General features: G+C 48.4%; 2 protein-coding genes across 4 annotated transcripts; both read right to left on the bottom strand.

Annotated features, from left to right (window-relative positions):
• Positions 1-2,211: 2,211 nt before the first annotated feature.
• LOC128844351 (immunoglobulin superfamily containing leucine-rich repeat protein 2-like) lies at positions 2,212-7,297 on the bottom strand. Of its 2 annotated transcripts, none has more exons than XM_054042024.1 (2): positions 6,729-7,297; positions 2,212-5,499 (listed from the first exon to the last, which is right to left on the bottom strand). In XM_054042024.1, the coding sequence occupies exon 2, from the start codon at positions 5,490-5,492 to the stop codon at positions 3,456-3,458; it is 2,037 nt and encodes a 678-aa protein (XP_053897999.1). In that variant the 5' UTR covers positions 5,493-5,499; positions 6,729-7,297; the 3' UTR covers positions 2,212-3,455. The 2 variants fall into 2 exon arrangements, with proteins under 2 accessions (XP_053897999.1, XP_053898000.1); XM_054042025.1 differs by lacking the exon at positions 6,729-7,297 and adding an exon at positions 6,256-6,683.
• A 25,743-nt stretch (positions 7,298-33,040) lies between these two features.
• On the bottom strand, positions 33,041-68,385 carry PML (PML nuclear body scaffold). 2 transcript variants are annotated; one of them, XM_054042020.1, is made up of 10 exons: positions 68,323-68,385; positions 67,338-67,430; positions 65,035-65,519; positions 59,253-59,836; positions 58,012-58,073; positions 51,972-52,058; positions 50,488-50,743; positions 47,129-47,181; positions 34,824-34,971; positions 33,041-33,965 (listed from the first exon to the last, which is right to left on the bottom strand). In XM_054042020.1, the coding sequence occupies exons 2-10, from the start codon at positions 67,341-67,343 to the stop codon at positions 33,391-33,393; spliced, it is 2,256 nt and encodes a 751-aa protein (XP_053897995.1). In that variant the 5' UTR covers positions 67,344-67,430; positions 68,323-68,385; the 3' UTR covers positions 33,041-33,390. The 2 variants fall into 2 exon arrangements, with proteins under 2 accessions (XP_053897995.1, XP_053897998.1); XM_054042023.1 differs by lacking the exon at positions 68,323-68,385 and having other exon boundaries at positions 59,253-59,833; positions 67,338-67,456.
• Positions 68,386-70,977: the final 2,592 nt, after the last annotated feature.

The raw sequence follows: 70,977 nt of genomic DNA, 5'->3' as shown, positions 1-70,977 counted from the left end.
ACAATCTTTGATATATATACCTATGTGCAAAAGCATACACTGGCTAGCTCTAGATGATAAAGGCAATTAACCCCCCCACTGATCTTGGTGTAATTGTTGGATAAAACCATTCGGGTGGGGAAGGTGATTGCAATCACCTCGGTGGGGATGTTAGGCGTTGCTAGCTCTGAAATCGCATCGTTTTACATGGAAACTAGTTGCTGCCCTTCGTTCTTACTGGTTGTGCGGCTTTCCTACGCGCCTGCTGGTGCAATCGACATGGGCAGAGGGCTCCTTTTGATCGCCCCTGGGGTCAGTAGCGCTTCTAAATGGTGGGATTCCGGGATGTCCAACAGAACCAAGGGATTAGTGATTCGTGGCTTGGGACAGAGCCTGGCGTTCAGGAATACACCCTGCGGGGGGCACGCACTGGGAGGGTGTGTCTGCCTCAGCGGAAACACCAGGGGAAAGCTCCAGTCCTCTCCCAGGAAGGGCGGGGAGGGTCTAGCTCTGTGTGGGGGCGCGGGTGGCTGTTTTAGGAGTCAGGGAGTAAGCCCGCTACTTCCTGAAGATCAGCGAGCCAGGGGCACAGGAAGCTGAAATCTTTACATCGGTGCTCAAATAAAACAGATGGACCAACTCTCCCCATCCCCACCCCCACCCCCACCCCCACCCCACCCCACCCCACACACATGATTGCACTGTTCCTTGAGCTTATATAGAATCTTACATACAGAGGTTGTACATGTGTATATAGACACAACCACTATATGCATGTCTGCAAAGTATGTTACAGCGGACCTATGCGTCTATATACTATATATTGCTAATGTGCGTGTCTAAAGAATCATAGCTGCACTCAAAGTATGTACGTTGGCCTACATACACAAAATGTGGGTACACATAATGTGGGTGTGTAGGTCTACAAACCCATGCAAATATAAACATTTATCTTTATTTACAAAGTAATTGTGTGCATATCTGCGCACGCCTACCCAGAGTACATACTTTTATTTACATACGCAAAATGTGTGTATAAATAATCTCTGTGTGTTCACGCACACAAAGTACATTTACCTTTATTCACTGTGTGTGTGTGTGTCTATATCTGCACACACAGAGTACATACATGTATCTACACGAACAAAACACGAATATAAATAATCTGTGTACATATCCACACACAACGTATACACATTTACTTTTATTCACAAAGCTGATGTGTAAGGGTGTTAGATAAATGTGTGTCTATATCTGCACACACACGGAGTATATATATTATCTACACGAGCAAAACACATATATAAATAATCTGCCTGTGTATATATCCACACGGCGAAAGTACGGGCATTCACCTTATTTCATAAAGTAGATGCATGGTTATAAATAATTGGGGTGTATACCACACCGTATACACATATGCCTACATAAACAACGTGTATGTGTGTATTTGCACACACATCTTCAGACACACACGAAGCATGTACCTCTAGACACGCAGTACATAGAATGTTCATACGGATAGTTTGGGGGCTGTACATCATCAGTAAAGGGGCCATAGTTAAATATTACCCTGGCCTGTGTGCTGGAGTCAGCCAGTCTCTCTCCTCCCGCAGGCACCTACCTTATTTGAACATACGCGAAGCTGGTGGTGGCCAATCTAGTTTTATTCTTGCTCCATCCATGTGACAACTTTCTCAATGCTTTCCCTGCATCGTAGACGAATTTATTGTTGGGATCGGGGTTAGGGTTATTTCCTTCCCAGTTTTTTGTGTCTCGGGTTTTTTTTTTTAAATTACTTCGTGAAATAAAGCAAAATATGTTATTGGCGATCAAATCAACTCTTCAAATGTCCCTGTGCTTGTAAAGGTAAACACAGCCAAAAGGTACCTATGAAACAAAGCAGGCTGTCGCTTTGTAATTCAGAAACCTGAGTAACTAATTCAAGAATCCCCTGAAACTGCCACCTATAACGACGACCCCAAATTCTTTAACGAGAAAGAAAATGGTACAAAAACAAACAAAACCACGAGGGAAAAAAATCCCTCCGGAGAAATTAGAATGATCACAACCACAATTTTAAAAATAACTGCATCTGAAAAATAAAATTCCAGTTTAAGACAAAGCAGAATAGGGGAAATAATTATACTACAGCTTTTTAATTTAAGCTGAAATATGGATTTGATTTTCCATTAATTTACCCATATCCCCCCATAAATAATGGGCAAAGAGTCCATTTTAAATCTGGTTTATTGACTCTGCACATACAGAAGCGCTTAGAAAAGGTTATGGTTCCGTTTCTTTTTAAGGTTGCTTTTGAAAGTATTTAACAATCAATTAACAAACAATCTTTCTCCGCCTTGGGGACAGTTGTGCTGATTTCATTTTGATTTTTGGTGCTTTTTTAATACAGAGTCAAAAATAAAAAACTCACAGATGCACCTGCTCCCTGCTCAGGGGACAGTGCGCTGCATATACATTTCAGATTTTTCTCAATTCCACGACAAAAGTTACCTATCATTTCCCGTTCCCCTTTAAACATCACAGACTCACATCAAGGGTACATACATTTCTCTATAAGCACGCTACTCTACTCAATAAACATCTAGGAAATCTCGATGAGTCACATGCCTCCCAGAAGGTCTGGGGAAAAGGGACAACAAAGATCAGAGGTGGTGTTATTTCCACACTCCCTTCCCTACCTCTAAAGAAATGAGAAGCACCCACAAGTTAAGAGAGGACCAAGTCACACACACATCTCAAATTCTACAGCACGGCTCCATTAATACTGTGTAGGTACAGATGACCCGCTAGATCACCTTGTGTATTTTTGATCGGATGGTCAGGACCGGTGTGGGTTTCAGTTACCCACTCACCCATCCTCCCCATACACGGATTTATGCATCCCAGCGTGGGAAGGGCACAGCTGTTTGCATTGACGTGGGACGGGGATGGGAGCTGTCCAGCACAGAAACTTGCTGAAATTGACAACACTCACGCTTGAAATTGACAACTGGCCTTGATGAAATTAACTCAGGATATTTTCGGATTTTCTTATGTGAAGGAGGGGGAAATAGTTAATCCATTGTATTTTAATTGTAACAAACCAACATAGTTTTTAAAAAAGACCACAGCCTCCGTTTAGGATTATTATGTTGGGAGCAGATGGTTTTGTTTTGTTTTAAAGCTTTGTATTTCAAATAGTGTGTTAAAAACTTTTTTTAAAGGCCAATTCATTCCACCTATTTTGTTTAAAAAATCGACCCCACCCTGAAGTACTTAGTGAGACCAGAAAAACGGGTTGGGATCTTAATTCTGTTGGGTTTCCCCCACGCTGGGCTGTTGGCAGAAGTGTCTTTGGAAGGATGTAGCTGATCAGCCAGTGAATGGCTCAGATCCCACCTCGAGTTTGTATCTTACTGTATTATATGATATACAGGTTGGGGCGGTGGCTGGGGGGGTGGCCAGGGGTCGGATCAGCGAGCTGGCTGCCTGTAGTTCCCATTGATCTCTTGGGAGATGTTCACAGCCTCGGCCCCCAGGGGCAGCCTGTCGCTGTATTCGGACCCCACCTCAAACTCCTCCGGGTTGGCTTTGGATTGGGACTCAGCGATGGACTCGGCCACCAGGCTCTCGTCTCGCTCCAGCTCCCTCTCCTCCTCCGCCTCCCGCTCCTCCTCACCATCCCCCGCCTCACTTGGGTTGTAGTTCTTTTCCGACTCTAGGTAAGAGGCCCGCGGGTCGAAGTCGGCCGTTATGTGCTTCTCCATCTGGTCCGGGTTCTGTGCCTTCATGATGAGTTTGTAGGTTTTGCCCTGATACTTGGCGAGCAGATGGCAGCAGGTGGCCCCCAGCAGGGGGACGGTGGCCAGGGCCAGCAGGAAGATGCTGACCACCACGATGATGATGAGGGAGGGGATCTCCTTCTTGGTGGTGAAGACCACTTGTACCTGGCAGTCCTCCCCCAGGTAGGTCAGGCAGACCGAGTAGTTGGTGCCGGGGGTCAAGCCCTGGAACCAGTAGGAGTTCACTCCTTCCTCGATCCTGGACCACTGCACCATGGAGTGGCCCTGGCCGCTCTCCGCGCACAGGTAGAGCGCCCGCAGGTGGGCTTTTTCCGGCTGGCCGTAGAAGGGGGTGAGCTGCACCTTGGCCTCCTTCTCCGACACGTCCAGCGCGATGACGCCCAGGTCGAAGGTGTGCTGCTTCAGCTGGCCGCTCTGGTTGAAGGCATGGTTGGAGACGTACTGGGTGTCCGCGCTGGAACCGCAATTCTTCTCGAAGAGGGGTCGCTTGGCGGGGACCTGCTCCAGGCCCGGCGAGTGGGAGCTGTGCCGGGTGGGGCTGAGGGGTTTGGGCCTCTCCTCGGGGCTGAGGACGCTGTTCTTGGAGCCCTTAGGGCTCGGCTTCCTCTCGCCCGGCTGCGCTTTACCGGCCAGGGGATCCTCCATGGGGCGGGCGGGGTATTTCTGGGCCCCGGCCACAGCCACGTTGACCGAGGTCTGGTTGCTGCCCAGCTCGTTGGTGCCCAGACAGGTGTAGGTCCCTTCCTCGCGCTTGCTCAGGTGGGGGATGACCAGGGTGCCGTTCCCATAGACCAGGAAGCGTTCTGTGCCCTGCTTGGAGCTGCCAGCGGGTAGCTCGTTCCCAATCCTCTCCACGCCGGGCCCCTTTATCTCCAGGTCTTGGCTGGCGGTCTGCACCTTCCAGCTGATCTCCGGCTGGGGGCTGCCCCTGACGCTGCAGTGCAGCAGGAGCGTGAAGCCGTCATAGAGCTCGGTGTTGTCCAGGTTGGGGTGGTAGGTCAGCTGCACAGAGGGAGGCTCGCACTGCAGGTCTGGGATCCTCCCCAGGGGGACGCCTCGGAGGCTGTCCGGGGCTGCACAGCTGATGGAGTCCCTCTCCGGGATGGAGATCAGGGTGTTCTCAGCCCAGCTCTTCAGCCACAGAAGCCTGCAGGTGCAGTTGAAGGGATTGTTGTAGATCTGCAGGTGAGACAGGGAAGTCAGAGAATCGAAAGTGCCCTCGGCGATGGTGGTGAACTTGTTGTTGTTGATGCGCAGGGACCTCAGGTCTTTCAGGGTGTGGAAGGCCTCACAGGGCAGCTTCACCATGTGGTTGTTGTTCATCTTGAGTAGCTGCAGGGCGCTGAGGTTGTACAGATCCCCCCAGGGGAAGTCTATGATCTGGTTGTAGCTGATGTCCAGGTTCTTCAGCTGCACCAGGATGGCGAAGGTGCCCTGCTCGATGGCGCTGATCTCGTTGTGCGCCAGCCACAGCGAGGTGACCTGGGTGACCTCCATGAAAGAGCTCTTCTGCAGGGAGGTGATCTTGTTGGCGGACAGGCTGAGGGTGGTCACGTTGGAGGGCAGCCCCACGGGGACCGCCTGCAGATCTTTGTAAGCGCAGTCTGCGAACTGATGGGCGTATTTGTCCACACAGGAGCAGGGCTCCGGGCAGCCCTGGCTCACCCCCAGGAAAGCTGCGATCCACAGCCAGAGCAACGGGTCCATCTTCCTCCTGCAGCCAGAGACAGAGACAGGCACGATTACCCCACCCGCTCCTAGCCTCGGAGACACCGCTGCGCTCTCTGGCTTGGGAGCAGCCTGGTCCCTCCGCTTTCCCCTTAGCCCAGGTAGAACAGGAAGCAGCGCTCTGCTCCCGACGGAAAACCCAAGGTAGCAAGAACTCCCCGCTCAGGGGACAGTGCGCTGCACACGCGGACCCCCGGACATGTGTGATGCGCAAAATAACATCAGCCTAAGTAGTAACACACCCAAACCAGAGCTAAGAGCCAACAAATCATTGTTTCAATTCGTTTTCTTTCTGCCTGTCTATTTCTCTGTCTGTCTGCCTTTCTTTCATAGAATCGCATGCCGTTTGGAAGTTGCAAGGACTCTATATAATACATCTTCGAACCACGTTTCCGGCACACCCGAAACTCAGACAGCACCGTGCAGTTTTTAAATTGCGTTAAAATATACACGGTCTAACCTTTCCTTTTAAAAGCCCGGCACCCCTTCTTAGACTTTCCTGTTGAATTGGTCCTGAAGCTGCGTGGCACTGAACACCATGAGAAAGCTCTCAGGAGAAGAAATACATTCTCCAAAAAGCGCTGTCTTAGACTGATAACAACAATTGATAAAGCAATAATTATAAACTTTGACAATAAAAAGCATGCAGCTAGATCTGTCGTTTGCTGCCCACAAAGACATGAATAAGGAAAGATCCTTATCTATAAATGTGTAAAACCACGCTCAGATTTACCCTAATTACCTGTAGTTTCCCTGGTATTAATTTGAAGACAAACCGTGCCATTTGGGAGAGGCTGCGGATCAGAAAGCTAGGGAAACATTAGCATTTCTGCCATGTACCCCTGCTGCTTCCCTGCTTCAGATGCGAAGACAAACACCCCAGAGAGAAACAGATCTAACATTTGGGGCTAAACCCGGGCCCTACTGGAACCAATGGCACAACTCCCATTGATTGCAAGGGAACAAGGATCCTATCTACCATAGCATCAGAAGAGATCATTTTCTTTTTCCGCCAGCACAAGCTGTTTGTACCTGCGGTCCCTTCTTTGAAATACACGCTTCTAGTCCATCCTGCCCTGCCTTTACAACCATGCCACGCGTGGCACACAAAAGCTACCACAATCTGCATAACTGCAGGCAGCTCCCAAAGCCAAAAAGGAAAGGGATCTCCTCCAGCTAACGTCCTACGCGCAGGTGAAGTTTGCCCAGCCTTACCTGCTCAGCTTGGGATCTAGAGTGCAGATCTATGGGGGCAGCTTCCAGGAAAGCACCCAGCTGCAGAAGCCAGACTGAACTCCAGGCATTTAGTTGGGAAGTACAGGGAGCCCCAGAGATGGGTGGGCAGCTGTGGATCTGTTGCTTCTGGTGGTGGCTGGCTTTAATTTTGCAATCGCAGAGGCAACACACATTTTTGGAGCTTTGAGCTGCCCAGGCTGCGAGTCCCACTATCCTGATGACTGATCCCCCTTTGGCCCCCTCCCTTTTTTAAATTGCTGCTGGGTTGGAGAGTCAGTGCGCGCTCCCGATGCGCCAGGGAGCGCGCCTAGCCTCTCCCACCTTCTGCATATTCTGAGTGTGTTAAAGCTGCAGGGACTCCCACCAAACCCAATGCAATATTTATCATGTCAATATGTTTCCCCGTCCATGTGCCATCTTTCAACTCTCCGCCCTCTCCCCCACATTCCATGTTTAGTGAATCTATTTGTTGTGCACTAATTGAATGCAAATAGCTTCTAAGCACTTCTGTGTGGGGAGAAACAAAGGAGGGGGCTGGACTAGATTATCTGGGACGAGTTTGCTGTTTTGAATGGCTTAAACTCTTTTAAAAGAAAAATAAACATGCAGATGATTTGTTGCAGCCTCAGTGAGAACCGATCGTGATCAACCTCACCTCCACGCATGTGTTTGCATAAAGTCTTTTAGCTCCATCTCTCTCGACCTGCTTCTGCTAGTCCTTTCCGCCCAGAGCTCGTTAGGTTTTGAACTATATTAAACAAAATAAATAATTGATTTTATTTGCAGAATTGATCCCGCTCCTCCAAGTAATTCTGGAGGCATCTGCAGCATCTGAAAGCAAGAAGGAAATGATGCTACCGCTGCTGAGCATGTTTTTTTTTTAATTCAATGAGGCAAGAGGGGAAACATTAAAACTATTGTTAAGTTTTAACCATTCAACATGTACGCAAATGGATGTTTGAAAAATTAACCCAAAAATCAGTTAAAATGAGTTGAATCGCCATTGTATATATGTAATCAGAGAGTTATAAACTCTCAGATCTATTGTGTTAAGAGAGAAATGATCTGATGAAGGAAAACCCACATGCAGGAAGAAATATACATTCTGGTGTACAGTACGTCCATATAATGTTACTATATAGTAATAGGTGTAGATTCCTTTCACGTGTGGGTATATATTCTTAACTAGATGTGTGTACAAATACATCCATCCATCAAACATGGATGTGCACACGTAAACCCACTATAATATTTTATACATTCACTTATGAACATATACAGGTACATTCATTACGTTTGTACATCTATATACATAAACATTACACACACACACACACACACACACACATACTGCTACATTTTGCACATACACACACACACACTTACTCACGTGCAGGGAATATACACACATTGTATACAGAATATGTGCGACGTGTGTCTACATATTCAACCCCACACACGTTTGGGTGTGGCGGGACCCTCTGTGAATGAATAAGGGTTTATCCAGTTTTGCCGGGTGTCTCTAATAAAACCAATACCCTCTGTCATGCTCATACATATTTTAATGGCCAGCATTTAAATGAATGCCAAAAAAGCGGGGGGGGGAGGGGGAGAAAGGGGATCTGAAAAGAACCTCTGAAAAGGGTCCTCTGCTTTGGAAGAAGCTTTTACAATTAAATACGAACACCCAGAGAGCACAGTGCTTTGTTAAACAAACAGCGTCCCCTGAAATTGTTCTAAAACTCATCTTTCTTTCTTTGACTCATCTACACAGACATTTGCACTATTTTAGTTAAGCGGATTTACTTACACCAGTTTAATTCATCTGGCACAAATGCCTGTGTAGACTCTCTTAAATTGGTTATCTTGGTTTAGTTTAAATCTCTTTCTAATTGCAGTAAACTAAACCGAAAGGAGCCTAGTTTAAACTGAAATAAGACCCACCATTCCACTTGGTCTTTTGCACTGGTTTAATAAAATCGATTAAAATCAGACCTTTTTTAGGTAAACTGGTGTCACCCTGTGTAGGCAAATCCAAATTTGCCTACCTGCTCTGATCCCACTCGGAGGGTCTGCTGTGCTCAAATGCTCAGCACAGTGTCCCAACTCCTCAGGTTTATTTGCATGCAGCTCCTGGAGAAACAAATCAGCCTGTACAAAGGTGAACGGTATCTGGCGTGATCATGCAAATTGAACCGTATAAAGCCACTGCCGGGGACATCTGTCATTGGCTGGAGTTTGGGGAGAGCAGAGCAGAGAGAGCTGCAGTGGCCAGGGTGGCACTGGTGTCAGCTCGGCAACAGTAAAATCATTTTTGGCAACATAAAGCAAGAATTAGTGCTAGCGCACTGCTCCCTTTCCGTGCCGATCTCAAAAGTCTGGTGAATCAAAATCCGTTATTGTCTCCTGAGCAAGCCTGTAACTTTTGGAAAGAAGGTGAGCTCTTGCCCTGAGGGTTGTGCATGATCCTGTAGTTAAGTGAAGGTGCTGCATTAAGACTCAGAAGAGCTGGGCTCAATTCTTGGCTCTGCCACTGATTCCCTGTGTGACCTTGGGCAAATCATTTAATTTATGTCGGCCTCAGTTTTCTCATCTGTACAATGAAGGTAATAATTCTGTCTTGCCTATTTAGACTATTTAGTCCACTCTGGAGGACTTTAGGGCGAGATGGAGATGATGGATTCAGCAGTTTGCCCTGCCTATAATCGAATCTGCCTTTTGGGATCTCATCTAGGGTGAGGCGGTAGAGAAGATGGAATAGACTGGAAAAGCAGGTGAAGAAAGTTACTTTGCAGCTAAAAGACGAGTCTAATTATTTAATTTCCTCTGGGCTCCAAAGTCCCATCCTCCCCTAATAACTCAGGGAAATCTACACCTGCTTATGATGGAGTCTAGAGCTAACGTGGCTCCAGCCCGGACACTGCTTCCTTAACAGTGCAGTACTTTCTTGTAGGAGAACTACAGGTCGATTGGGATTAGAAAGGCAAAACTAGAGCTGATTTGCGGCTAGTTAGACAAGGATTGTTTTCAATTCCTCTGGTGCTGAGGACATCACTTTTTCTTTAACACTAAACAGCGAAATGCCTCCGTCTCTCAGCTGTTCCGCGGTGCCAGACAGACAGTTCCTAGCCCCCCGAGCTCTGTCAGCATTAAGGGATCTGCTATTTATTTTTGAAAACAGCTTAATAAAGGAAGCTCTCCGGGCTGTGTTACAAGCTTTTACAAACTGTCTCTCCTATTGCTGCTGTTTAAAGCAGACTGCACCGAAGGAACCAGCAGACAGCTCCCGCCCGCCACAACACAAGCAATTGAGGGGTGAACTCAGGGCTTCTTTCTCACCCTGACGGGCTGGTGGTTGAGCTGTCTCTCCGAGAGAGACTCCCCATTATCCCCAGCAGTTTGAAGACCTGATTGCCTTTGTTTTGTCTTAGACTGGTACCCAAGTGGGACGGAGGGGAGGAGATTCCGCGTTACGATGACTGGTTCTCTGCGATCACAGCCTTGTAACTGTTGTTACTCATAACGGAGGCTGGGGACGGTTTTCGGCTAACGAAGAAGTAGTGCACCCATCAATGGTTTGTGCCCAGTCGGCAGGTCCCCATTTCACACGGAGAAGCAGTGGCGTTCATTATGCTAGAGACAGGACATTAAGGAAGCATAACCCATGGCTCTAACCCATTCCGGCAATTCCACAAGTGTCTGCAGTAAAACACCGCTGCACCTCCTGGAACAGACATGGCCCTGTCCTTCCAACTGCTGGTCTCGGGGCCGGAAGGGGCAAAGGGCCGGATCAAAAGCCCACTGGTAGGTTTTTCACTCAGGTCAGAAGCTTGGACTCAGTCCACCGTAGGTTGGGGGAGGAGGACAAAAGGCGGTGGGGAGGAAGAACGGCCTAGCAGATAAGACTCTGTCCTGTCACTGAGGAGACCTAGCTTCCATTTCCTGGCCCCCTCTCTCCTTCTTGTATCTCCCCCCAGATGTCCCCTACCTGTCATGGTCTTATCTATTTTGACTTCAAGCTCTTTGGGGGCAGGGAACATCTATTACTGGGTGTTTGTACAGCACCAAGCACAATGGGTTCCCACTCTTGGCTGGCCCTTAGGTACCACCAGAATACCCATATTATATACAAATAGGTACCTAGATGGATGAGGCGTGGGGGGAGGTGGGATAGAAGATGACCAACACATGGATGTGTGGGTCAGTAGGACAGTTGGGATTTAATACAGCCCCACTGTTAGACCCTCAATAGAGGCCTCCCTATGGGATGGGGAGTAAGCAGATACCAGACAGTGTTGGTATATAATACTCTAAATTATCTTTATTGATTACAAAACAAACCTTACTCACGCCACATTCACACCCCAAACATACTATACTAGAGCCCAAAGTCTTCTCTGCTAGAGAAGGAGATTATTGCATTTGGAACATGCCCTTGGATGGAAGGTGCGAGGGAACTGGATGTAACACTTGATACCTTAGAAAACATGTTTGAGAAATATGTACAGCTGTACAAGCCTAAGGCCAGTAAAAAGCAAATGGCAGTAGTATGGCTGTTGTGGCAAGCTGTAAAAAAGGAAATTGCATGTAAGGGGGAAGTCTGTGCAGAATTAAGTCTGTGCAGAGTTACAAACATTACAAGATAATTTGAAAACTTGCCAGGAAAATTTGTAAAGGGAATTGAGGCAGGCACAGATAATGCAAACTCAGAACAAATGGGGAAACAAAATAGGGAATTGGAAAAAGAATGATGGATTGGGAAAAGATTAAAGCAAACAAAGATAAATTAGACCATCAAGTGATAGGAATGAAACAGTTATTTGGAGATTTGAATAAGGAAGAGGATATCACAAGTGTTTCTCACAGCTGGTGCCAGAAAACTATAGCAGCATTGAAAAAGCAAGTGAAAATACAGTATCTGCAAGTTGCGGCTGAGTGTCAAAAAGAGAGAGATTTGGATTTGGATTCTGATGATATTTGGTATGGAGAGGACCTGTGAGGGAGTCAAGAGAAAGGGGTAGAAATACGTTGTTGGGTTTTATGTTTTTTGAATATTTGGAGAATATATTTTTGTGGATATGGTTGGGTTTTTATTGTTTATTAATCAGATACCAGTAAACAAGATTGCACAAAGAATCATGGCAGACGAGCCCCCCTATAGGAGGGAAGAAGTAATCGAAGCCCCAACTATTGTGGATCTAACAATTTGGTTGGAAGGAGTGCAAGTAAACATAAGTGCGCAACAACCAGAGTGTATGCCATATGCTTTGCCTCTATTACAAGCGTGGCAACAACAATGGGGAGACAGGACTATACAACAGAGAGGTATAGGTGAATATATTGTAGGTAGCATTGGAGCTGGAGTTTTAAACTCATTTGATATTGAGACCTTACAAGGGAAAATATCAGCTTTGGGTAAGATTTTGAGGGCTATACAGACATGTGACACAAAATTTTGGTGCATTATCAGAACAAGGAATAAGTAGTATGGAACTCCAGTTGAAACAAGCCCAAGCCTTGAAAACGTCTCTAAATGTAAATCTGTCTGGTATGTCTGAAATTGACAATAAAACTTGATTAGCAATACGATGTGTACAGATACAAACCTATGGGATACAATACATACAGCGAATGGTTAATCTGTTACGTAATGGACAATGGCCTTTTTAATGGTTCAAAGATCCTCATATATGGAATCAATGAATTACAAGATTGGGATCAAGCCACTCTGAGGGCAGAATGGAAAGGCAGAATGCTGTTGTACAACACAGGGAAGCAAAGAAAAGCAGCAATGGCCTGGGTGTTGCCAAAAATTATGAATGGAGAGTTATGGCAAATAGAAATAAGTGAGACACACTTGATTCAAGAAGAAGGGGATTATAAATTAGTAGAATTAACAAAACATTGTGAATAGGGGGGAAGAAACAAATAGGTGTGCCTACAACTAACTTGGTCCCTAGAGGGATGTCATTTGAACCATTCAAGCGGACAATGTACCAGGTAATATTTAGCATCTAATGGCACAAGAGTCTTTGATTTAGGCAATGGGTGTATTTGTGTGGTAACCACTGAAAAACATGTATTTTGGGGAAGTATGACAGAAAAAGGCCCAACTGAGTCATGGAAATGAAATGTAACAGAGGTAATTATTAATGGAATTATTTATCGAGGTCCTCTATTTTTAAAAAAGGAAATTGTTTGGGAACCAAAAGATGTGGACTGGTCCTTTGATTTGGGGATACATTGGGAAAAATGGGAAAAACTGATTGATGAAAGTGAAAAAATCAGACAATATGCAAAAGATGTATATAAGTCTGCTCAGCTGGGGAAAATAAACATTTTGATCCACAATGGTCAAATATTAAAATTGGGGAAAGAAGAAGAATTGGTAATTTCTCATTGGTATGATGTTTTAAAGGATGGTTTCCCAGTGTCACAGCTCTTCTAAATTTAATGCTACATCCTATTGTGATATTTGCATTAATGATTTTGTTAACCTTTATTATGCTATATTTATACTGCTGAATAAGAAAGCGACAAGAAGTTTTGGAGCAAGTGATATATAAAATTGAATTGACTGCAAAATTATAAACTGATACAATAATTAATGGCATAATCATGTATCAAGAGGGGGTAATGTTGGAATATATATATATATATATATATCCCAACACGACCCCATAGCACACAAATGAAGAGCTGAATTCCACTCTGATTATCGATGCCTTCTCCTTTTGTGGCCCAAGCCCGCAGTCCTTGCTCAGGCAAACCCCAGCCTAGGAGTCCAAGGCAGTTTTGTTTGTGCAAGAGTTGCCCAGGCATATGAGGTTATCAGATCCCCTCTATGGAACTCCTGACTAAGACCCCACCTGTATTGCTTTGGGATGAAATTCACCCCTGTGTGGAAAGCCAGCACTAGACCCAGGCATCTATTGCTAGCAGTATATATATTACTATGTGTATCTTTTTATCAAGTACATTGGGCCGGGACTTGGAAAAGTGACACCATGCCCTGCTGATTGGATCCTCAGCAATTTTGCATGGGTCTTTCTAGAGGATGAGCTCTGACCCAGATGAAAGTTACAGTAATTCATTGACCCCTTTTCTACCTCCTACTAAGACTTCTTAGTCCATCTTGTGACGGGAGACAATGTGCTGAAATACTGCATCAGTGTTTTTCAAGACATGTTCCGGTGACTGTGTGCATGGGGAGTGGTATCCTGATGCTAGAAACAGGTCATGGAAAAGACCTCTTGGACTATCCAAGTGCAGATATCAGGGTGATTTTTCCTGTTTCTCTAACCCTGATACTCTTTATTTCTTTACTTCAGTTCTATACTGACCTATGGCAAAAGCTCCTCCTGGTGGATGGACTGTGCAATTGCTTCCATATTTTCCTAGCTACATCTTCAGCTGAGTCTGGTATTATATGGGAGGGGAAAGAAAATCCTTGATGCAATGAAACTATAAGTATGAAAATGTGTTTGTACAAGCTGTCAACCCATACAGAAGGTCAAAGGGTGAATGTTTGCTGGCGGTACGGTGTGGTGAACAGAACATTAGCCTGGGAGTCAGGAGACCTAGCTGCTATTCATGATTCTGCCATGGGCTCACCTTGGGAATCCACATTGCTACCCTGTGCCTCAGTTTCCCCATTTGTAAAATGAGGATCATGAGGCCCTGCTTTGGGCCATTTTATGAGCTCCTGGGATGGAAAGCTCTGGAAAGGTGCCACATGTGATAATTAAAGAGGCTGCTGGAAACATGCCCTGCTTCTGGTAGTCACCTGCTGCCCCATCTTGGGGAGTACCCTAGAGTTCTCATCACGTGAAAGCTTTAGAAATGCAGTTAGACCAGTGGTTCTCAACGTGGGGCCCGCGGGCTGCTTGTGGCCCAACCAGCACACAGCTGCAGCCCATGTGACATCCTGAGGGCTATATAGGTAGTACATATATTGTGTGGATGTGGCCCACAATGGTAAATAGGTTGAGAAACACTGATTCTGATGCAAACCAAGGGGAAGATGGACTGTGGGCCAGATATCCAGCTGGTGTGAATGGTGCAGCTCTAATGAAATAAGCAGGCTAGATCCCCAGCTGGTGTAAATCACTGTGTCCCTGCTAGAGTCAATGAGCCAGAGCTGTAGTGGGTATAAATCAGCATAACTGTGAGGAGTGGCAGGATTACAACCTGGGTCTGCTGAGTCTCCAGCTGGGGCCTTTAGGAGTAGAAACACTTGACAGAGCATGAGCCACAGGCTGTGCCACCCACTTGGAGGAGAGGAAGGTGATCAGGAACAGTCAACATGGATTCACCAAGGGCAAGTCATGCCTGACCAACCTGACTTCCTTCTATGATGAGATAACTGACTGTGGGTATGGGGAAAGCGGTGGACATGACATACCTTGACTTTAGCAAAGCTTTTGATATGGTCTCCCACAGTACTCTTGCCAGCAAGTTAAAGAAATATGGATTGTATGAACGGATTATAAGGTGGATAGAAAGCTGGCTAGATCATTGGGTTCAATGGGTAGTGATCAACGGCTTGATGTCTAGTTGGCAGCCAGTATCAAGTGGAGTGCCCCAGGGGTCGGTTCTGGGGCCGGTTTTGTTCAACATCTTCATTCATGATCTGGATGATGGGATGGATTGCACCCTCAGCAAGTTTGTGGATGACACTAAGCTGGGGGGAGAGGTAGATAGGGTCCAGAGTGACCTAGACAAATTGGAGGATTGGGCCAAAATAAATCTGGTGAGGTTCAACAAGGGTAAGTTCAGAGTCCTCCACTTAGGATGGAAGAATCCTATGCACTGCTACAGGCTGAGGACCGACTGGCTAAGCGGCAGTTCTGCAGAAAAGGACCTGGGGATTACAGTGGATGAGAAGCTAGATATGAGTCAACACTGTGCCCTTGTTGCCAAGAAGGCTAACAGCATATTGGGCTGCATTAGTAGAAGCGTTGCCAGCAGATTGAGGGAAGTGATTATTTCCCTCTATTCTGCACTGGTGAGGCCACATCTGGAGTATTGCATTCAGTTTTGGGCCCCCTACTACAGAAAGGATGTGGACAAATTGGAGAGAGTCCAGCAGAGGGCAACGAAAATGATTAGGGGGCTGGAACACATGACTTATGAGAAGAGGCTGAGGGAACTGGGCTTATTTAGTCTGCAGAAGAGAAGAGTGAGGGGGGATTTGATAGCAACCTTCAACTACCTAAAGGGGGGTTCCAAAGAGGATGGAGCTAGGTTGTTCTCAGTGGTGGTAGATGACAGAACAAGGAGCAATGGTCTCAAGTTGCAGTGGGGGAGATCTAGGTTGGATATTAGGAAACACTATTTCACTAGAAGGATGGTGAAGCACTGGGTTACCTAGGGAGGTGGTGGAATCTCCATCCTTAGAGGTTTTTAAGGCCCGGCTTGACAAAGCTCTGGCTGGGATTAGTTGGGGTTGGTCCTGCTTTGAGCAGGGGGTTGGACTAGATGACGTCCTAAGGTCTCTTCCAACCCTAATCTTCTATGATTCTATGAAGTTGGAAACACCCACAACTAGCCTTTCAGGTACAACAATGAAGAAGCTAGATAGTGCTAATGGCCCATCAACAAAGACAATGGACCACGGAAGAGCTTATGGATGCTTCAGTCAGCCTATGGCTGCCATGACTCATTGAGAGAATGCAAGGGCTTGTGACCAGATCACATGACACTGAACTCCATTTTGGTACCTGTACTTTTCCACAAACTGGAATGGGAACAAAGGGGTTCCTACCTTATAGAAAAACTATATAAGGGGGGAGTGACATCATGACTAGGACTCACTCCCCTCCAAGACAACACCTGGAAACATTGGAGGAACAAAGACTGAATTGGGAAAGAGGGTCCCAGGTGGGTTTGATCACTAACAAGTGGATCAGGAGTTTAGTGTTCCAAGGGGAATTCCAGTCAACAGCATTGCAGAGATTCCAGTCGTGCTACTTACAGACAAGAGCAAATCACTAACCACACCAGAGTTAGCATGTGAAGAAGTCACTGTCTTGTGGCCTTAGTATCAAGGAGATCACAACCTGGCCAACTTGCTCATTGCACAAGTCTTGCTGGAGTCCAGCCCTGCCCCCTTCCCCTCCCTAATGCCAATGGGGGCAGCCTATCCCGGATGGAGCTATGGGGCCCAACCCTGCCCCTACTGATGCCAATGAGCCCAGTTCTACTCCAGAACCAGCAGAATCTTTGCTATTCATTAATAGTCACTGAAGTCTGGACAAAAACATTTCAGATCATGGATCGTTCACCGTTTCATGTTGACTGATCACTGTTGATCATTCCTGCTGTATGATTTGTCACCTAAGCCACATGCTCTCATTTGCACTCCCTGAGTAAATAACTGAAACTAGTAAAATACCAAGTAAGGAACTGCCTTCTTTCCAGCACTGTTTTTCAAACAACAATTCATTAGAGTGGAAGTTCAGGGCCATCACAACCATTTTCACAGACACCCAGCTGTTTTTCACATGCTCACAGTCAGCGAACCCAGCTTGGCTGTCAGGAGGGAAGGGGGAGCAGGAGTAGAGTGAGTTCCCTGGAGGGGAGGCAATGGGAACCTGCTGGGGAACGGGAGCCTCTGGGGTGAGAACACTGGGAGGTGGTGCTCACCTAAGAGCGGACAGAAGAATCCTGCAGCAGGCCCTGAAGCAGGAAGGACTGAACGGGGCTGGGAGCTGGAGGCCAGGCTGGGCTGAGGAATTGTTTTGGTGTTTTGCCTACATATGGAAAAGAAAGCTGGGCCTGGAAAGAGACTCTGGGTGGTGCAACTGCACAGAAAACAGATCAGGTTGTGAACATTACCTCAGCATCTGGTTCGTGTGGGTTGGATTGGCACAGGACAAGTTACTGAGCTTCCTGGAACCACCAAGAAACTCCCTGGCAGATCCCACCTTGAGATCCCTCACCACCTTGGTCGCATGGCTCTCTCGCTTTAGATACCTCTGGTGGATCTCAAACCTCTTGATGCAAAGGCACTCCTCGCTGCCCCTTGCCCACAATTGTCACAGACCAGGTCATTGCCTTTGACGATCTTCTGGTAGGTGCTCAGCTTGTCCTGCAGCTGGGCGAAGAGCAGGTTGTGCTGGTCTGGGATCCCGCTGGCTTGTGGGATGGGAGTGCGGCAGATGGGGCACTGGACAATGACTTGTTCACTTCTAGACAGTTGACGCACAAGGTGTGAAGGCCGGACAGGAGCTTGGGATTTCTGGGTTCTTTCTGGCATCCCGGGCAGAGCAGGAAATGGAATTATTCCTCCATCACCTTTGGGAAGGAGGGAGAGAGAGCATGGAACTCCCCCCGACATGCATTTTCCAGCCAACTCTACTAATGAGTTCAGCTCTATGTGTAGGGTCGGTGACGCCTGGGAGGGGCAAGAAGGCTCACATGCCCCTCCCCAGATGCCGGAGGGGGAGGGGAACATTCAGCAGGGAACAGCAGCGGCGAAAGGAGCAGAACATGGGGCTGCCAGCAGTTCCTCCGGCATGGCTGCACCGTCCCAGCCCTGCCCCCAGCCTTTCCACGCAGCTACGTTTCCTAGCTGGGGTCTGTACAGCCCTACTGGAGGACAGGGCTGGGGGTGGGGCTGTGGGCGGTACTGGTATAGCTGCACCAGAGGAGCTGCTGGTGTGGGGAGCCAGGCAGCTGCTCCGGCGTGGCTGTACCAGTACAGCCCCCAGCCCCATCCTCCGGCAGGGTGTACAGACCCCAGCCAGGTGACACAAATCGGTATCCTGAAATCACTATGCGGTACAACGGGAGAACAGACCCCTCGCTCCCAGGTAACATGGGATGGGGAGGACATGGGGAAAGTGCGGGGGCCCTGGGCAGGGGGCAGGGTGGAGTCACGAGGGACGGTCATGTGGGGAGGTCACGTGCCCCCCCTTTAGCTGGTGCCCCCCTTTTAGTCCCTCCCATGAGTCGTCTATCCCACCAAAGTGCCCCCCCAAAACAGGGAGAATAAATGGCAGTGACTTGCAGTGAGATCTATGAAGTAGGTGCTCCGGGCACCACTCAGAAGTATGATGTTGAACTGGTAGGAAAGTCCGTCTTGGCTGACCAAGGACTCAGACAGGAACAGCTCCACAGCTGACAGTAGCTTCTCAGGGCTAGGTTTCCTCCTGCTGCTGCTACTGGTGGTGGTGATGGTAGGAGCTGGTGGTTCTGCCTCATTCACTGTCACCACGCTCTCTGCTGGGGACAAAGGTGTAAAGATGGGTTCGGGGGCACCAGGCTGATTGGGATGAAGTTAGCTGTCAGCTCAGGAGTGGCAGGGATCCACAAGCCACTGTCCAGTAAAGCTCTGATGAGCGGTCAGAAAGGAGTCCCCTAGTCCTTCCTGTCCATTCATCCTCTATCGGCCACATGTATAGCATGCGAACCCCCATCGTATCGGGGTATTATATTAACCTGCTACAACATAAAAACAGAGAAGAGTGGTATTGTGAGTCCTGTTCTAAGATTTAGGATGATCCTGTGGTTAGGGTACTAGTCTGGGACTTAGGAGACCCAGCTTCAGTCCCCTGCTCTGCCACAAGTTTCCTGTCTGAGCTTGGGCAAGTCTCTTAACATGTCTGTGCCTCTGTATACTGGGGATAATAGCACTGCCCAACCTCTGATGGGGGCTGTGCAGCTAAATACAATAGATTGTGAGGTGCCCATATACTATGGCAAGGGTTTGAGAAGTACTGAAATAGACAGTCTTCATTTAATCTCTTCTTCCTGTCCGGTTGACCATGGAAGAGACCTTTGGCAACACTCACTGCACAGCAGCATCAGAGATACCAGTTAAATCCCTCTCTCACAATGGGAGGTGTCCGCGCACCTCAGCGGCTGCTCTAAGTTCACTGCTGGCAACAGACAGGCTGCTGCTGGGAAAGGGTAGTCACTCCCTAGGAAGAGGGAGGAGTGTTTGGAGGCTGCAGAGATGCGCAGACTGCAGTCACTCCCAGGGAGGAGGGCTTGGAGCTGGTACACCTAGGGCAAGGAGGGGAACCAGGGTGGTAGGTAGCAGTACAAGGAAAGAGCAGTGAGGGCTGGGAGACGACAGCCCAAAACTGCTGAGTGTAGAGTCTCTGCACTGTAACCCAGAGCAGAGGGCGGGCTGGGTACCCCTACCTGCTACTGAGGGAGTGGCCCCTGTAGCAGTGAATGGGAAGACTGCCTGGGGCTGCTGAAGGACAGACTTTGATATACCCCAGAAGTGGGGAACGCTGAGTGACACGGCTGGAGGGCTGACTCACGAGGAGGACGCTGTACTTCCTGGGATGGAAAGGAGCTACAGACTGAGAGAGAGATGGTGTGATGGCATGCGCCCACAGGAAGGGACGTTGGTCTCGAGCACTAATCCCCAGAGTGGCCAGGAAGAGGCACCAGACAAGCAGAGAATGGTGCGCCCCGTGACACCCTCCCATGGCATGGGGCCAGGGATCCAGCATGGGGATGGAGCTATGGGGCCCCATGTGGGGTTTGCCTTAGTACGGGCAGTGCCCAGCACATGGGGTGGAGGTTCCAGTGATTGAGAGCAGCAGGACACTGGGCAAATGCAGACTCCTGGCATCCCCAGGGCGGATGGAGGGATTGTCTCAGCTGCAGCATGAGCTCTCCTTGTGGAGGCGAGGCCACTGGGCCTGGTGCCCTGGGGCAGGTCTCCCTGTGGGGGCTGCCAACCATCTCATGTGATGCCCCTGCCACGCCTGCTCTCAGCCATGTCTCGCTGCCAGTTGAGCTGCAGGGATCGCCCCACCGTGTCTCTTGCCCACGGTAAGTCGTTAGGGCAGCACTGGGGCAGAGGGGCCCGTGACTTCCACTCCTGCTGCTCCCCATGCTGGATTGGCCCAATGGGGAACAGTCATGGGGAGGGGGGCAGCAGCTGTAGCCAGCTGCTTTAATGCCCCCTTATGCTGGTTTTTCAGGGAGAGGGCCTGGGGTGCAGGGGAAGAGGGGAGTGCAGAGACTGAGGTGGGACAGAATGGGGGTCAGGGGTTGGAATGGACAGGGACAGGAGGGGGAGCATAATGGGAAGCAGGGGCTGCTCCAGGATTTCCTCCCCTCTGCCCCCCAGCTGATTTCTCCTCCCCTCCCCCCAGCAAGCCTCCCACCCCCTTGGACTACCCCACGCTCTTCCCAGCCTCATCCTCGCCCCCTGCAGTTGCTCCAGTTTCTCAATCCCTGCCCCATGCTTCCCCTACTTGGGACAGGGGGAGTAGACCCTATAGGGCACAGTGATCCGTTCTCATTGCCATACATGGGGCTGCCTGGCAAGGTGTGGAGAGGATAGGTAGGGGGCATGTTGGTCTTGCAGACCTCACTGCACCCAGTGGCTGGTACAATCCTGGCTCCATTAGGGACGAGCCTGCTGCACATTGAACGTGTTGGCATCCCAGGCACCAGCCTGGCCTCCTACATGCTGCAGGCTGAGACAGGCAGCCTGCAAATGGGAAACTCGGCCTGTTGAGGCCCTGCAGCCAGCTGCTCCCTTCCCTCAACCCTGACTCAGCCTTCCTTGGCAGCAGTGGAAACTTCCAGCAGCTCTTCCTCCCTGCAGGTCAGACAGAAAAAAATGAAAGAAGCTTTGGCGCTTCTGCTTCTCCTTACTCTCTATTGGCCACAGCAGTAACTAAACAAGGTGGTCTCACAACACATTTTTGGTGGCCTCAGAGTGCATCCACCAACTCATGATGGTGGCTGCTCTGACAATCTTTCTAAGCTCAAGCCCAGCTGGCCTGGGAACGTGGGTTGGGAACTCACCAGTGGCCTGCAGAATGCCAGGTTCCTCCAGCTCTGCACACACCGGCCCCATGTGTCTCCAAAGGTGCTGCCCAGAGGCTGCGCAGTGCAGGATGCCAATCCCTGCTGGCAGTGTCAGCAAACACCAGGTGCTGCTTCGTCATCCCCCCCCCCCACACACACACCATCTCTGCCCAGGACGCTATAATGGCCACAAAAAAATCTGCTGGTGGCTGCATGCGGCCATGATGGCCACATTTGAGAAACGCTGAGCTAGACCGTCTTCAGAGTTGTGGCAGGAGCTGGCTGTGCATCCGCACTCAACACAGGTATTTTATCTTTCGCTCGTCTTTGGGTGTTATCATGCCGTTTTGTTTCCCAGGAAGCCAACCTGCCAGCTACACAGAAGGGGTGGGGGGATTTCTTCATGAGACAACTCCACCTCCCCCCTTTTTGGAGAGCATTTCTGGGGGAGACCTGCTTTGGGGACCACACACTGCTCCAGACAGGATAGCACAACAGCCATCAGCATCGTGGCGCAGCCTCTGCACGTCACTGCACCAATTTTTCCCCGTGGGTGCTCCAACCCAGGAGCAGGCACCTATGGGTGTGTATGACGCTCTGTACCTTTGGGGAACACCCAGCACGCCCATGTTTATCCTTGTAAAATGATTATGTAGTATCTAATGCAAAGTTTGTCATGTTGGGTGTCTTCGGAAGGCTCATGATGCACTGAGCATTGTTGTTATAGTACTGTTATAGTAATTATTGTTACAGTAATGTTATAGTAATGTTATAGGTTATAATTTCATGTATATAGTTATGAGGCTGAAAATGTGTCTTCATGGCTTAAAATAAGCCCAGGCAAAAACTCTCCAAGAGCAGAGAGGCAGTTCACACCTCATCAGGGCATGTATGGGACAAATCAAGCCCAGCCTCACAGGAACAAAGGACGCTGGCTTAGGCAGCAACAAAAGGATCTGTTGGACTCTCCAGTGAGTTATCCCCCTTCCTTTGGTCAGTTTGGGACTGCGATGAGGTAATGCTCACCTGACTCTGAAGGGGGGAGGCAAAGCCAAGAGGAAAGAAAGAACATGATCCTATTGGGATCCAGGAAGTGGGCAGGTGAGGGTGAGGATCCACTGGGCCTGAAAACCAAATGATTCTGGCGGACAACTAATGAAATAACAGGAACAGGAGTGCGGGCAAAGAATCAAATGGAGGGAACCTGACTGGGACACCGAGCAGAGAACCCCAGACAGCACCCACTGCTCCCTGAAGGCATCAAGGGAGCCAATGGATGCCGCCCAGAGGAACTCTGCCCGGATGTGTGAATGGACGGAGGATCGGAAATAGGCCTCACAGTCACATCAGCCAACCTCCTCTCCCTGGTTTTATAGATGGCCATTTTAGCCAGGGCAAGGAGGAGGTTGACTAGGAGGTCCCGTGACTTTGTGGGGCCACGGATAGGGAGTGCATAAATAAGAAGGTGAGGGGAAAAGTGCAACCAAAAACGTAACAAAATATTTGTGAGGAGCCAGAATAGGGGCTGCAACCTGGCGCACTCCAGGTAAATGTGCACCAACGTCTCCCTCACCCCACAGAAGGGGCAGGTGTCCGGGATGGGGTAAACCACGCCAAGTACACGCCCGTGCTCATGGCCCCATGAAGGAGCCGCCAACTGATATCCCCGGGGGGCCTCGGGACCAGGGTAGAGTATAGGCTGGCTCACTGGGGCTTCTCACCCTCTAGAGGTGGCAAGAGGTCCTGCCACTTTGTGTCGGGGCGGGACGCGAGGGTGAGGAAGTGAAGGGTGTGGAGCATGAGCATGTATAGATGTTTCCTTGGTGCGATCTGGAAACGAACTGGCTGCAAGTCATGCAGCCGGCTCATGGTGAAGGGGCGGGGGGCATGACCGTGTCCTGTTATAATAGTGAGCTAAGTGCAAGTGAACTAGGCTGAAACAAATGTATCCTGCAGTGTTACCCATGTGGGTCTGTTACAGGCAGCTGTCCTGTAAGGGGCGTCAGGCTCAGCCTTGCCTATGACTCACTGGCCATTCCCCAGCTGAGCTTAGACTGGACTCATTTGCTGTTAGTGACCCCAGCTGCTACAGGGAGAACTCCAGAGTGCAGAGCTCAGTCGGGGAGGAGACCTGGGACAGAGGAGCTGGGGAGCACTGCTCTCTGTGAAGGCCCGGGGCAGGCAGGCAGGCTGAAGAGGGCCATAGGGCTGGAGTTAGTCCCCCTGGTGTCCAGGAAAAGGGGCAGGCCGGAGAGGCATCCTGTGGGCTGGTGTTGCAGGGAAGGAAGGAGCTGGGAGGGACTGGACTCAGAAGCAAGGCTGTGTCCCCCACTGGCTGCTGGGAACCAGCACAAGAGGCTAAGAAGTCGGAAGCGGCTCAGGGAAGCAGCAGCAGTGTATCTGAAGGAGCAGGCTTAGTTGCTGAGCATTGGATCCCTGGGCCGAACCCCAGAGCAGAGGGTGTGTCTGGGTTTCCTTCCCAGTCCAGAGGCAGGGACGTAAAAGCCCCAGCACAAGGACTCTTGAGCCCAGGGTGAGGCTGAGAACTGGGCCCGCAGGGCGGGTTGAGGAGCAGCCCCAGATGGGTGGCAGGACCTCTTGGGATGTTTGGACATTTAATTGTACTTTGTTACCCCAGAAGGGGCCTGGACTAGAAGTCGCTGAGCCAGAGGGATGGGTTGTGCACAGGATCAAGCCCTCGCAGGTCCAATGAGGAGACCAACAGGGGGTGCTAGAGGTAAAGGCCCTGGGAGGCACACGGTGGTGAGTGGTACTGCTGACAGTATCTAAGATTGGAGTTGAGAAGGAGGATGGCCTTATAGTTAGGGCAGTAGCCTGGAACTTGAGTCTGAGGTTCAATACCTCATTCCCTTGCAGACTTGCAGTGTGACCTTGGGCAAGTCACATAGCCTCTCTGTGCCTCAGTTCCCTTCCTGCCCAATGGGGATGACAGCCCTGCCCCACAGGGGTGTGCAATAATAAATACAGTAAAGGTTGCGAGTTGCTCAGATACTGTAGCTAGGGTACTTCTAAGAGCCCCATTACTAGATACAGTCAAAGTGTTATACTAGCTGAGAAATTAACATGTGATCATGTTATTAAGTCTGGTAATGCACCAGGGGGCATTTGCATGTTTGCTTTTTACTTTGAATGATATTTGCCAGAGTTCCCATAGCTTTTGCATGGGATGTATCTGTTGCACGGGACAGACTGGTGCAACAGGTTGGGTTAACGGGCACTTGCTTGGGCAGACTTGCCTTGCGCATGTTCAAGTCGACCAAACCTTTTACCTTAAAGCAAGACTCAGAATGCTTCAGGCTTCCTGCGTCCCTCTGATTTCTAACAGCAACACTGATTCCTCAGACCGGGGCCCAAATCCTGCTTGTCTTCCTCATGGGCATAGTGCCATCATCTCCAGTGGCCTCACAGAGGGGTAATGGGCCAAACAATATCAGGTGCAGCAGGCTGGAGCTTAGTAATGTTAGGGGGGCAGTGCTATAAGAGTAGCCCCATTGGGGGACAGGGACCCAGTTGGCATCATCGGGGAAGGGTTGGGTCCCGTAGCTCCATCTGGGGTAGGCTGTCCCTGTTGGCATTTGGGAGGGGAAGGGGACAGGGCTGGACTCCAGCAAGACTTATGCAATGAGCCATTTGGCCAGGTTGTGATCTCCTTGATACTAAGGCCACAGGACAGTGACTTCTTCTTCACATGCTAATTCTGTTCTTAAAAAAAGTAAATTTTATTAAAAGAAAAAGAAAGAAAATACATCTGGAACTTAGGCATTTGCTAGATTTTCAAAGAGCAATTCCAAAAATTAAGTACCCAAACTAGCTTTCTTGGGAGTTCATTTTAAAGGTTACAAGCAAACAAAAGCATCAGGGGTTAGCACAGAGGAGATCCACAACCCAAAATAAGAAATAAACCTGATAGCTTCTAACTAAACATTCCCTATCCAAATTATTCCTTCTAGGTATGGAAAATACTTTTTCATACCTGGTTCAAACCTTACACAGCATTTCTGCTTATAGCATTGCTGCTCCGTCCTGCAGCCCAGAGAACAACCGACAAAGGGAAAGTTTCTTTCCCCATTTTAAAAAGTTCTAGCCTTCCCATTGGCTCTTTTGGTCAGGTGCCCACTTTTTTTTCTTTACCTGGGGGCCTTTTTAACCCTTTATAAGTAAATTAAGTAAAGAACAGCTACCAAGAGGGATTTTACAGCTAACTGGCTGGCTGAGTATCCATCAAAGGGAGCTATGCCCCCTTTATTTATCACAGACAGCCATGAACGCAGGGGTATTTATTTGTCTCTTGCAGTGACATGGTTCTGGATGATTCCTTCCTGCAAGTCAACGACCTTGACATTAACTTGTCGGGGTTATTAAATGGCTATGATATGTGGTGTTAACTCTGTCTTTGTCTGTGCTGAGATTTCAACACCTACAAAAGATGAGGGTAATAGAAGAGTGAAATTGATAGGGGGAGAAATAATTAATCTCCTACCGGCCTATCTGCGCCTCTTGACAGCTTTGATTTTGGTTTGATACTCATTTTAATCAGCCCCAGGAAGGCTGGGCTGGGCCTGTTAATGATTTATCTTGGGCTTTAATGCACTGCAAATGCGGCCTGCCATCTTCCCCTTCCATGCCTTTTCCCATCAGTGCTGATCTGAAGGCCCACCTGCTATCCCAGTCCTGGACTCCACCCTGCCCCCAGCTTGGCCAGTGCACCTCATTCTGGAACTGGGTGGGAAATTGTTCTCTCCCACCCTGTGAGCTCTTTGAGATTTAAAAAACAAATGTTCCCATCCCAAATTGGGATAAAGGCTGAAACCTCAGATTTTTCCATGACCTGATATTCTGGCAATGGTTTCTGGGCAGGTCAATCAAAACATTTCATTTTGACCATTTTTTGAAATGTTTTGGTTTGATTTCAATCTTTTACATTTTGAACCTTTTAAAAGAACATCAGAATGGCCATACTAGGTCAACCCAAAGGTCCATCTAGCCCAGTATCCTGTCTTCTGACGGTGGTCAAGAACAGGTGCTTCAGAGGGAATGAACAGAACCAGTAATGATCAAGTGATCCAACCCCTGTCACCCATTCCCAGTGTTACATTGCACTCCATATGCTTTATGGAAATATGCTTATGAATATGACATAACTGGAATATGCTTTACACTAAATACCCCTTGTATGGTATCATTAGAAAGCTTGTAATCTGAGTGTGTCATCCTATTTGTTTGCATTATTTCTATGTCTGGCGTTAGGAGAATAAGATATAAACTTGTATTACTGATGTAAACATGTTAAGTGGAAGCCATTAAGGGTGCTTCAGAATCAATGAACCGTAAATGGCTCTGTTTACTTGCAAACCTTACTGTGTAAGTGTGGGCCAGCCCAGGAAGAATGGAGGCTGGGGTCTCACAGGACATGTGACTGTCACATGATACTGAAATCCATCTTAAATCTGGTACTTTTCCATTTAGAAAGAGGGATGGGGTCCCAGAGAGATAAAAGATTCCCATCTTGTGCCAAAGCTATAAAGGGGGGTGGTGGGAACAGGACAAAGGGGGCTGCCAATCATGAGAAAGCCCCTGCTTACCACCTGAGATGTCTGCTGGAACTAACAAGGACTGTACCAGGGGAAAGGATTGGACCTAAACTAGGAAGGAGTCTAGCCTAAGAAAGAAGCTTATTGGAATATCTCCAAGGTTGAAATATTACCTGTAATCAGCTGCTTAATGTATTAGGCTTAGATTTGCATGTTTTTGCTTTATTTTGCTTGGTTACTTACTTTGTTCTGTCCATTATTATGTGAAACCACTTAAATCCTACTTTTTATACTTAAACAAAAGTGATTTATTATTAATGAACCCAGAGTAAGTGATTAATACCTGGGGAAGCTAACAGCTGTGCATATCTCTCTATCAGTGTTATAGAGGGTAGACAATTTATAAGTTTACCCTTGTGACACAATGGTCAATATAGTATGGTGGGTCCTGTACTTTTCTTGGGGGGGGAGGGGGGCACTAAAATATCACCTCTTACCCCTGCTCTTGGGGCACCAAGGGCCCCACTGGTGGCCCAAGAAGGTGGTAAAGGAGATAAGCAGGGGAGGGGTTTGGGTTTGCTCCTCACTCTGAGTCCCAGCCCCTCTCAACCCCTGCAGGTTCTTACCCTCTTCCCCCTTGGGTAGGATACCTTTAGTCCTTAAACACTGGGGGACAGAATATCCCTCCCTTACTCCAGTTTTCTGTTCCTCCAAGTCTCACAGCACACCTCCAAGCTCTAATCCTCTCTCCTTCCCCCTTAACTGCCTGAAGCAGGGGGGTTTTATTAGGTTTCTAACAGGGCCTTAATTGATTACAGGTGCTCCAATTAACCCATAGCAACCCTCCCTAGTCTACAGGGAACCACGCCTTAATTAACCTAGCGTTTCTATACTTCCCTTCTACCACTTCCCACTGCTCTTTCTGTATCACACCCTGTATAAGCTTTGTATAGAGTAAAATGGATTTATTTGGGGTTTGGATCCCATTGGGAACTGGGTGTCTGAGTGCTGGAGAGGTAACCTGCTGAGCTGTTTTTGGTTAAAGTCTGCAGCTTTGGGGGTGTGGCTCAGACCCTGAGTCTGTGTTGCAGTAGGCTGGTGTGTTTGGCTCAACAAGAAAAGGTTCTGGAAGCCCCAAGCTGGCAGGGAAAATGGGCTCAGAGGTAATTTCAGCACATCAGGTGAGAGTTCCAAGGGGGTCTCTGTGACCGAACCCATCACACCCAGCTTTGGGCAACAATGACCTTCATGTTAACTCATTGGGGTTATCTGTGCCTCTCAACAACTTTAATTTTGGTTCAATATTCATTTTAATCAGCCCCAGGAAGGCTAGGCTGGACCTGCTAATGATTTATCTTGGGCGTTAATCCATTGCAAATGAGGCTTGCCATCTTCTCCCTATCATGACTCTTCCCATCCCTGATCTCAGGCCTAATCCTTGAACTCCTGAGAACCTTCAACTGCTACTGATTCCAGCATGGCATGAGGGCTGCTGGATGCACTTAGGACATCCCAGCTGTGAGCTGTGTTCTGTATTCCAGTTGGGGGTACTTCTCTGAAATATCCATGATGGTTCAGATGGGGCTACCCCATCTCCTTCTCTGTTCCCCAGCCGCTGGCTCTCTCATGACCTCTGTTGCAGCCAACAACCAAGTGTGCCTGTCTCTGTGCAATGGAAGGAAGTGTGGCAGGGTCATTGGCTGTGGTTTGAAGCCAGGAAGGACATCTCACTGCAGCTGGGTAGTGGCTTTCTTGGTTTGCTTTAGTGTTTTATTTCTCTACATGACTCAGTTTTCAGTTCTTGTTAATACTCCTATTTCCCCCCCAGTGCTGATGTACTGCACCCTTCCCTCTTACTACCGCCCCTGCTCTGCTTGTACATGCCAGTTCTAACCTTCAACACTGCTATTCTAGCCCACTCCACCCTCCCCACACACAGCTCTACTGCTGCCCCTCAATCTTGACCCGCATCTCCCTGCCATTCCAGCCCCAGGTGCTCTCGCTGCTGTGCCATTCCCCCTCAGTGCTGACCTGAAGGCCTGCCTGTTCTCCCAGTCCTGGACTCCACCCTGCCCCTAGCTTGGCCAGTGCATCTCATTCTAGAGCTGGGTGGGAAATTGCTCTCTTTGAGATTTTAAAAAACAAATGTTCCCATCCCAAATTGGGATAAAAGCTGAAATCTCACATTTTTCCATGACCCGCTATTCTGACAACAGCTTCAGGGCAGGTCAATCAAAACATTTCATTTTAACCATTTTTTGAAATGTTTTGGTTTGATTTCAATCTTTTACATTTTAGACCTTTTAAAAGAACATCAGAACAGCCATACTGGGTCAGACCAATGGTCCATCTAGCCCAATATCCTGTCTTCCAACCGTGGCCAATTGCCTGCGTGCCCCAGAGGGAATGAACAGAACAGGTAATGATCAAGTGAGCAATCCCCTGAAGCTATGCAGCTTCTGGCAAATAAGAGGCTAGGGACACCATCCCTGCCCATCCTGGCTAATAGCCATTGATGGACCTATCCTTTTAGTGTAAATCAATTAACATTTGGAAAAATCGTTTCAGACTGAAGCTACACTTTTTATTCTGAAACTTTTGTTGAAACCATCCCTTTTCCTGCCCACAATTTTGTCCCCGAAGTAGTGGCGGAGCCCCCCTGCAATTCCCACCCTACATTTTCCCACCCCCCACTCTACCAATGCACCTCCAACCTAGCCTGCAGCCCCCCTGCTATTCCTGCCCTATATTGACTGGATGTGATCTCCTTACAGTGCAATATTCTCCCAGGGAGGGGATCCCTGACTGCAATCCTGCAGACCATCCTGCCTAGCTTCCTCTCCTTCTGTTAGAGAGCAGTATGACTTGCATTAAGGTGGTGCCTAGAGGCTCTAACTGAGATACTGGGCGCTGTACATACACACTGAGACTGTCTTTGCCCCAGAGAGTTTTAAATCTAAATAGCTATGACAGAGAGAGGATGGCTCATTATTTCCCCATTTCACAGCTGGGGATTTGAGAGATCAAATGACTTTACCAAGGTCATACAGACAGTCTGTGGCTGAATCAGGAATTGAAGCGCGGTCTCCTGAGTCCCCATGCAATGTCTGCACCACACACCATCTTTCCTCTCTAAGTAAGTGAGTGTGGCCCACATTCTGCTCTTGATTGTATCAGAGGAATTCAGTAACTGCATAGATCTTTAGTGGAATTGCTCAGGAATTATACCTCTGTAACTGAACAGAGTCTGATTGGGAAGCAGGATAGACACTAGAAAAAAACTAATATGGGATAGTAAATCTCTTATCAGATGCTTGTTAATTTCAGAGAGTCATGTTTAGGGCAAGAAGCAGGTTTTTAAATGAATCAGTGCAAATAAAAATAGAAAACAGAGGGCTGTCTGGGTTACATGGCCCTTTACCACCCGTACTGTCCACTGTGGATCTGGCCTGGGATTTCGTCTAGGAGCTACTGTGCTCTGTGCCTCACTAGGATATGGACCAAGACAGCTGGGCCCTAATCTGGGTCAGATCCTTGTTGGCTGGTGGATTGGCTCACTGTACTATGCAGTTCCTTCCACAGACTATCGCTTCTCCAGGAGATGGCCTGCCCTTTGCAAAGGCTTGGTGATGAGTGCCTCAGTAGTTTCACAACATCTAATATATGACTCATCTAGGGTTGTCAACTTTCTACTTGCACAAAACCAAACACCCTTGCCCCGCCCCCTGCTCCGCCCCTTCTCTGAGGTCCCACCCTTCTCCGAGGCCCCGTCCCCACTCACTCCATCCTCCCCTTCCTCTGTCTCTCGCTCTCCCCACGCTCACTCACTCGCTCATTTTCATTGGGCTGGGGAGTGGTTCAGAGTATGGGAGGGGGCTCCCGGCTAAGGCGGGGGTTGGGGTATGGGAGGAGGTACAGGCTCTGGGCTGGGGGGGTGGGTTCTGGGGTGGGGCCAGAAATGAGGGCTTCAGGGTGTAGGAGGCGGCTCTGGGCTGGGGCAGAAGGTTAAGTGTGTGTGTGGGGGGATGAGGGCTCCAGCTTGAGGTGCAGACTCTGGGGTGGGGCTGGGGGGTTTGGAGGGTGGGATGGGGATCAGGGCAGGGGATTGGGGTGCAGCAGGGAGTCAGAAGTGCAGGCTCTGGGCAGCGCTTACCTCAAGCAGCTCCTGGAAGCAGCGGCATATCCCCCCTCTGGCTCCCAAGCGGCGATGCAGCCAGGTGGCTCTGCACGCTGCCCCGTCCACAGGCACCACCCCCGCAGCTCCCATTGGCCGCATTTCCGGTGCTGACTGGAGCCACCAGGATCCCTTTTCAACTGGGTGTTCCCATCAAAAATTGGACACCTGGTCACCCTAGATTCATCCAGGCATCAGCAATAAATGAGTGAGCCTCTCTGCTCTTCCTTAGCTGAACAGGAGAAGAGAGGTGGTGATATCCCTGTGGGATGAAAGGAATAGGGCCATGGGGTGGCATCCACTTCCCCCAGGTTTGAATTTGAAGCAAGAGCAGATGTGATCAAATGTTCATCCTGAAGAAACCAGCTCAGTGCTGGTGCAATGCCATGGGAGAGACTCTGTGTAGAGATATGGCCAATGCCAGCTATGACCTACCCATGCCTGTGGCACTGATGATAGAATGCAGCAGGTTTAGCCCTCAGAGCATTTGACCGGGCCTGTTTGAGCTGGCAGAGGCATGTTTCAGCCAGTGCTTTGCGACACTCCCCTCCAGCTAGGTCATGCTCCTCCTCAATTGTCTGGAGTTCACATCCAGAGCTGGACATCAGTCTGCAGTGACTTCTTGACTCCAGACCTGGTGAAATGCACAGGGGGATTGTGGGCATAAAATCCCAGCTCTCTAGGGCTGCCACTGGAGCTCAAGGAGTGTCTCCATGTGTATGAAAGCTAGGAGCCTCCCACTCCCAGAGGGCAATGTGATAGGCACCCAGACACCATGCTGATGGGCATTATAAGATGGATGGAGAAAAAGGTTTGAACCCATGTTCATTTACCACTCCATCCAACAGGGGGTCGCAACGGCAAATGCTCACTAGCCAGGACATTGCAGGACCTACTGGAGGGTCCCCCTCAGAAGGCTGGTGACCACCGTGAGGCCTTTAGGCAGGGAAAGAGAGACTGAGGACCTACAAGGCCACATCACCCATGTGGAGTAAAGGTTCCCCAAGGTTCCCAGAAGAATTATCACATCCTGTGGCGGGTGAGGCAGGCTTTGCAGGCTCACATCTTTGCAATCAGCTGCTTCCTCATTCCAGGTGCAGCAGATGATGCAAAACACGGGTCCTGAGAATCCTATATGTAGGGAGGTAGGATAATGGCTGGGACTAATTGTACAAGAGAGACACCAATATGCACAAATTTGGGAACAGGCCTGAGAGCTTGATAAAGGTAATCACTTCTCTCTCTAGCTCAAACTGTCCTCCCCGGTAATGTCTCTTTGGATGACAAAGGGTACATCTACACTACAGCGGGGAGTCGATTTAAGATACGCAAATTCAGCTACGTGAATAGCGTAGCTGAATTTGACGTATTGCAGCCGACTTACCCCGTTGTGAGGACGGCGGCAAAATCGACTTCTGCGGCTTTTTGTCAGCGGCGCTTACTACCACCTCCGCTGGTGGAGTTAGAGCGCCGATTCGGGGATCGATTGTCGCGTCCCAACGGGACGCGATAAATTGATCCCCGAGAGGTCGATTTCTACCCGCCGATTCAGGCGGGTAGTATAGACCAGACCAAAGGAAGATGCTATCACTCCCCTCATCTAACGAGAAGAAAGGGGGAGTGGGGTGACATGAATATTTCAGTTGAGTGGCAGTCTGTCTAGGGGGAAAATGGCTTTTGCTGATCCTGTCAGATTTCCAAAGGTGTGTGTAGCAAATAGGCCCCTCTACAGTTGTGACATGGGTTAGATTACAACCAGGAACATCTTAAAGACTCTCTTAGTTTTAAAAGTAGTTTAATCATACATGACAGATAGAGCACTAGGACAGTCTGGTGACTGACATGCTAAAAGCACCTAAGGATAGGTAGCTCAGTAATGGCCTCAAGCTGCAGCTTGTTGCACTCTTGCTAGGAAAAGGGAGAGCTGTTTTTAGCTGTTTAGCAGCTTCCTCCCAGGTGCCCATCGGGAATACAGAGCTCGATCCATAGCACAGATACACTGACAGTTGACGGCACCAGTAGAAGCAGGTCGATCGTCAGCACAGCACTGAATAATAATATAACTTTTCACTCAGAGCTTCAGGCTGATCATGGAGAGACCTGAAGTCACTGGCAGCCCTCTCTCCTGCTATGACTCCTGCAGTTCACAGAGGACCATACTGCGCATTGCCAGAATCTTTGCGGCAGACCTGGTGAGCAATTTCTCCTGCAGCAAAGGCTGGAGGGAAGTGTAAGATTCGAGGTTGCAATGAGACAGTACTGGCTTCGGATCTGGATCTGTGTGGATCTCCAGAAGTTTACACAGATCCCTTAGGGCCTTCGCCGATGCCAGAGCGCTGCTGTCGTTCAGTGGCTTCTGCAGGTACATTCTCATCAGGTTCTTCATTTTATAAAGACCAAATGTGGGAATCTTTTCCTTAATTAAGGGCAGGGTGTCCAGGTAACCACAGACAGTTGTGCAGAAGTCCCATTTCTTGGCAAAAGAATCCAAGGCTTTAAAGAGAACAGTGAGCTCCGATGTCCAGAAGTTATATACAACTAAGATGGGCTTGGGAACAGAGCGGAGGTAGCAGAGAAAGTGCTCTAGCCCTGTCTCAAGGGAGACGCCTTGTGAAATCAAACTGAGCACAGACTCTGGGGTTTGTATCACAGCCTTAAAGCTGTTTTCTCCATTTGCTGCAGCCAGCTGAGTGATCATCTGTGCTGGAGTAGGAAAATGGCAGAATCAGGAACTTTAGAGACATCATATAGCATCAGTAATGCAGAGAGACCTGGGATATGAGGAGCTGAGAGAAAGGGGTCAGAGGGCCCAGTGATCTCTTAGTTCTTGTCAAACTCTGGTATTGTAGGGACCCCCTGCCTACTGGCTGGAGATCTTTGCCTTCTGTAAGTGATGCCTGGGTGTAAAGGCAGCATTGGGGGGGAGGTTCCCAGCTAGTCCATCCTGCTGTCTCCTTTCCAAGCAGATGAGAATGCTTGTTCATAGAGCTAAGCGAGGTGCTGATCAGAGAAGGCTTAGATTCCAATTATTTATTCACCTGATGTAACACACTAGCAAAGTGTGCTTCTTTGTTCCTCTAGTGGCAGGCAAATATAAGAGGATATCAGCCCTGCTGCTGCCTCCTGCTAATGGAGTTAGTCCTTTAGTGCAAGTGGCAGGGGCCTGTGCTTTGGAGCTAGACGGCTCAGGTTCAGTGAAGACTCAGCTATGGTCATTACAATAGTCACTGGGTTGCTCTGTAAAGCACTTTGTCCCCATAGTGATTGGCACTATAGAAATATCATAGGTAGAAGGATAAACAAGGGGGAGTGGACCTGGGCCTAGCCACAAAGTGAAAGGCTCAGGATTTTCTTGATGCTGGGGGCTGATTTGTTTGAAGCCCTGTATGACTGCACGTGTCTAACCTGAACTGGCCTTGGAGTTTGTAGGAACTCCAGAAGGAAGATCTGCTCTGGATTGGTTAACAGCAGAGCAGGAGCTGCTATAGAAGCTCCTATCCCCTGCCCATACCACGCAGGTTATCTGCTAATAGAGATTCTCAATGAGCAAAGCAGACTCACTGTCTTTGTTGACCTTCATGTCGAAGAACACCAGCGTGCTTCCCCCAAAGCCAGCGCTGGCCACGACCCCAGAGCCTGGCGCACTGCTTTCCCATTCGAATTGCAGGTATAAGGAGGAGTCCTTGCTGCCCTCTAGCATGCTGGAGAGCTACAACAGAAAACCAGAGAGAATGCACCATGCTCACAGTAGTGCCAAGAATCAGCTGGGTTCACCTGCACTAGGAGGAAGCCCTGTGCATGTGCTGAGAGGTGGAAAAGGAGGCTAGGCAAAGGTGGCCGAGCCGGTGGGTAGAGGAGTGGCTGAGTTTAAAGTCTGTGCTCTAATGCCTGTCTAGGTAACCACCTTGACACTGGTATGAGCTTGGGACTGCCCCCCCCCTCCCCAAAGGGAAAGGAGGAGGAGGAGGCAGAAAAGTTTTGTTCCATGGTCTTGTATGATCTCTCGATACTCATCTCTAATGCTGTGGGAGCCAGATGAAAAACAAAAAAGTGGATGGGAATGGATGATGCTTCCTTTTCATATTTTTTTCCTCCAGGTTTTCACTGGCACCTCACAATTTTGAAATCTCACCTGACGTGAAATATGTTGACCTACTTTGCAGTTGGTTGAAAAATGGGGGCACATATTTTGAAATGAAAAAATTCTCCATGCTTTATTGTTTTTTCTTGGTTTTCAGCAAAATTTGAAATGTTTTGGGCAGAATTTTGAGACATTTCTGATAATTTCTCCTCTCTTTTTGTCTCTCTCACCCCCTTGGTATTTATGAAGCACTCAGACTAAGCACTGTAAGGCTCTGTACTCCTTGGACAAATGCAGGGTTGTTTCCTATGTGACATTCTCCAATCCTCTTTCCATTACAGATGTGCCTGCACTTCTGCCATTCTGCTTGGGAGACTAGTCTGGAGTTTAATAGATCTGCAGCTTAGGAAATTGTTGTGTCTTGTAAACACAATCTGCAAAAACCACCCTGTTGAGTCAGGTCCCAAATAATTGTGGTTACTAAATATATCTTAACAGGCAGGGCTACACTCCACACAGCTGGCTGGTTGGGCTCTGGTGGCTTCTAGAACATGGTGAATGCCACTGGAGGGCTCACCAGTTATTTAAAGGGACACTACCCTTTTCCAATAGACTACAGAAATATTGCCTGCTGTCTAGCTTACCTAATCTTCTTCTGCTCAGTTTCATTTAATTCATGCGAGTTTATACCCCTTGAAACAATTCTTTGCTCTCCTTTGCATACTAGGAACACACTGTATGTTGGGCTTGATTCTGCTCTCATTTACACTGGTATAAATCAGAAGGAAGTCCATAATCAATGGAGTTACCCAAGGTCAAAAGCACTGTGCTGACTTTTCCTTTCTATTCACAGCAGTTGAGAGACTAGGTCTTGCTGCCACTACCCTGGAATGAGAAATCAGTTGTTCTGCTTCCACTTTTCCACAGAAGGTATCCTGCGTATGAAAGATCCCAGAGTTTGTGCCATCAACTGCCCACAGCAAACTAGCACTTGCTGCATCATATCTAGACAGAGGTGTGGGCCAGAGGTCAGACCCAGAGCTCTCGAGTTCCTATCTAGGGTCTGACACTGGCACCTTGTGTGTGCTGGGATACAACTGCTGTCCCTTGCTGTGTCTCAGTTTTCCCACCTGCAAACGGAGAGCGATGGCTTTAAGCACTCTACTGGGCTGCAGGAAATGTGGGTTCAATTTCTGGTTCTGCCATGGGACTGCAAGGTGACATTGGGCAAGCCACTTCCCTCCCATCTGGACAATGGAGACACTGATACTGACCATTGAGATCTTCTGCTCTCTATATAGTCATCGGCACCACCCTTCTACAGAATGGGAACTGAGACAGAGAGAGAGATGTGATGTGCCCAAGCTTATGCAGCTGGCCAATGGCAGAGCCATAAACAGAACCCAGCTCTCACAAGAGGAGAAGGGCTATATACCAGGGAAGGAAAGGCGTTATTTAAGTTTAGGGCCAATGTTGGCATAAAAACGAACGAATATGAAGTGGCAATTTAAGGCTCGAAATTAGATCAAGATTTCTAACAATCAGAGGAATGACATTCTGGAGCAACCTCCCAAGGGGAGCAGTGCGGGCAAAAAGTCTAACTGGTTTCAAGACTGAGCTTGATAAGTTTATGGAGGGATGAAATAATAAGACTGCCTATAATGGCATGTGGCCCATCAGCGACTGCTAGGTAGTAAATATCCCCAATGGCTGCTGATGGGACAGTAGATGGGGAGAGCTCTGAGTTACTACAGCAAATTCGTTCCCAGGTGTCTGATTCTCCTCCCAGGTAGGATACATTAAGTGGCCAATGCAGAACATCGGTGCTGCCACTGCCATCACAATGCCGAATGGGAGCACTCCAAACTGTTATTGGTGTTGTCTCACCCGGAAACAGAGACATTTTAAAGTGGATGGGTGACTGTCAATGTGGAAAGAGGCGTCCTTCATGTCTAGAGCTGCAAACCAGGCCCTATGGGAAAGGGAGGAGATAATAGATGCCAGTGTCATCAGGAGCTGAAAATTAGGTATGGGGAGGTGCCCTCTGCCCTTCTATGAAAGGAGGAAGTACAGGGAGTAAAACCGCCTGCCTGCGAAGGGAGGTCTCATGGGCTCTACTGTGCCCTTTGAAAGAAAAGCATCTGCTTCTTGCTGTAGTAGACATTGCTGGGAAGGATCCCCGGGAAGTGGGGGCAGTGGGGAGGAAAAGAAAGAAATTCTATGGAGTATCCTTGGTGGATGATCTCCAATACCCAACGGTCCATCGTGATCTTGCCCCAATTGTGGGCGAACAGTGCAAGCTGGCCCCCAGAGATGACCTGGGGGGCCGCAGGTGGCAACGGGGACGGTTCGCAGTTATCAACCGTGATGTCAAAACTGTGTCTTGGTTTGTTGGTGGGCCAGGGTGGAGGAGGTGGCCATGACAGACACTGTGGGTGGCTGTCACTGGGGTCAGTGGTGCCTACGGGTATGTGTGTGTGTGTGTGCTGCTGATACTAGGCCAGGTAGGGGGCATATGGCTGGGGATGGAATGATTGGTGCTGCTGTTTGTGTTGGAGAGTTAGGATATAGATCCCCATGGAGCGCAAAATTGCTCTAGAGTCTTTAAGCGAGTGAAGGGACTAGTTTGTTTTGGCAGAGAACAACTTGTCCTTGTCAAAGGAGAGGTTTGGACCTCCCAAGGAAAACCAGAGGACTGCAGTCAGGAATCTTGTCACATGATGACACCCATGGAAAGGGAGCGCAAAGACCCGCTCGTGGCATCGACTGCCAGTTGGAGGCCCACTTTGGCCACCAGGCACCTCTCTTCCACCAGGGCATTAAACTGTTGGTTCTTTCTAGAGCAGCATTGTTGTTGAAATCATACTTATCCAGCAGAACCTGGTAATTTGCAATTTGGCATTGCAATGCTGCCAAGTAGCCCTTTTCCCCCAAAAGGTCTAGACGCTTGGCCGCCCGGTCTGGTGGACTGGACTTGTATGTGCTGGCGCACCCGTTCCATCGCTGCATGCATAACCAGAGAGCTGGGGGATGAGTGGGAGAAGAGAAAGTAGGTCTCCTTAGTACTGGCCTGTCACACATTTTGGTGTGGATGTAAAGGAAGCAGGAGTGTGCCACACTGTCCGTGTGGGCTGAAGGATAGAATCATTAATGGGCAGTGCCAGCCATTACGGTCCCTGTGGTTGGAGGATGTCCTGCAGTTGACGGTGCTGGTCCTGGACCACCTCTAACGGTATGCCCAGATCCTCAGCTACCTGCTATAACTGGACCAGATACTGCCTTTGGTCATCAGGGGCCATAGAAAGGGAGGAATGAGGGTCTCGTCAGGCAAACCGCAGTGAGTCAGTACGACCCCGTTCATTCACTGGCATGGGTAGCTCACAGGCAAGCAATGGAGAAGGCAGGTAGGGCAGCTGCAGTTGCTCCATCAGGAGAAGAGGCTCAAAACGTCTAGGAGTCTGAGGGATGTTTCTGGAAAAATTGGAGAACCGAGGTGGTGTTCATGGGGATGTTTGGACCGGTAGGTGCGAAGGCAGTGGGTGGATGGGCGGTGCGCAAGCTGGAGACTGGTCAGGGCAGGCAGATGCTGGGACAATCGGCAATATCACCAGATCCTTCTTGTGCTTCAATTCATTCTCGGTATGGGGAAGCTTAGCACTGGTGCAGCAGTTCTGGCACATGACTCCTCACCTTACCTGGTCTGGCTCGGGAAGGGAACACTGCTTGGAGGTGGCTCTCAATGGGGACTTGCTCAGATGCCCAGGAGAATGCTTTGTACCCTCATGTCTCGGCTCGTCCTTGACCGTCGGTACTATCAGATGGGAGGCGTGGGAAGTGCTGGGAGGAGCACTCACCACTGGTGATGGGTGCTGCAGTGACGGTTCCAAATCAGAGTGTGCCTGCGGTCTCATGGCATCCTCCATAAGCAACTTTCTGAGGCCAAGTTCCCACGCTTCCCAAGTCCGTGGCAGGAAGGACTTAGAGATCTTGCAATGAGTCGTGATATGAGCCTCCCCATGGCAGTAAAGGTAATGCTGGTTCTCGGTGAACGACGAGCACAAGTGAGGGCACAAAGCACAGTTTTTAAACCCTGGAATGTGGGACATAGTACCTGGGGAAGGGAAAACATACCGCGAATGGGGTAAACAATCTCTAATTAACTACATTAACTACTATGTGTACTTACCATGCTATACAAGCAAACAACAAACAAGAACTCTATACAACAGTCCAAAGTGCTCTCTTAGTCAAAAACTGAGATCCCGGAGGAGCAGGGGTTTCGACTCCAGCCATGCGGCAGTAAAAGGGAACTGGCGCTGTGTTGACTCATGCAGCATAATATAGCCTCAGCTGGGAGCACAAGATGACATGTGGGTCAATGAACACTGCTAGGAAAACCTTCCAGCCCCACTGCATGGCGTGCATGTACTCCCACATTTGGAATACATATAGGGACCACCACTCGAAGAAGACTCTAAACTCGTAAGTACTTTGGCAATGGTCTCTTGACCTAAGTCTCTGCCCATCAGTTACTATTCATGGGAGGCAGAACTATTCCTAATCCTTAGGTTCAGAATGGATGGGGTTGGGGACAGGACTTTCCCTGTGGAGGGTCCTTGGTGGTAGAACTCACCTAGAGGGCATCTGTTGGAGTCCTTCACCAGCTGCTTACAGGGTGAGATGAGTGCCATTTATTTGAGCAGGCTTATCCTTACCCATGGCTTGGGTTGGCTCTGCTATTTTCTTATATTTGCTACCCCTTTCACTGCTGTTGATGGCATCAACTGACTCAGGGTAGTAGCCACCTGAGTCTTTGCCCATGTGCCTGGTCCTTTGGGCTGCTTGCTTCTTCCTTTCCATTGGCATCCCATGGAGATACCCACTGGGGGCCCCCCATCAATACAGCCAGACAGCAGCTCTTTACAAGGCAAAAGGGGCAGCTAGATTAATAGTTGTCCCAATTCACTCTACACCTGGTAGATGGGATTTCCAAAGGAGTCTGAGGGAGTCAGGTGTCTGAATCCTTTGAAAAGCATAACGTGCTCCTGGATGTTCTTAGCCAGGAGTGCGGTGAGAGCGGGCTCTGAGCAACGGTGCTCAATGGCTTCCACGGCGAGTCAAAGCTCCCTACCTACTGAAGCTATGATGAAGGATAGATAAAAGGAGGATTCACGGACGCAGACACCAGCCTGGGAGGTGTGTGCAAAGCATTGAACAGACACTACTGTAATTAATCCTCACAGCACCCCTGTGAGGCAGGAAGGGTGAGTACTATCATCCTCATTTGACAGGTGGGGAAACATGAATGAAAGGTGAAGTGAGTCACTCAAGGCTCCACAGTGAATCAGTGGCAGAGCCAGGATTGGAAGCCAGTCCCCTGTGACTCCAAACTCCATGCTTGTTCCTCCAGACCATGCTGCATGTGGGAGAAAATGCCAGAAGGCGTTAGGGTTTACCAAAGGGACAGGGGTGCAGCAGGCAGCATTGGAAGAAGGAATGGCATGAGCATAAGTCCCTTGGTTGGATTGGATCCAGTTCCCATTTAGGCTCAGTTCACCACTGGAAGAAGGAAAGAGAAATTGCAAAGAAAACAGGTAAGGAAGATGGCAGTGGGTTGCTTTTAATTTTGAATTTGTTTTATTGAGTGTAACAAGAGTGACTTACATTCCTGCATTCTTATCCCATACAAAAGCACTTCCATGTTACATTCCCCAAAACCATGGCACCCATCCCAATCATATATCTAACCCCTTCCACTGAAAACAGGTCCCTCCCCACCCCATCAATTCAACTGCTTCTTTATTTCTAAGGACATCGGCCACTGGGATTTGTCATGTGGTTAAATATATCATGAATCCTGTGGATTTTTAATATTGTTTTCAAAGCAGGGGGTGGGCGGTACCTTTTCAAAGTGTTACATGAAATTTTATCTACACAACTACTGTTAAAGTTTCTACATACTGAATAGCTTATCCCCTGTCCCATGCATCAAAGATGGTCCCCATTTTTGTAGCCCTAGATAATTGCTAATGCTGATCCAACAGTAACAAACAAACTACAGAAAACCTCATTCGCTAATGTTTCCATATATCAAAGCTCCAAGGGCTGATCCAAAGCCCAAGGAAGGCAATGCAAAGACTCCCACTGATGTCAATTGCTTTGCAGCACACCCTAACTTTGCCCTTGATCTGGGCAAATTCAGTTTGGAACAGACAATCTCTGTCCTATTGCTTTATCTTTGGCCTATGCTAAAAATTCTCTTCCCTGTGAGGTTTATAAATTCCACAAGCTTCAGCCCCTAGAGTCTTTAATTAAAATATCGTTAAATATAACTTCCTTAATTCAGTCACCCTTAACTGATCTTGTAAGTTTCTTTATATGAAGCTATTTTGTCTGAAGATCTTAAAAGCTCTGCCTATTTCTTGAGCAGAATGGGTAAGTTCCTTCGATCAGAGATACTCCTCTTTTGACTCTGACAGTGCGGCGTGTCATGGACAATGGTGGCATCGTTGACAAAGTCATCCTTAAAATGAGTAAAAAACCAGGAAAGTTCTAATGGGCGATACACAAAACTGCTGACTTCCAACATTCCAAACTTCAAACCATCTGAACTGACAGCCTGCAAACATAGCCTGTGGTTTTAAATCTTAGTGAGATCTAAAAACAAGACAAGTTTGAAGTTCCTGGGCCCAATTCTCCTCTCACCTACTCTGGTGTAACTCAAGAGTGAGTGCACTGAAACCAATGTAAAAGTGACAGAAGTCAGAGAAGAATTAGACCCTCTACATTTTAGTCATATTGAGTCATCTGAGAGCACTTTCTGATGGAGACTAACAGGAATTATTGTTCGCCCACTCCCCCACTCTCCAATAACTCACAAACAGCTCAAATGAAGTGGCTCAAACAATTCCCCTTTGGGCTGAGACAAAAACATAAAATTGAAGCCTGCATTTGTCTGTGTAAATTATGAGCCTGTGAAAGAGCAAGCTGGAAATCAGTCTTAACTAGATCACGTGCTACCAGCACCAATTATAAAAAATGATTTTCATGCATTTCATTCTGTAGTGTAGCATAGCGCCACTATCCAAGTTAAGCTTGAAGAAACTAGTTCGGGATCATACTGCCAAATTCTATAAAGGATACTTCCTCCTATTTAATTTTTATACTACTGTCATCAATCAATAAAGAATAATACCAGAACATCTCAATGAGAATGATGTAGGAAGGTGCTTGAGTTCCAGAAAAAATACCAATTGGGCAGAATTTGTGGGCTGGAGACGACTGGAAACATTAAGTATAGAAATGTGCAAAAGGATTTTTATTAGGAGATTTAGCAGTTCCCTTAGACTCCTTTGGAAATCCCAGGAAAGATGCAAAGTTTGGATCTGAATCCAGATCTTTACTTTTTTGGGGCCATCTCTAATTAAGCGCTGATCACTTAAGTTTCTTACAAGCCAGGAAAAGAAAACACTCACAAAGGAGGAAATGAACTCCCTGAGGGGGACATTCACACAGATTGACTTGAGAGGGTCATTTCAGCAGCGCCATCTACAAAGCTGTATTTGCATGTGATGTGAGACCATTTCAATGTACTTGCTGGCACATCCCCTGCAAGAGAAAATGCCTGAGACAGTTACAGTGGCATTCATGAAACATGTGGGTCCAGGTTCCCCACTGCCCTGCACCCTGGATAGTCAATTACACCTAGGCAGTGTGAGCGGAGCAGATCCAAATGCTATTGGTTCACGCCCACTTTGCACAGGTGTGAGTGACATAGAATCATAGATTATAGGACTGGAAGGGACCTCGAGAGGTCATCGAGTCCAGTCCCCTGCCCGCATGGCAGGACCAAATACTGTCTAGACCATCCCTGATAGACATTTATCTAACCTACTCTTAAATATCTCCAGAGACGGAGATTCCACAACCTCCCTAGGCAATTTGTTCCAGTGTTTAATCACCCTGACAGTTAGGAACTTTTTCCTAATGTCCAACCTAGACCTCCCTTGCTGCAGTTTAAACCCATTGTTTCTGGTTCTATCCTTAGAGGCTAAGGTGAACAAGTTCTCTCCCTCCTCCTCATGACACCCTTTTAGATACCTGAAAACTGCTATCATGTCCCCTCTCAGTCTTCTCTTCTCCAAACTAAACAAACCCAGTTCTTTCAGCCTTCCTTCATAGGTCATGTTCTCAAGACCTTTAATCATTCTTGTTGCTCTTCTTTGGACCCTTTCCAATTTCTCCACATCTTTTTTAAAATGCGGCGCCCAGAACTGGACACAATACTCCAGCTGAGGCCTAACCAGAGCAGAGTAGAGCGGAAGAATGACTTCTCGTGTCTTGCTCACAACACACCTGTTAATGCATCCCAGAATCATGTTTGCTTTTTTTGCAACAGCATCACACTGTTGACTCATATTTAGCTTGTGGTCCACTATAACCCCTAGATCCCTTTCTGCCGTACTCCTTCCTAGACAGTCTTTTCCCATTCTGTATGTGTGAAATTGATTTTTCCTTCCTAAGTGTAGCACTTTGCATTTGTCTTTGTTAAACTTCATCCTGTTTAACTCAGACCATTTCTCCAATTTGTCCAGATCATTTTGAATTATGACCCTGTCCTCCAAAGTAGTTGCAATCCCTCCCAGTTTGGTATCATCCGCAAACTTAATAAGCGTACTTTCTATGCCAATATCTAAGTCGTTGATGAAGATATTGAACAGAGCCGGTCCCAAAACAGACCCCTGCGGAACCCCACTCGTTACGCCTTTCCAGCAGGATTGGGAACCATTAATAACAACTCTCTGAGTACGGTTATCCAGCCAGTTATGCACCCACCTTATAGTAGCCCCATCTAATTTGTATTTGCCTAGTTTATCGATAAGAATATCATGCGAGACCGTATCAAATGCCTTACTAAAGTCTAGGTATACCACATCCACCGCTTCACCCTTATCCACAAGGCTCGTTATTCTATCAAAGAAAGCTATCAGATTGGTTTGACACGATTTGTTCTTCACAAATCCATGCTGGCTGTTCCCTATCACCTTACCACCTTCCAAGTGTTTGCAGATGATTTCCTTAATTACTTGCTCCATTATCTTCCCTGGCACAGAAGTTAAACTAACCGGTCTGTAGTTACCTGGGTTGTTTTTATTTCCCTTTTTATAGATGGGCACTATATTTGCCCTTTTCCAGTCTTCTGGAATCTCTCCCGTCTCCCATGACTTTCCAAAGATAATAGCTAGAGGCTCAGATACCTCCTCTATTAGCTCCTTGAGTATTCTAGGATGCATTTCATCAGGCCCGGGTGACTTGCAGGCATCTAACTTTTCTAAGTGATTTTTAACTTGTTCTTTTTTTATTTTATCCGCTAAACCTACCCCCTTCCCATTAGCATTCACTATGTTAGGCATTGCTTCAGACTTCTCGGTGAAGACCGAAACAAAGAAGTCATTAAGCATCTCTGCCATTTCCAAGTTTCCTGTTACTGTTTCTCCCTCTTCACTAAGCAGTGGGCCTACCCTGTCTTTGGTCTTCCTCTTGCTTCTAATGTATTGATAAAAAGTCTTCTTGTTTCCTTTTATTCCCGTAGCTAGTTTGAGCTCATTTTGTGCCTTTGCCTTTCTAATCTTGCCCCTGCATTCCTGTGTTGTTTGCCTATATTCATCCTTTGTAATCTGTCCTAGTTTCCATTTTTTATATGACTCCTTTTTATTTTTTAGATCGTGCAAGATCTCGTGGTTAAGCCAAGGTGGTCTTTTGCCACATTTTCTATCTTTCCTAACCAGCGGAATAGCTTGCTTTTGGGCCCTTAATAGTGTCCCTTTGAAAAACTGCCAACTCTCCTCAGTTGTTTTTCCCCTCAGTCTTGATTCCCATGGGACCTTACCTATCAGCTCTCTGAGCTTCCCAAAATCTGCCTTCCTGAAATCCATTGTCTCTATTTTGCTGTTCTCCCTTCTACCCTTCCTTAGAATTGCAAACTCTATGATTTCATGATCACTTTCACCCAGGCTGCCTTCTACTTTCACATTCTCAACGAGTTCCTCCCTATTTGTTAAAATCAAGTCTAGAACAGCTTCCCCCCTAGTAGCTTTTTCAACCTTCTGAAATAAAAATGTCACAAGACATAGTAGCAAATCCGGCCCCTGGTGGAGCCACTTAGCTCACCACGTTGGAGTTGCAGCAATTGGGCTAAGGGATATGAGTCCAGAGGGGATTTGCCAACAGCTGGAGATCACCAAAGCACGGGTGAGGGCTGCCTGTGCTGGTTGTACTGGGAAGGGAGAGGGGACTTGCATTGCTTGTTCCATGCTCAGAGCCGTAGTCAATGAACAGGGCATGTTTGAGATGGGACGACACCTTGAACCAAATATTACTTGTGTGGCTCTCTGGGCTTCAGGGGGGTTACAGCAGGGATGAATTTGTCTCCTTTTGTTTTCTTTCAGTAGCATTAAGCGATGCATTTCTCCCTCAGCCTACGGCATTGTGCTTGGGTAAGTCACACCCGTGCTTGCCTGTGTCTTGATGTACAGTCAGCAGCCATCTACTTCTACTCAGAAACAACAAGGAGTCTGGTGGCACCTTAAAGACTAACAGATTTATTTGGGCATAAGCTTTCGTGAGTAAAAACCTCACTTCTTCGGATGCATAGAAGTGAGGTTTTTACTCATGAAAGCTTATGCCCAAATAAATCTTAGTCTTTAAGGTGCCACCAGACTCCTTGTTGTTTTTGTAGGTACAGACTAACACGGCTACCCCCTGATACTTCTACTCAGGTCAGTCTCTGATACCAGTCTCCTGAGTGAGGCATTGCAGAATAACCATACCCAGTTCTCAGCTAGCACGGTCATCTGTAGAGTGCTTTACAAAGGAGGGCAGTAGCGTTATTCCTGTTTTACGGATGGGGAAACTGAGGCACAGAGAGCTGAAGTGACTTGCCCAAGAACACACAACAGACCAGTGGCAGAACCGGGAACAGAATCTAGGTCTCCTGAGTCTTTAGTCCTGTGCCCTATCCGCTAGGAAACACTGTCTTGGAGCAGTAAGTGGATATGTCAAACACATAATGCCACTGGTGAAGGGGAGGCATGTGCTTATCTGGGAAAGAGAGAAGGGGTGTCTAGACCACTGGGAACATCAGCTGGGGGGAAATCCACAATGGGCTTCATTTTGGAAGGGATGTTAAGCAATCAGAAAGCAGCTAAGGACCTATCCTTGCTATTACAGAAGCAAGAGCTCAACCCATTGTGGCGCATTGAGAAATGGCATAGAGTCACTGAAGGAGAAGAGAGCGAGAGAGCAGATGATGAGAACTCTTGCTGAACAAACATCAGGGTGGTGGAAGAATGTTCTGAAACATCCCAGCAGATTCCTTCCGCTGGAATCTGACTGAGTTATGGGGAGAGGAGCCAACAGATAATGTGGTTACTCATTCAGAAAGAGTCCCGGAGGAGAAGGTTAAACTTATACCTGCCTGATGACTCTCATCCAACTAAGGAGAGGTTTTCTTGCCGACACCTAGGAATCTTGAAAGGTATGTGACTGGCAGATTAATGTGGATCCTTAGGACATGCCAAACCTTTAGTGCATGGTCTCAGAATCCTCACTGAACCAAGTGGGGAGAATTGTAATGCTAAGGCAGGTGGCTGAACGTCCCAACCATAGTGTGCTTGTGTTTCCATTCACTGCCGTTGATCTTACAAGTGGCAGCGACTCACAGCATTTTGGCACAATTGATATTGCATCCCAGTTACTGTGGATCCTGGGCTCTTATTGCACTCACCACCGTGTCTTCGTCGGTATCTTCAGAACTGCTTATCACGATGCTGGAGTCTTCTGCAAACAGAAGACAGGGAGTCAAGTGCCAGTTTGAACAGGTGCAGCATGAAAGCCACCGAGGGCTTGTGCAGAAAGGGGCACAGGACAAAGGAAAAACTGGCAAAGCACCGTGGGTCCCTCCCCAGCCACACAGTGCTTGCCAAAGCCATATAAGGGTCACATAGTGGGCTGGTTGATGAGTGTTGCATTAGAGTCCTCTCCACTGGCTGGGATGTAGCAGCAAGAGCTTTTCCAGAGAGGCAGTTTCCTCTGTTGCTGCATGTGCCGATTTTCCTTTTCACTCCAGCTGAGATACATTTCACCTCAGTGCTGCCCTCCTGCCCTGATCTGCTACAAGAAGTCCAGTGCTTCAGGGAATTATTTCCAGCATCATAGCCTGGCTTTTCTATTCCTCGCTTTCTTATTTTCCTCCCTTCTGCTGCCGTTCCTTTCTTCCTTCCCTGGGTGTTGAGGCTGTGTAGTTGTGTCTCTCTGCATCACTGTCTAGCCACACTGAACTTAGCCTTTCCCATCTCCTCCTCAGTCATTATTTTCAGTCACTCATTTCAGAACAGTTCCCTGTTTGTCTGTATGTGGAACCAGGAAAGCCCAGATTACTAGATGTTGCTATAGATCATGGATTCTCTACCTGTGGTCCAGATCCCTAGCAAGGGATCTGGACCACAAATTAACAATTTGGGGATGTGGTGGGTGGGACTTCTCTTTATGGCTATACGGGAGAGGTCCCAAAATTATTGGAAGTGGGGGTGGTCTCTGAACTTTTGTGCTGTAACATGGGATCATGTCATGAAAGAGGTTGAGAAGCCAGCTGCTCCGAAATGACTGTAAAGGCTCCATCAATGGGCATTTGGTTTTACATGTTGAAGCTCCAACTCATTTGATTTTCATTGGGCTGCCGTGACAATTAGGGAACCCAACCCTTTACCCTGGGATAAGGAGTCTTGGCTAAGCACATGTCACTACAGCCCATTCAGACGCCTGCAGGCCAGCCAGGTGATGTTACCTGATGGCTGGGTACATGTGGTGGTACTAAAGTGTGATGGGGTGTGCAAGTTTCAGCCAATGCCAACACTGAAACCTCCTCTTGCTGCTAGCCTGTGTTTCCCCATCTGGCTCCACGGATGCCACTCCTCTCCCAGAGCCTGTTACCTGCCTGCTCACCCCTACCCTGGAAATGTGGCCCCATCACTGCCTTCTCCAGCCCTTCGCCAGCTCCCCCACATTCCAGGATCCAGTGAGAAGTTGCCTCCCTCCATGGATATGGTCCATCCTCTCTGATGGACGTTGCGTTTTTTCTCCACCCCTCACCATTCCCTCTGCTTGTGGGCCATTGATTGGCTCTCTGCCCATGGCTGGTGCAAGAGCATTCTCCTCCGCAGCTCCTTCTACCTGGAAAAAGCCTTTTTGTATCTTTCTGCCTTGCCAGCCTGTTCACCCAGAGGGGGTTAGTTCACCTCTCAAAAGAGGTCTCTATGGCCTATGGCCCTGATCTAGCAAAGATCTTAAATTTAAACACCGGGACTCAAATGAAGAGCTTTCCTGGATCAGGAGCTGTATCTCTCAGCTCTTCTTCTCAGGACTTCACTATGGAAAACAACATTGGGAGGCTGCATTTTTAAAAGTATCCACCAGAGGTCCCCCCTGCAGTTCCTTTCTGTCTGCCGGCTAGGACACAGATCTGGCTTGGAAGGCTGGGGAAGGACCCAGTACTATCTGGGCAAGGCTGTGGCTGCATTTTAGACTAGTAGAGCTTGATCCCTGGCTGGACTGTGCCTGCACCTGCCTTGCCGAGCACTGTGGCCTCACAAGTCTGCTAAGTGGCCCCGAGAAGGTTCCCCCCCCACCCCTGTGTGATACTTGCTGATATGGACCTCTCTCTCATACCCCCTCCATGCTGCCTGCCATAGTGGTGTGGGTAGAGAGGCAGGGGGACCCAAAGAAGTATGGTCAGAATACCCTGGCTTCACTGACCCTGGCCTAGCAGTTGAGGCCAAGATCTTCAGGGGGCCTAACTCCCATTGATTTCAATGGAAGTTAGGTGCCTAAGTCACTTTGGGGATCTGGGTCCTGGTGCCTTGTGGCTGTTACAGGCAGGTATAGCTCAGGCTGCTCTAACACACAGGGCTGGATGGGAGACATGGCTGCAGGAGCACCATGGGTAGGACATGGGAAGTGGGAGATGTATTTCAACTTTGCTCACCATCCTGATGTGAACTCTGGGCAACTGGGACTCGACCCTGCAAGATCCTGGAGGTGCTCAGTTACACAGCGCTTTTCCCTTTTCACTCTCAAAGTGCCTTACAAAGGAGGCCAGTATCCATATCCCAATTTTACAGCTGGGGAAACCGAGGCACAGAGAGGGGTGATGATTTGGCCAAGGTCACCCAGAGCTCAGGGACAGAGCTGGAAACTGTTCCCAGATCTCCTGGGTTTAGGGTGACCAATAGTCCCTTATTACAAGGATCGTGTTTTTTCATCTCTGTACAAGGTCAGGAGTGGCTGAGTGCTGCAAAAAGCAGCAAGAAATACCACTGGAGAATGGAGGTGAGTGCTGCTTAGTATCAGAGATTCTAGTTTTCCATGATAAAAACCTCCCACAAAATTCTCTGATAAAAAACCATAAAAATCTGTGTTTTTCCGTAATTAAAAGGAAACGCTGAACTGTAGTTTCCCTAGCCACAGTATAGACAGGTATCCATTGAACACAATGTTTGATTGATCTATTTACAATTTTTAAGCTAGCAGTCTGAGCCCTGCTGCCCATTCTCCTGATAATGCGAATTTTTGATTATCCAATCTGTCCCTGGTCCCAATTAGATCAGAGAATCAGGATTCCACTGCACATGTTCTTATTTTTTCACAAAATGTAAAACTAGAGATTCTCTGTAAAAACACAAATTCCATGTTTTTCCCTGGCAAACAGATTTCTAGGATCCCTGCTTCTTCTTCTTATTCTTAATTGATAATAATAAATAATAGCAGTAGGAGAGGTGAGATGGGAGTGCTAAGAAAACAGTTCCAAATATTTGTTTTGAACTACAATGTTGGCAACCCTAGCTGGGTCCCAGTCCTGTGCTCTATCCACTAGGCTGTACTGCCTTTGCCCTGCTCCTTACATGAGCACGGAAGGTGCAAATTACAAAGCCAGAAATCTGGAGGGTGAGGCTGTGACCTCTGCTTCATAATCATTACGTTCCTTTCAGGACCCTTCTCGTGGCTACGTCTAGCTGCTTTGGCCCAAGCTCCCCTTTCCAGATGCCCCGTTGTGATCTCCCCACAAGGCTCCCACTTCGCCCTTCCTACCTTGATCTCCGGGCTCAGAGTAGGCGTTTCCCAGCTCCTGTGAGAGCACAGCGCCCCTCGCTGCAGGAGCCCCTCCGCAGTTTCTGCTGGGTGTTGAGGTGCTGGGCCCAGGCTGCAGGTCCCAGTCTAGCAAGCCCTGGTCGCACTTGCTGGGGGTTCTCTCCAGCACCTTGGGCTGAGATTCAAGCTTCAGCACCTTGGGAGGTGTCTGGATGGCCTTTTCAGCTTGGCCTGGTTTCCTCTTCCCTGGGGGAGCCTGGGGAGGGAGAAGAGCCCCTAAGCAGCGTGGGGATGGGTACCCGCTCAGGGAGCGTTGTGGAGCAGGCTGACAGTGTGCTGGGCCAGAGGTTTGCTCGGTCTTCTGAACACCCAGCCCGGCTGTGGGGGACTCTTTAAAATCCAATTACTGCTCAAAAGTTCCAGAGTAAAATATAAAGGGCTGGACTGTTATTGGGAAGTGAGGTCTCTGCTCTGTCACCCGGCTCCCTGGGTTTGGGCTCCAGATGTCACATGCTGCCTGCAGGGGGTGGGCAGAGTGGGCAGGGAGTGGGCGGAGTTATGACCCTCCTTCCCCCCACTCCACATGCTCCAGTTGGCACTGGCTGCGTGCCCAGGGCAGTGGGGGAGGAAAACTGCACCTTTCTCAGGGCTGTGGTAAAAGAGAGGGGGCTATGGGAGGGACTGTGACGCCCCAGGGGTACTGCTCGGGCAGTAACCTGCACCCACGACCACTAGCTCAGGGTGAGTGCAAAGGGCAGTCTAGCCCTACATGGTCAGAGTACTGAGTGTGAGCTCTTTGGGGCAGTGGCTATGTCTCTGTGCTGCGTTTGTACAGTGCCTGTGTAGTACAATGGGCTCCTGGGCTGTGCCTGGGACCTAGAAGCTGCCGCGCTACAACCAGTGACACTCCCTTCTCTTCCCTGTGCACTTTACGGAGCTCTGTAGTGAATCTGGGGCCTGAGTGCCAGCCTCGCTGAACCCACAGGACAGACTCTGAGCAGGAGGCAGTTGTGCGAGCTTCCTGCACCCCACTTGCACCCCACCCTACCCTGCAGAGACCACCAGAAGTGCTGGGTTTGTCTAATTTTTGGAGGGGCCCTGGGGGATGCCTCCAGCAGGTGGCGTAAGGGGCAGAGACCCCCGATACCCCCAGGGAGGAGAAAAATACCTCCATCGTACCAGGGACAGGCTCCCTTATACTTGGCTCTGCACATAGACTTAGGGAGACACAATCCCTGCCCTGAAGAGATTACAGGCCAAGAAGGCAGAGACTTACAGGGAGGCAATCAAATAGATACAACGTGCTGGTGTGAATCAGCATAGCTCTGACAACTTCTCACTACAGCCCAACCATCTGCCGTACCTTTTGGTCCAATTGTTCTGCCGGCCGCTGGGCTCCTCCCCCCTGAGCTCAGGTCCCAATCAGAGAGGGAGGGTCATTAGCAAGCCAGAGCTCAATTTTCCATAATCAGCAGGAAACTTACTATGCCCAGGTGCGTCTCCTGGATGTTGCCGGTAAGCATGGGAACTGGGTGCTGCTCTCGAGTCCTGAGCTGAGTAAACTCCCCTGGCTGAAGAAAGCACAAAGGAGCAATTAAAAGGAGCCCTTGGCATTCGGGCTGATAAGGGCCAGTGCATATCTGAGGTCAGCTTCTCGGAGTTCTAATCTGGACATTACAGGGGCCAGATCCAAAGACCCCAAGGAGCTGCTTCCTCAGCTTGGGCTGATTGGTGGCCTGCTACAGCTGGGGAGAGAGAAAGGGAGAAGGTGCTGCAAGAAAGGCTGAGGAACCACTGAGTGCAGGAGCCTGGTGGGATGCAGCCCAGGTAGTTGGACCTCCAGAGGAAGAGGATCATGGGACGTGAGTCTGGGAAACAGCTGACTTGAGTGGCAAGGTAGGGAGTGGTCCAGGGAAGCAGTTAGGGAATAAGAACATAAGTATGTCCAGACAGGGTGAGACCAATGGTCCATCTCACCTAGTAGCCTATCTTCTGACAGTGGTTGATGCTAGATGCTTTAGAGGGAATGAACAGAACAGGACAATTATCAAGTGATCCACCCCTGTCATCCACTCCCAGCATCTGGCAGTCAGAGGCCAGGGATATCCTGAGCATGGGATTGCATCCCTGATCATCTTGTCTAACAGCCATTGATGAACCTATCCCCCAAGAACTCATCTAATTCTTTTTTGAACCCTATTATACTTGTGGCCTTCACAACATCCCCTGGAAACATGTTGTACAGGTTGATTGAGCATTTGTGTGAAGAAGTACTTCCTTATGTTTGTTTTAAGCCTGCTGCCTGTTAATCTCATTGGGTGACCCCAGGTTCTTGTGTTATGTGAAGGAGTAAATAACATTTCCTTATTCACTTTCTCCACACCATTCATGATTTTATAGCCCTCGATCATATCCCTCCTTAGTCGTCTCTTTTCTAAGGCGACCATTCCCAGTCTTTTAAATCTCTCTTCATACAGAAGCTGTTCCATAGCTCTTAATCTCCTTTTGAGATAGGTGACCAAGTAAGGTGGATTTATGTAGTTGCATTATGATATTTTCTGTCTTATCATCTATCCCTTTCCTAATGGTTCCTAACATTCTGTTAGCTTTTTTGACTGCTGCTGCACATTGAGCAAATGTTTTCAGAAAACTATCCACAATGACCCCAAGATCTCTTTCTTGAGTGGTAACTGCTAATGTAGTTCCCCTCATTTTGTACGTACAGTTGGGACAATGTTTTCCAATGTGCAATACTTTGCATTTATCAACATTGAATTTCGTCTGCCATTTTGTTGTCCAGTCACCCAGCTTTGTGAGATCCCTTTGTAACTCTTCACAGGCAGCTTTGGATTTAACTGTCTTGAGTAATTTTGTATTGTGTGCAAACTTTGCCACTTCACCGCTTACCCCTTTTTCCAGATCATTTATAAATATGTTGAACAGCATTAGTCCTAGTACAGATCCTTGGGGGACCCCCACTATGTACCTCTCTCCTGAAACTGACAACTTAGTCCTACCCTTTGTTGTCTGTCATTTAACCAGTTGCTGATCCATCAGAGGACTTTCCCTCTTATCCCATGACTGTTTACTTTGCTTAAGAGCTTTAGGTTTGGGACTTTGGCCAAGGCTTTCTGAAAGTCCAAGTACACTATATCAGCTAGAAGCAACAGAGGGTCCTGTGGCACCTTTAAGACTATCAGAAGTATTGGGAGCATAAGCTTTCGTGGGTAAGAATCTCACTTCTTCAGATGCAACTTGCATCTGAAGAAGTGAGGTTCTTACCCACGAAAGCTTATGCTCCCAATACTTCTGATAGTCTTAAAGGTGCCACAGGACCCTCTGTTGCTTTTCACAGATTCAGACTAACACGGCTACCCCTCTGATACTATATCAGCTAGATTACCTTTGTCCATATGCTTGCTGATACACTCAAGGAATTCTAATGATTTCCCTTTACAAAAGCCAGGTTGACTCTTCCCAACATATTGTGTTCATGTATAATTCTCTCCTTTTACTATAGTTTCAGCCAGTTTGCTTGGTACTGAAGTTAGGCTTACAAGCCTGTGGGTATGTCTACACTGGCAAGTTTCTGCACAACAAGGTATACCACTTTTATTAAAGTATTGGAATTAAACTGCTGTCCACATTGTGCTCCTTGTGATGGTGGAGCACATCCACATTAGCAGCTCTTGCAACGGCAAAGAGAGCAGTGCACTGTGGTAGCTATCCCACTGTGTAACTAGCTGCAGGGTGTTTTGGGAAGGGTTCGCAATGCTTCATGGGGCAGGCACAGCATTACATGATGCAGGTTTCCCAATCACAATGTTCCATGGGCATCCTACTACATTGCCAGCTGCTTTTCAACAGAAGTGTGGGGGGGGGTGGGGTGGGAGAGTGTGTGACAGGGATTGTGTGTGTGTATGGAGGGGGGGAGAGACTGTGTTTTGGGGGACAGAGAGTGTGTCGGCTTGCTGTCTTGTAAGTTCAGACAGCGGCAGGAAGGAACAAGTTCTGAGGCAGAGGGAGGGGGAACCGCCATCAGCCCCTGCCTTCCTCCCCAGCTCTCCGCACAGCACTCGGTCTCTGTCTCTCTCTCTCACACACAGACACATACACCTGCCTCTGTGTTCAACAGCACGAGCGTTCCACATCAATGGTTTGCTTTGTGCCCCAGAGCAGATCAGCACAGCATGCAATGGCTGTCAGAAACAGAGCTTTGAAAGGGGAGGGGTACATGTCTCCAGGGCAGCCAAGTTCAAAACAATGAGCAGAGCGGTCATTTGAGGGATTATGGGACACTTCCAGAAGCCAATTGATTGCTTTCTGCACTGTAATGTGTTTACACTGCCAATACAGCGCTGGAGCCTCTGTGCTTTAAGGCTTAGGACTCTCAGGATATGTCTACACTACCCACGTTGCCACGGCAGCGCTGTGACATGGGCTGTGTAGACATGCTTTATTGCCGGGGGCAGAGCTCTCCTGGCGATTAAAAAAAAATCCCCACCCTGAACGTGGCTCCTGGCAATAAAGCACTGTCTATACTGGTGCTTTTCAACACTAAAACTTTTGTCGCTCAGGGTTTTTTTTTTTTTTTTTTTTCACACCCCTGAATGACTAAAGTTTTAGCACTGAAAGTGGCAGTGTAGACACAGCCTCATCGAGGTGGGTTTTTTGCAGCACTGCAACTGAGGAGTTTCTGTGCACTAAGTGGCTTGGCAGTGTATATACCTCAGGAGTTACACTGCAGAAAGCTGCTTTACTGTTCAGTAACTTGCCAGTGTAGACAGGGCCTGTAATTGCTAGGATCACCTCTGGCGCCTTTAAAAAAAATCTGTGTTACATTAGTAATCCTCCTGTGATCTGGTACAGAGGCTGATTTAAGCATTAGGTTACATACTACAGTTAGAAATTCTACAATTTCATATCTGAGTTTCTTCAGAACTCTTGAGTGAATACCATCTGATCCTGGTTAAATTAAAAAATTTGTTCCAAAGCCTCCTCTACTGATACCGAAATCTGGGACAGTTCCTCAGATTGGTAATCTAAAAAGAATGGCTCAGGTGTGGGAGGCCACATGCTTTGCAGTGAAGTCCTGTGCAAAGAATTCATTTAGCTTCTCCACATGGGGCTTGACTTCCTGGAGTGCTCCTGTAGCACCTTGATCATCCAGTGGCCCACTGATTGTCTGGCAGCCTTCCTGCTTCTGATGTACTTAAGATTTTTTTTTTTGCTATTAGTTTTTGTGTCGTTTGCTAGTTACTCTTCAATTTATTTTTTGGCCTGTCCAATTAAACTTTTACCACATTTTTTACCGTGTTGTTTAGCCGTGGTGGCACTTTTTTGGTCCTCTTACTGTTGTTTTGTTGTTGTTGATTTGGGGTCTACATTTAGTTTGAACCTCTCTTATGGTGTTTTTAAATAGTATCCATGCAGCTTGCAGGCATTTCACTCTTGTGACTGTTCCTTTTAATTTCTGGAAGCCAGCTGGGAGAAACCAGTTCTAAATGCTTCAAATAGGGTCCATGGACTGGAAACAAGAGGAGTGGGTGGGTCTGGGTTCCCCTACACACCCCAGCAGAGGGGTTAAATGCTGTGGTTTAAAGGGGTCTGAACCCCAAGGGGCTGGAGACAGCTGACCCTTTTCTATATATGCATCCGAAGAAGTGGGCTGTAGTCCACGAAAGCTTATGCTCTAATAAATTTGTTAGTCTCTAAGGTGCCACAAGTACTCCTGTTCTTCTTTTTGCGGATACAGACTAACACGGCTGTTACTCTAAACCTTTTCTATAGTTATCAGTGTCCTGCGTCACTAGACGTTTCACCACCCCTAGAGGGGAGCAACCACTAAAGATTTGGCTAGAGTCATAGTGAAAAACTACCAAGCACAGGGCTAAATGGTGATTGGCTGAACAAAGGGGGCATATGTGCCACAGTACCTGTTCAACTGTGGGGAGCGCATGCTGCTGCAAGCAGCCCTGGAGAGGTCGGGAATAACAGGCTGGCACAGGCCTCAACTTGCCCCTGCCTCAATTACAAGAAGAGGAGCACAAGTCAGCATCATGAAGTGTAATGCTCTGGCCTGGGCTGTGCAGGAGGTCAGATGAGATGATCTAATGGTCTCTGCAGGCCTTAATCCTACGGGTGACATTCTGGCCCCACTAAAGTCAATGGCATTAGAATACTTAGCTGCTATGTGGTGCTTTTCATCAACAGATCTCAAAGCTCTTTACAAAGGAGCATTATCCCCATTTTACAGATGGGGAAACTGAGGCACAGAAAGGGGAAAGTGACATATCCAAGGTCACCCAGCCAGAGAACCAAGAATAGAACCCTAATCTCCTGAATCCCCATCCAGTGCTCTATCCACTAGGCCACACTACCTCTCCTTGACATTATGAAGGCACGATGTCACCTCATGGACCACCCATCCAAATGTGCTTCTCTGTCTCCTCAGTTGTTTATATAGGGCCACCATTGGGCTACAGTGCTTTGCGAAGCACAAAGCCAGGCCAGGCTCTGGTCCAAAGGAAGTTACAGCCTCCATGGGATCACCACCTCTTTGTGTGGCCTATCTAGGGGTCCCAGCTTCTCCTAACTGACCCTCTTCAGTTTGTTTTCAATCAGAGCAGTCCATGAACTCACTCCTTAAACTGACTCTATCAGCCCTTCAACTCCAGGGCATGCACTCTCTTTGTTTCCTGGATGCTTTCTCAGAGGCTGCCTGGTGTGGGTCTGTAGCCCCTTGACTATCTTAAGCCATTCTGCCTCTTTCTCCCTCTCTGTTCTCTCCTAGTTATACTGGGTCATTTTCTCTGTTGGTCACAGGTGTGGCTGCCTGTCTCCAGGGTTGGCAGTTCTGGCAGCTATGCAGGTGTGTGATCAAGCTGATTGCCTGTAAGCAGGAAAGACTCTCCACTCCCTTCTGCCTAGGCTCAGTATGGGGTGTGTGACCCCGTTACAGAGACCCACCAGTGAGAGGTGGAGCAGGCAGAGCAGCGGCTCGCCAGCGAATGGGGGGTGGTGACAGAATGGGGTGGGAAGAAGGGATGTGGAAGAAAAGAGGGAGAGGTCTCTGAATGTGGGCGGGGGGGGGCTCTTCCAGATGAAGGGAGAAGCATGAAACAGACCCGTCCCCAAGGGTGGGAGATGGGGATAAAGACAGAATGTCATGGAGTAGAACTGCACGGTGGTGAAGGTCCCTGGGGGATCTATGTTATTAGGTGTCTGGACAGAATCTCACCCACGGGCTTCAGCACAATGAGGTGCCATGCTCCCCTCCTTCGGCGTTTCCCCTGCTAGCACTTGGTGGGAGGGACACGGCAGCCACGCTCCCATCAGTGCAGAATCGCGTCCCCCCCCGCACTCCTAGTCCTGCTCAGCACTCCTTACCCCCCATCATGCATGTAAACTAAGCCAGTGCGGCAGGTGGGAGCAACTACAGAATCAGTGCTCCCCCAGCCCTTGGCATGGCAGGAGCCCTCCCCTACCCCTTTGATAAGGGCAAATGCAAATAGCTCCTCTCACCCAGTCCTTAGCTGAAGACACTTCACTCACTGGAGCTGCTGGGGCAGCGCAGAAGGCAGCATCTACGAAGGAGAAAGATTGAGCTGGGCGGGGCTGTTCTCAGAGGCAGTGAAAATACTCCCAGATTCCTGGTTACAGTGTCAGCAGAGTGTCCCCATGCCCTGCAAGCAGCTGAGCTGGAAGTGGCCTTTGCGAAAGGCTTGTAACTGTAAGATCTGGCTTGCTTCTCATTCTGATTCCCTATCCCTCATCAGAAGCCCAACTGCTAGCTTCTGGATGAGCGAGGGACATAGGTGCCTGCTATCTTAGCCGGGAGTCCGGCAAGCAGAACCACAGCAGTAAAACCAGCACGTCATAAAATCCTGGCTAACAATCTTCATATCTGCATGGGGAGATGGGGCAGAAACCACTGAGTGATGCTACCAATAGCCCAACCTCATTGCTGGTGGAACTGACTGCAGTGGAGTTACACCAGGGGTGAATCTGGCTGCCTGCTTTTGGATAGAGCATAGAGTTGCCACCTGGCTTGCAGTGATGTAGGAATGGCCTCAACTGGAGGAGGTGGTCCTGAGTCCTTCAAGACACTGAGGCCCTGCTTTTGGGAAACAGCTTCCTATTCTGAAGGGGCAACTCCTAGCTCTTAAGTCATCCAGCTAGCTGACGGGCAGGCCCAGTTGCGTCTGAGTGCTATGGATTGCAATCCCAAAACTGGAATGCACAGGCTGGATTCTCCATTGTCCTGCACCTCAGGCCATCCTTTACATCAGTAGGTGCAAAAGGCTAGGGAATCAGAAAGGGAGCTATTGCCACCCACTTTGCACTGGTGGGAATGAGGGACCCACGGCATGGGGCGATGGGGAATCAAGGGAATGGGACCGAGGCTGAACCCTGAAAGTTAGAGCACCGTTAGCTGAATGAGGGTCAATTATGCAAAGAGGGAAAGAATTCCTGGACTCTTGAGAGACACTGATATTTTGTGGGTTTTAATGTAGCTGCCCCAAAGTGTAACATCTTCCTCCGATTTCACAGGGAGCATTTTGCAAGAGGGAAAATAGTTTGTGCCATTTTTGAGGTACAATAATTAGTAGTTAGCAAGGCAGGGCAGGGCAGGTGGTACAATGAGGACCATCTAGCATGTCAATCAGACATGGCATCATGCAGCCATTCCTCCAGCCCACCCAGCACCACCCTATCTCACTCCAGCAGGAGCCACATAGGTCAGGTCTGTGAAAGCGTCTTACCTCTCTCCCCAGTCACTCTTTCAAACAGAGCCTGGAGTTTGGCTTTACACTCGGCGAAGTCTCCAGCCTGGACACTGGCTCCCACTGCCAGAGGCTGCAGCTTCATGAGCTCCTCTAAGGACTCCTTGATGAAGGGGTGCATGTCCATCACTTCCTGGTCCGATGCATAGAGATGCATCTTCTCCACTAGCTGCTCACCAGCCCCAATCCTTTTGAGCACGGCTTCCATCTGCTTCAGCTTCCCCTCCAGGTCCTCGTTCCGCAGGCGGTGCTGCCTGTCCACCATCTCCAGCAGCTCCTGCTCCTTCTCTCGGATCAGCTTCACCATGTGTTCGACTCTCTTTCGGATCAGCTCCTGGTTTTCAGTCCTCACCTGGTCTATGTGGTCAGCTTTGCCCTTTAGGCTTTTATAGACATCTTCAAAGTGGGCCTTCTTCCTCTTCAGCTCTTCGCTCAGGCTCCCCAGCTCCTCCTGCCGCCGCTCGATTTCCGTCTGGATGTTGCAGTAGAGTTTTGAATGCTCACTATCCAGGAGCGCACAGGAACAGCAGAGAGGCTTTAAACATCCTCTGCAGTAGATACTACTGATGCAAACACAATACAGTTTAATTTGAATGTATCCTAAGAAGTCCATCTTCTCCACAAACCACTGCTTGGGCTACAGTTGGGGCTGGGGCAAGGCCTTTGGTTGTAGCCACATTCTAAGCCTCGTGATTAGAGCTGGTTGGGATTTTTTCAAATAAATTTTTTTTTTAGTCAAAAAATGCCAATTAGTCCCAAGTGAAACCGTTCGCAAACAGGATCTGTGTAAACGAATTTCATGACTCGACAAAATGTCAAGCAATGTTTCAAAAGGGTTAGTTTCAACATTTTCAAAATGAAAAATTCTGGTTTTCTGGTCCAAAACAATTAAAAAAAAAAAAAAATCAAGCTAATTGCAGTCAAAAAAGAGAGAGCTTTATAAAACGAAAAAAAGGTCAAAAATTAAACAAAATGTTTTGATTTACGCAAACAGAAACCTTTTCTGGTTTGGAAAAATCATTGAGATTTTGACTTTTTGTCCTGATTCAGGATGTGGAAAAAGTTTTGAACTCACGAAGATTTTAGTGGGATGGGAAACCATTTCCCACTCAATACTATTGTGATGTGAGGTGCAGGGGAAAAGGTGAAAAGTGGAGGAGAGGAGAAGGAGAAATAAGATCTCCAAAGTTTCCCACTAGCAGCCAGATTTATGACGGTTGATTCAAATATTTGGCCATTGGCATATCCCTAACAAAAGCATTCCCTACTGGCACATAGAGAAAAAGGGCAGAGACATAATGGGATAATAGCTGCATCCTGTGGAAATTCCCTTCCCATTCTGGGGAATTCCTTAGAGATTCTCTGGGATAGATCCTCCTCAGCTGGTGTTAATGGGAATAGTTGTGCTGAAATCAATGGAGCCATGATGATTTACACCAGCTGAGGATGATGCCTTCTGTTTTTCAGGGAGTACAGAAGAGGGACAGTCTCCAAAGAGAAGATGAATGGAGAAAATCTGCAATCCAGCATAGCCACCCAGGGGCTGGAATCTACAAGGTGATTCATTAGGAGCTGTTTGTAGAAGTTGGCAATTCACTCTTGATGAGAAATGGTATATCCCTGCCTCTCTGATTCCATTTCTCCTTCCACTCAACTGCTTGCAGGTACCAACTAAATTAACAGCCGAGGCACAGAAAGGCTAAGAGACTTGCCCAAGGTGACACACAGTCTGTGGTAAAACAGGGATTTGAAACCCACCCCCAATCTCCCAGGCCCTAGCCTAGTCCCCTAAGCACTGGACCAGCCTTCCTTGCAAGGACATACTGGTGCAGCTGCAGGAATGGTACTAATGGTGTCAGCTGCAGCATACCCAGGGCTCAGTCACTACTTTCACCATGCAGGTTATGCTGAGCGGATTTCCATGACTTGGTGGAGAAAATGCCTTAGTCCCATCTACCCTAATATCTTAGCACTGATTTCAGCTGCACTGTTGCTGGCAGTCATTGGCCCAGCTGCACCCAGTGAGTAAGGGAGACAGAATATCCAGGATGTCTATGCAACACATGCTTCTCATTTGCAGTAATCTCACTGGGCCAGATTCTGATCTCCATTACAGTGGTATAAAGCCAAGCGTAACCCATCAGTGACAATGAAGTCATTCTGCATTTATAATGGTGCAAATTGGATCCGAATCTGGCCCATTCTGAGGTTAAAACCGTGGGGTCTGGGATACAGACACCTAGAGCCTGAGGAAATCTGAGACATGCAGAGAAATGTGACGTGAGATTCTCTCTCCTCTTGCCCAGTCTTGTTTCTTTTCATCCCCGTCACTTTTCAGTTTGATGACATCCCACCCCGAAGTGTGATTTTAAAATGTTACAGGCAACCAAAGAAACAGGGCTGGGTAGATGGGAGGAATAATCAAACCATTGTCCTCTAAGAGAACCAGGGATTTAATTAGTGATTGGTTCAGGCAGCAATAGATTACTATACATGTGTGTTATATATATGATCGGCAGGTGAAGCTTCCCCTCGGTGAGGCTAGCTCCCTGTCCTGCCTCTTCTGCCTGTGGCCTCACCCACACTGCACCCCAACTCTGCCCCAGGCCTACCTCCTCCTCCCCTGCCGCAGGTGTCCCTCCTCTCCATCCCCCCTCCTCCTCGCCACTTGGGCTCCTGCCGCTGCTCACCGGTCCCTCCTTCCCCCACTTCCCGCTCAGTCCCCTTGCTGCTGCTCGCCAGTCTGTCCTCCCACCTCTCGGCCCCCCTGCTCGCCCTATGCAACCCTCTTCTCTTTCCCCCCTCCTCCCCACTCGGCCCCACAGCCACTACTCACTGATCCTGTCCCCTTTCCCACTAGGCCCCCCACCTCTGCTCGCTGGTCCCTCCTCCCTCCCCCTTCCCTTATCATCCCCCTCCCTGTGTGCATCCCTCCTCTCCTCCCCCCTCGCCCCCTCACCCCTCTCCACGTCCTCCCCCTTCTTCCCACACAACCCCCGCCCCTGCCACCCGTTTCCTATTGGAGGTCGAGTTGGGGAGGAGGAGGGACTGGTAAGCGGCGGCAGGAGGGCCCAGCAGAGCAGAGAGGAGGAACTGATGAGTGGCGGCAGGGATCACCAGAGAGGGGGGCGGAGAGCGCTGGAGAGGAGCAGCTAGGCGGAGAATGCTGTGCTTTTATGAGCCATGCAAGTTCCGGGGCAGCTGAGGAGGCGGTATCTGCTACTAAGCTTCCTGGGTTCATCAGTCTTCTCCCTGGGGAGTCCCAGGGACCTGGGAAGCTGAGTAGCAGATACCGGCTCCTCAGCTGCCCGGGAACTTGCATGGCGCATAATAAATAAGCAAACTCTTCCTGCGAAAGCCCACTCCCAGCAGGGAGAGGAAGAAGTGGAGCCACCAGAGCCCAGGCTTTCAGTGGCAGGATCAGCAGCAGCTGCACCAGGGAGGTTTTTGCCCCAGATCCCTAAATGGCCCCCTCTAGGATTGAACTCACAACCCTGGGTTTAGCAAGCCAATGCTCAAACCACTGAGCTATCCCTCCCCCTCAAGGTCCCTGCAGAAGAGCAGCCCTGAGGCACTGTTAGAGGTGCAGGGGGATGCGAATTCCAGCCTGACCCCTGTCACGATCTGCTGACACCCTGAAGCAAGAGTGGGAATGTACAGAGGCCACTTGAAAAAGAGCTGGCCTCATTTTACAGATGGGTAAACTGAGGCACAGGAAGAGGCTGTTGTGACGTTACACCCCATACTCTGCATAAAAAGATGGTTATGATATGAATACGGCATAACTAAGATATACTTTATGCAAGATGGCTCATTGGAAAGGTTATGATTTACTGAATGTGTAAAAAGGCAACAGAGGGTCCTGTGGCACCTTTGAGACTAACAGAAGTATTGGGAGCATAAGCTTTCGTGGGTAAGAACCTCACTTCTTCAGATGCAAGTAATGGAAATCTCCAGAGGCAGGTATAAATCAGTATGGAGATAACGAGGTTAGTTGAATCAGGGAGGGTGAGGTGCTCTGCTAGCAGTTGAGGTGTGAACACCAAGGGAGGAGAAACTGCTTTTGTAGTTGAATAGCCATTCACAGTCTTTGTTTAATCCTGATCTGATGGTGTCAAATTTGCAAATGAACTGGAGCTCAGCAGTTTCTCTTTGGAGTCTGGTCCTGAAGTTTTTTTGCTGTAAGATGGCTACCTTTACATCTGCTATTGTGTGGCCAGGGAGGTTGAAGTGTTCTCCTACAGGTTTTTGTATATTGCCATTCCTGATATCTGACTTGTGTCCATTTATCCTCTTGCGTAGTGTCACTGACAGTCAACCTGCAGGTTCTTACCCACGAAAGCTTATGCTCCCAATACTTCTGTTAGTCTTAAAGGTGCCACAGGACCCTCTGTTGCTTTTTACAGATTCAGACTAACACGGCTACCCCTCGGTTACTGAATGTGATTATCCAGTTTGTATGCATGTATCATTTCTCTCTCTAAAGTTAGGAATATTGACTATGTAACAATTATATCTGTGTGTGTACATGGGAGGAACACCCACCAGACAGTAGGCAATCCTCCTGAATGACCCATTTGAGGAGGACAATAGAACTCTGAAGATACTAATCTCCCACCTTCCTGAGGTGCTTCCTGGGATGCTGCATTGACACTACAAGGTCAGGTGATAACGTCACCTGATGAAAAATACCCCCTTGGACACTGCTGGTACTTTTCCACTGTAGGTGGATGGGGATCAAAGGATTCCTGCCTTAGGTAAATCCTTTTTAAGGGCTGGGGAGGGGGGTGATCTTGACTCTCCTCCATTGCCTACCCAAGAAGAAGGACTGCTGAAAGTACCTGAAGGGACAAAGGAACTAACCTTAGGGGAAAGGGAGGGGTGAGTCCAGACTGAGACAAGGGTCCAGTCTGTAAGAAGAAATAACTGGAACTCCAAGCTACAAAAACTCTGCAACTTACCTAAAATAACATTTAGAGTGAGAAATTACTTTTTGAAACTACTCTTTAAGATCTTACGCTTAGTATGTGTATTTTGTTTTATTTGCTCAGTAATATGCTTTGCTGTGTTTGCTATCCCTTATAATCACTTTTATAGTTAATAAATTTGTTTTGTCTATTATTAAATCCAGTTTGTGCAATTTCTACCTGGGGGGGGCAAGAAGTTGTGCATATTTCTCTTCACCTTGAGGGAGAGGGCGAATTTTTATGAGCTTGCGCTGTGCAGATCTTTCTATACAGCGCAAGACAATATTATTTTGGGTTTATTCCCCAAAGGGGGTGTGCACGTGAGTGCTGGGTGAATCCTCTCACACAGAGCTGGCTTCAGTCTGTGTCTGCAGCTGGGTGTGGCCTTACCTCTGTGTGTGTGTGCTGCAAGAGGCTGGCGAGCCTAATTCAACAAAACAGGGAGAGGGAATCCAGGCTGGTGGAGCAGGAGGGGCTCAGTGAAACCCCAGTACATCAGGTGGCATCCCAGAAGAGGGGTCCAACTCATCACAGCTGTGACTTGCCCAAGGTCGCATAGTGGGTCAGTGCAAGAGCTGAGAATAGAACCCAAGGGCCATATTCTTGCTACATGACTCAAGTAGGTCCTGCGGAAGTCAATGGGCGTTACCTTCATATCTTGGTATAAGAAGAAAGGGGCCTAAGTTCCCTAGACTCCCAGGCCTGGCCTTCACCACAGACCCTCCCTCCCAATACCCTTTTCCAATGTGCTCACAACTTTATGGGAATAAATCATGGCAGGTTGATGTTCTTACCTTGTAATATAGTTCTGGTCATTATGAGTGGGATTGGAACAGAAGAGGATTCTGGACTTCCTTGCTCCCTCCAGAAACTGTTTGGCAGATTCTGCCTTCAGCTCCCTCACCTTCCTGGTTTCATGGCTTTTTTTCTTCGAGAACCACTGGTGGGCCTCAAAGCATCTGATGCAAAAGAATTCCTCACACTCAGAGCACCAGAACTCGGCCAGATCGTTGCAAAGGTCACAGACCAAGTCACTGCTGCTGACAATCTTCTGGTAGGTGCTCAGCTTGGCCTGCAGATTGGCAAAGAGCAGGTTGTCCTGGTCTGGGATCCCACTGACTTGTGGGATGGGAGCCTGGCAGATGGGGCACTGGCCAACGGGCTTGTTCTCTTCCAGGCAGTCGGTGCACAAAGTGTGAAGGCAGGACAGGAGCTTGGGATTTGTGGGTTCTTTCCGGCACCCCTGGCAAAGCAGGAATTGAAATTCTTCCTCCATCACCTTTGGGAGAGAGAGAGACCCTAGGGGTCACCAATGCTGTGCTGCTCTGCTGAGAGACCCAGTGAGTGATGGGGGGGGGGGAGAGTGGGTGGGAGGAAAGATGTCTCTATGTAACAGTAATAATATTCCAAGCTAACGATGTAGTGTATTTTTTTTAAATCGCTTCTATCCATTTTAAATTTGCCACCTTTCAATTTCCCCAGGTATCCCCTTGTTTCTGTGTTTTGAGGAAGGGTAAAGGGGAACAAAGAGAACTATGAAGTGTTGTGCTGTGTGGTATATGGCCTGTATGATGGGATGGACAGGGCTAGAGGCACCCTACTGGAGGCTGCAGGATCCTGCCCCTGAATATTGCACTCATATATTTGTGCCTACATATTGCAAATTCATGGCTCTCAACATCATGCAAACTGGCTTATTACAGAACACAGTTCACAGTGACATTGCATGCAGCAGAGCTGCACACCTATCTCTCCTGGGTGTCTACGTTGTCCCCACTGCTCAAGTATAAAACCTCGCCACGGGAAGATTATTTTATCCAGTCCTGGTAGGCAGGGAAATATTATTATCCCCATTTTGCAGATGGGGAACTGAGACACAGCACGGTTGAGTGACTCGCTCAAGCCACCCAGGGGTTAAAATGCAGAGATCTCACAACTCCCCAACTCCCACAAAACCATCTCACCCCTCTTCCCCACTGTGTCTGCCAACCAGTCACCAGCTATTAAACCAGAGGCTGGACTCTGTGTGCCCTGGATAAAGTTTGGAGGAGGACTCCAATTATCCCTTAGTGGTAAGAGATGGAGGAGAGCCATCTCTCCCAGCACAAAGGAATCTCAGTTCAGGTAGGGCTGTGATGCTACCTCTCAGCATGAGCATACTGTCATGCCACGTGTGAGTCTGTCCACCTCTGTACTAAGATCTGTTGGAGAGGTGGCGTTAGCGTCAAACACCACATGACATATGTTAGTCACTTAATGCACTGCTGAAAGGCGCTCAGATACTATGGCAATGAGCACAGCATAAGAATTAATATAGAATAGACACAGCAACAAGTGCAACAACAAGGATTTTACACTGGAGTGCGGATGGGTGGGAGATGGGGTGAAGCTCCAGCCTTGGCAAAGCTGTAGTTACAAAAAATTAGTCTCTGTTCCTTGTCAGCAAGTTTGCAGAGCAAACTGCATCCCCTCCCCTGCTGGGAATATTAGCCCTAGGGATGTGGGTCGCCAGGTGAGTGGAGCATGGCCTAGGGGGTGTTGTGTGGGCTTGTTTTCAGAGGTGTGGGCTGCTTTTGAGACCCATTTCAGCTTGTGGTTGTTGAAAAATCTAGCAGCCAGTTCCTGTTGAAGTCAGTTGCAATGCAACTTTGTCAGGTCTTTGGGATATCAGCTGGGGAGGGAAGCAGACAAGTAATAGAGGAACATGCACAAGTAGGATGCCAGCTCTGAGAGCTAACTCCATGGTCCTATCCTGGGCACTAGATCCAGCCTCCTCAATATTTCTGGGATAGCCCCAAATTCACGGCCTGCCTGCCTCATGTGCAGGAAGTTAAGGGGACCCTCCAGAAATACAAGGGTGCATGAAACCACAGCATTTTGCCCTCTCGCATCATGGCACAACGGTGTCACAGGACAGAGATGTGCTGAGGCTGTGCCACAATGCTGATGTGTGCCCCCCAAAATGGGTCTCTCCCAGAAATGGTCTCCAAAAAGTGGGGAGCTGGGGTTGTCTCATGCAGGAATTCCCCCACCCCCTCTGTGTAGCTGGGAAACAAATGGCACACTATCACCCAAAGATGAGTGAAAGATAAAATACCTGCATTGAAAGCTGATGCACAGCCAGCTCCTGCCACAGCTCTGGGGACGGTCTATCTGCTGCTGTGGCCACGGGAGAGTAACAAGGAACTTCCTGCGAAGCAGAAGTGCCACAGCTAGTTTCATTTTCTCTGTGTGACCTGCAGGGAGGAGGAGCTGCAGGAAGTTTCCACTGCTGCCAAGGAAGGCGGTACAGCCTAGTGTTGGGGGAAGGGAGCAGCTGGCTGCAGGGCCTGAACAGGCCGAGTTCCCTGTTTGTAGGCTGCCTGTGCTTGTGCCTGGGTCCTGCCTGGGATGCCAACATGTCAGTGCGCAGCAGGCTCGTCCCTAATGAAGCCAGTATGGTACCGGCCACTGGGTGCAGTGAGGTCTGCAAGGCCCTGACTTGCCTGTGTCTACGGTTACCATAAGTCTGGGTTTTCCTGGACATGACCTCTTTTTTTTGATCTGCCCATCTGTGTCCGTGAGGATTTTTCAAATAAGAGGCAATGTCTGGGATTTTTCCTTGCAGAGCAGACCTTGCAGCTCAGAAAAAGCTATCTCCATGTCCCGACTGTTCCCTCCCATACATCCGCAGCTGCCAGCAACATAAATTGCTCCCTGTCAGAATTTGCTGCCTATGTGGTACTGAGCATATAACCTGCCCTAGCCTGACCTGTCAGGTAAGCGGAGCTGCCATTGCCTCTCAGCTGGGCTGCCTGTCCTGCCGTGGGGCCTCAGAGCCTGGCCAAGAGGGGTGACAGGGCCAGGCCCTGGCTCCGCACCCGGATAAGAGGCCTGCAGGGAGGCACTGACGGGCTGGCGCTGTGTCCTGGGCATGCCCTCCACCTTGAGAATGAGACTGCAGGTACCCCCTCAGTACCCCCTCCCACTACACATGCACCCCCAAATACCTCCCTCCAAGTACACACCCACCCCTCCAGTTCCCCCTCCCTCTTCCCCCTGGTATTGTCCTCTATTTTGGAACTTGAAATATGTAACTCTACCTGTGCCCATGCTTGCTGGTCAGCCCTATGTGTGGCAATGAGAATAGATCGCTGTGCCCCATCAGGGTCCCTCCATCCACCGGGGGGATGCCAGGAGTCTGTGTTTGTCAAGGGTCCTGCTGCGCTGAATCACTTGAATCTCCATCCCATGTGCTGGGGATGCTGGGAACAGACATGCCAAGTCTCACTCACTGGGTATAAGCCTCACTCATCAGCATGCTATCTCTTTCTCCACACACATTCCTAAGCTTATCTTACTCATTTTGAGTAAATAGAATATTTTTACTCAGGAGCTGCAATAAACAACAATACATCCGGGTCCTCAGGCACTGGGCCTAGTGCTTGTAAAACTGCTTTCCAAGCTTGCCTACTGTGGTAACTATGGAGACTACAGGCCCGCCTTGAGAGGAGGCTATGCAGGAGGGGTGTGTGTGTGTGAATATTTGACAGTCAAGAAAATGAGTTTGCCCAAAAAACAAGCAGGACTTTTGAAAGTTTGCGGATTCTGCAAAATACAGTTCAAAATTTAAGCCACACTGGACAAATTCATGTCGTCTGGGATCTCCAACCATCCAGGTTTTTATTCCAACCAGCAAATAATTGTTAAAATCCACTGATTTGCATTGGCTCTTAAGCAAAATAAGCAGTCATGGGATAAGAGGGAATGTTCTCTCATGGATTGGTAACTGGTTAAAAGATAAGAAACAAAGGGTAGGACTAAATGGTCAGTTTTCAGAATGGAGAGAGGTAAATAGAGGTGTCCCCCAGGGATCTGTACTGGGCCCAGTCCTATTTAACATATTCATAAACAATCTGGAAAAAGGGGTAAACATTGTGGTGGCAAAATTTGCAGATGATACAAAACTACTCAAGATAGTTAAGTCCCAGGCAGACTGTGAAGAGCTGCAAAAGGATCTCACAAAACTGGGTGACTGGGCAACAAAATGGCAGATGAAATTTAATGTTGATAAATGCAAAGTAATGCAGATTAGAAAACATAATCCTAACTATACATATACAATGATGGGGTCTAAATTAGTTGTTACCACTCTAGAAGAGATCCTGGGGTCATTGTGGATAGTTCTCTGAAATCATCTACTCAATGTGCAGCGGCAGTCAAAAAAGCGAACAGAATGTTGGGAATCGTCAAGAAAGGGATAGATAATAAGACAGAAAATATCAGATTGCCTCTGTATAAATCCATGGTATGCCCACACCTTGAATACTGCATGCAGATGTGGTCGCCCTATCTCAGAAAAGATATATTGGAATTGGAAAAGGTTCAAAAAGGGCAACAAAAATGATTAGGGGTATAGAACGGCTTCCGTATGAGGAGGGATTAATAAGACTGGGACTTTTCAGCTAGGAAAAGAGGCGACTAAGTGGGGATATGATAGAGGTCTATAAAATCATGAGTGGTATAGAGAAAGTAAATAAGGAAGTGTTATTTACTCCTTCTCATAATACAAGAACAAGGGGCCACCAAATGAAATTAGTAAGTAGCAGGTTTAAAACAAACACAAGAAAGTATTTTTTCACACAACGCACTGTCAACCTCTGGAACACCTTGCCAGAGGGTGTTGTGAAGGCCAGTACTATAATGGGGTTCAAAAGGGAGCTAGATAAATTCATGAAAGATAGGTTGTCAAGGCTGTATCCCCACTTTGAACTTTAGGGTACAAATGTAGGGGCCTGCATGAAAACTTCTAAGCTTAACTACCAGCTTAGCTCTAGTCCCGCTGCCACCATTCCCAATGGATTACCTCCCTGGGAAGCCTTGAAAAACCTTCACCAATTCCCTGGTGAATACAGATCCAAACCCCTTGGATCTTAAAACAAGGAGAAATTAACCATTCCCCTCCTTCCTCCCACCAATTCCTGGTGAATCAAGATCCAAACCCCTTGGATCTTAAAACAAGGAAAAATCAATCAGGTTCTTAAAAAGAAGGCTTTTAATTAAAGAAAAGGGTAAAAATCATCTCTGTAAAATCAGTATGGAAATTAACCTTACAGGGTAATCAAACTTAAAGAGCTCAGAGGACTCCCCTCTAGTCTTAGGTTCAAAGTACAGCAAACAAAGATAAACACTCTAGTAAAAGGTACATTTACAAGTTGAGAAAACAAAGGAAAACTAACACGCCTTGCCTGGCTATTTACTTACAAGTTTGAAATAGGAGAGACTTGTTTAGAAAGATGGGGAGAACCTGGATTGATGTCTGGTCCCTCTCAGTCCCGAGAGCGAACGCACTCCCAAACAAAGAACACAAACAAAAGCCTTCCCCCCCCACCCCCAAGATTTGAAAGTATCTTGTCCCCTTATTGGTCCTTTAGGTCAGATGCCAGCCAGGTTACCTGAGCTTCTTAACCCTTTACAGGGAAAAGGATTTTGGAGTTTCTGGCCAGGAGGGATTTTATAGTACTGTACACAGGACAGCTGTTACCCTTCCCTTTATAGTTATGACATAGGTCCATCAATGGCTATTAGCCAGGATGGGCAGAAATGGTGTCCCTAGCCTCTGTTTGCCAGAAGCTGGGATTGGGTGACAGGGCATGGATCACTTGATGATAACCTGTCATTGGCCACTGTCAGAGGACAGGATACTGGGCTTGATGGACCTTTGGTCTGACCCAGTATGGACATTCTTATGTTCTTAT

The sequence above is a fragment of the Malaclemys terrapin genome, chromosome 10 (assembly GCF_027887155.1).
Source record: "Malaclemys terrapin pileata isolate rMalTer1 chromosome 10, rMalTer1.hap1, whole genome shotgun sequence".
Classification (NCBI taxonomy): domain Eukaryota; kingdom Metazoa; phylum Chordata; order Testudines; family Emydidae; genus Malaclemys; species Malaclemys terrapin.
This window is presented reverse-complemented; position numbering and strand designations above follow the sequence as displayed.

Excerpts from the sequence above, each read along its gene's own strand:
- LOC128844351 (XM_054042024.1), bottom strand. The coding sequence starts at position 5,492 with ATGGACCCGTTGCTCTGGCTGTGGATCGCAGCTTTCCTGGGGGTGAGC.
- PML (XM_054042020.1), bottom strand. Across the intron at positions 52,059-58,011 it reads TGTCTTCAGCTAAGGACTGG|CCAGGGGAGTTTACTCAGCT; the intron begins GTGAGAGGAGCT and ends TGCTTTCTTCAG. Across the intron at positions 34,972-47,128 it reads ATACCGACGAAGACACGGTG|CTCTCCAGCATGCTAGAGGG; the intron begins GTGAGTGCAATA and ends TTTCTGTTGTAG.